The following is a 72,089-nucleotide window of genomic DNA, read 5'->3' as shown; positions in this document are numbered from 1 at the left end:
TCAAATGAATCAGAATCTCTACGAGGAAAACCTGGCCAACAGACTGTTTTGTGTGTTCGAATGTGATTCTAATCATTCTCATCTTGTTAAACTCTCGTTCGTGAGGACAGAAAATATTCTTCCGCAACTTAGAAGCAAAAACATTATAGCTCCAGAACACCTCAGCCATTGAATCCTATCGTCACAGGGAGCTTTCTAAAGAGTACCAAAAATATGTGAGAAATTGTAAAGGTATGACTCAGGACAAAATAACTTATTCTTAGCAAACTCAAAATAATTTTTAAAAATATTCAACAAAAAACTAACTACAGAAAATAGCTAAACGTAGCAAAAAAAAAATCTATTTAATGTGAAATGTAAGTGCATTTTAATGTGTCGGCCATGATCCAGCATGAAGCTTCCAAAAGTAAGAATATCCACAATACTAGAAAGTCTTAAAACACCCTTGAATATTTCACATTACAATTCAATATATTTACTACATGAAATGGTCCTATCTATGGCTGAAGAAAATACCAAGAAAGTGGGGGTCTGAAGTCAACAGTCTGGTAAGAACAATTCATTTTGATAGAAAGAATTACAACTCTCTGGGTCTTAGCTTCAAACAGAAGATAAGCTTTTTACATTTACCAAAGCAATTCTCCCATTTTTTCTGAGTTATGCTTTTTGTTAAAGCTATACTGAATGAAAGAACTGCTTGGGGGAGGTTGGGAGGGAGGCAGACACCAAAACTGAGTTTTAACAAAGATGAATCATTCCAATCAGACTCTCTGATCTAGAAACACTGCTAAATGCAATGTAGCTCCCCCTGCGTAGCTCCTAAAGTCAAAAGCTAAATCCCAATGAATGGGAGCGATCTGTAGTGCTGGCTCTTATATCCAGTTACAAGAATTCTCCAGGGTCTAAAATGAGAACCTCAGACTACAACAATCTTTAAAATTCTTTTTGAGCTTGTGTTTCAAAAAGTTTTAAAAAGTCCAAAAACAAGTTTTTTGTTTTTTGTTTTTTAATTTTTTTTTTTAACATTTATTTTTGAGACAGAGAGAGACAGAGCATGAATGGGGGAGGGTCAGAGAGAGGGAGACACAGAATCTGAAACAGGCTCCAGGCTCTGAGCGGTCAGCACAGAGCCCGACGCGGGGCTTGAACTCACGGACCGTGAGATCATGACCTGAGCCGAAGTCGGCCGCTTAACCGACTGAGCCACCCAGGCGCCCCCAAAAACAAGTTTTAAAATGTCTGTATGTGCGTGCTTGTGTGCAGACCAAAAAATTACACATCATGTTTTCACAGTGATTATTCCTCAGTAAGAAAAATATTGATGATTTATATTTTCTTCAAGAATCACATAATCCTTTTCATACATGTATGCATAGAAGTCCTGAAGGCCGCACATGAAACTTGAAAGTAATTACCCCTGAGGACCAGGATGACGATGGGGACAGAGAAGAGATTTCATTTGTTACACTAAACTCTTACACTTTATGAGTATTTTCATTGGTAAGTTATATATATATATTTTTTAGTTTTTTAAGTGTATTTATTTTGAGAGAGAGAGAGAGCATGTGTATGGCCGTATGGTGGGTACGAGTGGGAGAGGGACAGAGAGAGAGGGAAAGAGAGAATCCCAAGCAGGCTCTGCACCATCAGCATGGAGCCCAATGCCGGGTTTGAACCCACGAATCTGAGCCAAAATCAAGAGTCAGATGCTTAACTGAATGAGCCACCCAGGCGCCCCTGTAATTTTAAATTATAAGTGAAGTAACAATAAGCTTGATAATAAATTCTGAATTTTTAAAAAGTGGCCTAAGACCATACTCATCCTCTCTAATCTGCAAGTGTCTTTATTAACATTCCATTTGCCCAGGTGGGTAAGAGAATGTGAACATAAGCGCAAGCTCTTATGCCTACAGGGAATGGAACAGTTCTCTCTCTTTCCTCCTGTGTTCCATGGAAGCAGAATCTTGGCCTCAGAGGACTCATAAATTATCATTAGTAATTCACTGGAAAAGTTAAAATGTATCATGCTCCTGCTGTACAAACTTTTTTTTATATACTATTGTATTTTCGGGGCGCCTGGGTGGCTCGGTTGGTTGGGCGTCCGACTTCGGCTCAGGTCATGATCTCACGGTCCGTGGGTTCGAGCCCCGTGTCGGGCTCTGTGCTGACCGCTCAGAGCCTGGAGCCTGTTTCAGATTCTGTGTCTCCCTCTCTCCCTGCTCCTCCCCTGTTCATGCTCTGTCTCTCTCTGTCTCAAAAATAAATAAACGTTAAAAAAAAAAATTTTTAAATATACTATTGTATTTTCTCTTCAAAACAACCTATGAGGCTCAGAAAATTTAAGCATCTTTGACAGCCAACATCACTGGTAAGTGGAAGAACTGGGATTTAAATCTATATCTTTTGGCTTCACAAATCTGTGTCCTTAAGTGGACAGAAATTAAAATTACGAAACAATCAAGAATTTTGAATAGTAACTGGTTATCTTTCTAAGTTGGCAATATTTCTGCTGACATAATTTTCTTAAACACTGTGTAGTTCTCCTACAACGCTTCTTGAGATTCACTCTAGTCGTCAAAATCCACATCCACGAATCTCTTTGAGGTGAATATTTCTCTACCTTGGGCTTCTGTTGAGATTGCTGGGAAATAATAGCCTTGAAGTTTCTTAGAAGCTCAGTTGTTGTTGTTGTTCTGTTTTATGATCATTATTTGAATTATTTAAAAAAAATTTTAATTTGTTTTAGAGAGAGAGCACAAGTGGGAGAGAGGGGCAGAGGGAGAGAGAGAGAGAGAGAGAGAGAGAGAGAATCTTAAGCAGGCTCCACCTCTAACCTGGAGCCCAACATGGGGCTTCATCCCACAACCCTGGGATCATGACCTGGACGGAAATCAAGAGTCAGATGTTCAACCAACTCAGCTACCCAGGTGCCCCAGAAGCTCAGTTGTTTGACTGAATAAGCTCTGGGACATCTTAGATCTTTCTGCTAAACTTTCTGCCTCTAATGTCCAGCAATATTTTCCTTTAGGCTCACATTGACAGCATTCTCAAATGCCAGTAAGCTTTTGTTCCAATGTCATCAATATTCCTTTTTAAAAAAAAAAATACAATTCCTCCTACATGTATATATTTTAATGGTTTAACAAAAATTTTACGTGGGAAAGCTTCAATATATAAGGTTTGGTCTAGATTATATTTTTTATTTTATATTGGCTGATTGGTTGCAATTTTTTTTTATTGATGCCTGTTCAATTCTTCAGCATAGGTCCTTTATTCAGTATAAGCTCCTAAATAACTATCCCCATGACTGGAAAGGGGGGAAATTCCTTAAAATATATTCTGCATGACTTTGAAGGGAGGAGTTTCCTCAAAATATATAGGGGATTCACATTAACTTACATGTAAAGGCTGCCAATAATACTTGTTTAATTAATTTCTTATAGGAGTAACATAGGAATATTTAGTCTTGAATGGCCAGTCCTAAAGACATTTTTCTCTTTCCAGTCTTCCATATGTGTTTAAAAGGGAAGTATAGTACTATAGTGGAGGGACCGGGAGCTTTGGTGCCAGATGAACCAAGATAGAATCTCAAAGCCAAACAAAGATACCACAAGAAAAGAAAACTACAGCCCAGTATCCCTGATGAGTATTGATGCACAAATCCTCAACAAAGTGAAATTCATTTTGCAAACTGAATTCAACCGCACGTTAAAAGGATTATACGGCATGACCAAGTGGGATTTATCCCTGGGACTCAAGGATGTTTCAACATACAAAAATCAATTAATGTGTGTGCCACATTAACAGAATGAAGGATCATGTCTTCAATATTCTTTAGGCTTTCACTAATATACTTCTCAAAGTCCTGACAGCCTCTTCTGACCATCCCGTTCAAAAGGCACTTGCACATTTTAAAATATTTATTATGGCAGCACCTCACTTCTAGGCACCAAAAGCTGTTTTAGTTTTCTATCAGTGCATGACAAATTACTCCAAAGTCTAGTGGCTTCAAACAATAAGCATTCATTATTGCAAAGTTTCTGTTGTTCATGAGTGTGGTTCACGAGTTGGGGAGTAGTTTAGCTGAGTGGTTCTAGTTCCGGGATTTTAAAGAGGTTGCAGTCAAGATGTCAGCCAGGGATACCGTCCTGGGAAGGTCTGACTAGGGCTGAAGAATCCATTTCTAATGTGACTCACTCACATGACTACTGAAGAAGGACTCTTCAGTATGAAGAATGTTGGCAGTCTCCATAGGGTTACGGAAGTGTCCTCATGACATGGAAGTCGGCTTTCCTAGAGCAAGAGATCCAAGATAGCAAGGTGGAAGCTACAGTGTGTTTTATGATCTAGAACTGGAAGCCATACACTGTCATGTGCACACTATCCTACTAGTTACGTAGTTCAGCCCTATTCACTGTGGGAGGACATTAATACCAGGGCTTGAATATCAGGAGATCAAGGTCATTGGGGACCATCATGGATTTGAGTATCGTTTCTCTCATCAGTGCTTTATAGTTTTCAGCATCCAAATCTTGATCATATTTTGATAGATTTATCCCAAAGGATTTCATGTTCTTTGATGCCATTGTAAATAATACTATTAAGTTTTAATATATAAGTATTTTGTGCTATTATAAAAAGTGCAATTAATGTTTATATTTTCCTTGTAACCTCTGCCCTTGCTAGATTCACATGTTAGTTTCAGTAGCTTTCTGGTAAGTTCTTTGGAATTTTCTATGATAATCATGTTTCTGTGAATAAAGACAGTTTTATTTCTACGTTTCTGCTTTTATTTGTTGGCCTTATTACCTAGGCTAGCATCTCCTATGTAATGTCAAATAGAAATGATGGAAGAGGGCATCTTTACCTCATATCCATACATGAGGAAAAAAGCACAGTCTTTTATTATTAACTATAATGTTATAAATTTTTCATAGATTCCTTTTATAGAGCCAAGGAAGTTCCCCTCTATTCATAATTTATTGGAAATTATTATGAATGGATGTTGAATTTTGTCAAATGCTTTTCCTGAATCTATTTCAGATAATCATATGATTGTACTGGCAAATTGCATTGATTGATTTTTTTAATGTTGAACCAACCTTGCATTCCACTTGGATATGATGTGCTATTTTTTTACATTTGGCTAGCTACGATTTGAAATTATTTTGTTAAGGATTTTTTTAATCCATGTTCAAGAGGAACACTGGTCTATAGTTTACTTTCCTTGGAATATCTTTCTCTGGTTTTATTATCATGGTAATGGTAGTCTTATAAAATTAGTTGGGAAGTGTTCCCTTTTCTTCTATTTTTCTGTATCATTTATATTTACAAGTGAAATGGTATTATTATCTTAGATACTCAAAATTAATTTGGGATAGAGGGAGGGATGAATGTGAATGTAAATAAAAGAAGATAGGCTGCAAGTTGATAATTATTATAATAAGTTTAGCAATAGGTATATGGGGATTTGTTACACTTGTCTCTGCTCTTTGGTACATGTATTAAATTTTCAATAATACAATATTTCCTCTTAAAAATAAATCAGTGTCCTTTCCACAGCTCTATCCTACTTTCCAGTTAGCATGCTGAGAGAGGAGGGTGTCCTAAAATTTGAGCAAAGAGGGAAGCAGAGGCTTAGACACTGAGAGTTCCCAATTCTTTTAAAGACTGGACTGGTCATTAGTATCCAAATAGGTACTGAGAGGAGAGTAGGATAAATCAATTATAACTTCAATGTAGATGTGCGACTTAAGACAGTCTTAATTGCTTGGCTATTTCAACTAGCTTTAACACATTCTATCATATATATATATATAATATATATATTCTATATATTATATATATATATATATTATAGATATATTATATATATTATATATTATATATTATATATAGAATATATATATTATATATTATATATATTATATATATTATATAATATATTATATATTATATATATCTATAATATATATATTATATAGAATCTATATATTCTATATAGATTCTATATAATATAGAATCTATATTATATTCTATATTATTCTATCGAAAATAATAATATATTATTCTATAATATATTCTATATTATATATATTTATTCTATTATATATATATATGATATCCTATCATATATAATGCAATGGCTTAACAAATTCTATCATATATATTATCATATAATGCAATGGTTGTCAAATATTAACATGCATGAGAATCACTTGAAGGACCTCTTAAAACAGAGACTGTTTAGGTCAGTGAAAAAATTCTGCATGGTCCTATAACGGTGGATACATGGCATACATTTGTCAAGACCCGTCCAACATACAACACCAAAAGTGTTGCCCTAATGTGAACTAGGAAGTTTGGATAGTAATGATGTGTCAATGGTTGCCATTTGTGACAAATGTACCACTCTGGCTGGGAGGTTGATAGTGGGGGAAGCTGCGCATGGAAGCGGGGGGTATATGGGACCTCTACTTTCTGCTCAATTTAGTGTGAACCTAAAACTGCTGTTTAAAAAAAATCTATCTTCCTTTAATTTGAGTGTAGTTGACCCACAACGTGACGTTACTTTCAGTTGTACAACCTAATGACTCAACAACTCATACGTTACGCTATGCTCGTCACAAGTGCAGCTGCCATCTGTCACCACACAGTGCTATTTTATACCATTAACTGTATTCTCTATGTTGTTACCTTTTATCCCCATGACTTCTCCATTCCATAACTGGAAGCCTGTATCTGCCACTTCCCTTCACCGATTTTGTCCATCCCCCACCCTCTTCCCCTCTAACCACCATCACTTTGTTCTCCGTATTTATAGGTTTGATTCTGCTTTTTGTTTGTTTATGCACTTGTAAAAATAAAATCCATTTAAAAACTGACAATGAAAACACAGGTTGTTAAACTCCATCTCAGTTTCTCATGCAGTAAGTTCGAGGTAGAGCCCAAGAATCCGCATTTCTAACGAGCTCCCGGGTGATCATGATGACGCTGGTCCAGCAACCACAAGAGAATTCCTGTTTTAATGTAAAGCCTCCAACATTAGAAATTCCAAGCTTTCTCCAATTTAAACCCTGGGTTCAATCTAAACAGAATATTATTTAGTTCACAAGCCGCAATGACTCTAAGTTCTGCTTGATTCATTTTGGCAAATTTTGTTTGAATACATACCATGTACCAAGCCCTCTGTTAGCTCCTAGAGATAACAAGAATACATATATATTGCATTTTCCTTGCCATTGAAGATTTTATAGTCTGGTGTCCTTATCTTTAGTCTTGTTTATTAATTTTAGAAAATATTTTGTTCGGGGCGCCTGGGTGGCGCAGTCGGTTAAGCGTCCGACTTCAGCCAGGTCACCATCTCGCGGTCCGTGAGTTCGAGCCCCGCGTCAGGCTCTGGGCTGATGGTTCGGAGCCTGGAGCCTGTTTCCGATTCTGTGTCTCCCTCTCTCTCTGCCCCTCCCCCGTTCATGCTCTGTCTCTCTCTGTCCCAAAAATAAATTTAAAAAAAAAAAAAAAGTTGAGAAAAAAATTAAAAAAAAAAAGAAAGAAAGAAAATATTTTGTTCAATTCTAATAGGCTGTTTCATTTGTAATAGATCATTTTAACTTTCCTTCTGCAAAATAAATTAACAGTTGAGTTCTGCTTTTAGTATAAAATATTACAATGCTTTTCCACATCTTGATCTTAAAACATAGTCCAAGACCTCCTCGTTTCTCTCAGAAGGGACCTTTTGAAATCATCTCATTCATTCACCCACCCTCATTTTACAGTTGAGGAAGCAGAAGCTTAGAAAAATAAGGTAACTTTCCCAGAGTGACTAAGCTGGTAAGTAGCCGGGCTAGAACTAAATCCATAAGTCCCTGGGCTTCTAATATAGTGATCTTTCCATGATATCTGGACTCATGAGTTAAATGTCAACATCAAAAAAATTATAGGGGCACCTGGGTGGCTCAGTTGGTTAAGCATCCAACTTTTGATTTCAGCTCAGGTCATGATCTCATGGTTGTGAGATCAAGCCCTGCTTTGGGCTGCACATTGAGCGTGGAGCCTGCTTGATATTCTCTCTCTCCCTTTCTCTCTGGCCTTCCTTGGCTCGCACACCCACATGTTCTCTCTCTCTCTCTCTCTCTCTCTCTCTCTCTCTTTCAAAAAAAAAAAAAAAATGGGAAGGAAGCCTGGCTGTCTCAGTCAGTTAAGCGTCCAGCTCTTGATTTCAGCTCAGGTCATGATCTCACAGTTTGTGAGTTAGAGCCCCACTTCAGGCTCAGTGCTGACAGCGCAGAGCCTGCTTGGGATTCTCACTCTGTCTCTCTCTGCCCCTCTAATGCTCACTCTCTCTCTTTCTCCAAATAAATAAATAAACTTTTAAAAAAGAAAAAGAAAAAATTATAGATTCCCATTATCAAGGATGTTTCACAAATTTCAGTGGAATGTCACAATTAAATTAAACTATTGAAGAGCCTTGTGAATTAAAGGGGAAAAGGGAGAGAGAGAAAGATGAAGGGATGGAGTGGTGGTGGTAGTCATAGCAACGGCATTTGTATGGTCGTAAAATAGTAACAGTAGCAGATAACTTCCTAGGTGCTACTTACTGAGACTTTCTTAGAACATTCACTCTTCTCAATAACCCCGTGAGTTATGTACCACTATGGTACCCATTTTACAGATGACAAAACTGAGGCACAAATAAGTTTAGTAAATTATCCAAAGAGACACAGCTTGTGCACAAAACTGCATCTAATGGTCTTGGGCATAACGAATCCCCCAAATGTAACGTAACTCTGCTAGGAGGAGGAATTAAGTAACAACCATTCTGTGGAGTTGCATAGTTCTTCAAAGCCCCAAGTCCTTTTTGGAAAGCTTAACAAATCTCAGTGAGATAGTTGAAAACCAAAGGAAATTTCAAATTCTTCCTTCTCTGCCTGTTAATAACAGATTTAACAACTCTAGTCTTCTGAACAGGTCAAACATTAAATTAAAAACAATTCTGCACTTGGGATTCATAAATAGGTCAATAGGCTCCGCCGGAGTGGAGCATGGACCAAGTACACACACAGAAAGAGACACGTACACACATACACCCCTTCATTCAATTACATGTATAAACAAACATCACCTTATGCCCTTGGGAATTATTTTTAGCTATCTCAGCCAAACTGGTTTCGCTTGGCAGCCGACAACCCCTATGGGTGGCACCTACTCCCTGTGAAGTGCTTCCTTTTCCCAGAACTGAGACACTGGCACCACATACCTTCTTGCCCTTCTCAACATCTGTTTCTACTTCTGTGCCAGCCAAGGCCGCCTGACCTGTGAAAAGAAACAAAACAAAGGTTCATGGGTTCATGGGTTCATGGTCATTGTCTACCAAAATGTCTACCAAATGTTGTGGTCCACCCAGACCCTAGAAACACAGGTTGGGAAACTCAAATGAGATGTCAAGCATTGGTCCACCTTAGGAAGGAGCTATGGGGGAAAAAAATGTCCCTTATTCATCTGCTGGTGTTAACAGAGAATAAGGTAGGACTGGAGTCCAGAGAAATCAATTTGTAAAGTGAGTAAGTGTTCACTATCCTTTCCAAAGCACTGCACGTTACCCTGGAGGTGCTACAAAGTATACAGAGATAGAAAGCTTGCCATCAAAATGTTTATAACATGAGCACGTCAGAACACATAGCATTAGAAGGTAAACATGTAAGGCTAAATACATAGCATATCACATTTACAGGACGAGTAATAAGCATCCCAGGCATTCCTTAGAAGGAGCAAAAGTGGGGCTGAGATGACAGGTAAACCTTCAGCGGAGACACTTGAAGAAGAAAATAAAAATAACTCATTTTGTGACAAATGAAATCACTTTTTTTAGTTTACCAAATGAAAAGTACCAAGTCACATATCTCCTAAGAGCTGAACCTCAGGGCATCCAAGAAAACTTTGTCCATATTTCCTAAATGTATTTATTTTCCACTTCTCTTTTTTTCCTATACTCAGCTTTCAATTACTTATAGCAGTTAAGGACAGAGACTAAAGAGGACAATTCTAGGGATATGTCGTACCCTTTATTTTTGCCACCAGACTCTGTTTCCAGTTTTTAAAACTATTACCAGAGTTGTGGAACAAACACCAGAATGTAGGGATTTAAATATATACACGTACAGGTCTACAAAGTTTCTATAACAAGGATATTTGTTATGGTATTAGATGATTTGAAGGCTTAAAAAATGGAAACAACCTCGATATCTATCAACAGGGAGGAGTTAACTATATCGCTAATGGAAAAAGCAAACTGCCAAGCACAAACTGGGATCATATGATCCCAGTTAGTTAAAACAAAGAAGGACATCTGTACCTCATGAACACATTTCACACACACACCAGGTCCAGAAGGCAATATGAGAAATTGTTAACAATGCTGATATCTGTGAGCTTGGCAGCTGCCTTTTATTTTTTATTATTTTCTGTGCTGCTGGAGATGTTAAATATATGTTACATTTATACGTTTAAGAAAATAGTTATTAATACGCACGTATGTACATGTGTAATATTTACCTTTTGGCCTTTCAGATACTGTGCTTGGTCAACAAATGACCTAGAATCGTCCACTCAGAGTGAGGCAGAAGATCCACAAAAGGGCCATTAAAAGAAACATTATGCATGAAGAATGGTCATTACACACAGATATTTTAATTTGAGAGTATTGGTCACTGCCTCACAAAAGATCAAGTTTCCCTCAAGCAATAGATGAATGAATATTTTGACTTCTTGGCCATAAGAAATAGTTCAAAACCTCAGAAGCGTGAATTTCAAAGCTGAAACAACACGTGGATCATGGAACTGATCACAAATTGACAGGCGACAGTCTTAAACCGGGAAACATGCTGCTATGATGCTCTGTTGGCTGAAGACACTCTGTGACGGTTGCCGGCCTTGAACAAGATTGAGGAGTGCTAGATGTCCACGTGGCCTTTCTACTTCTTTGTGTGCTGGAGCTCTGAGCAGGGTGGCCAGATGGGCTCAAACCCCGAGTCTGGGACGTGGAGGTACATGGGAGGGGCTCAGCCCGTTCTGCTGATGCACCAGTTCAGGGAAAGTTAGTTGACGCAGCCCTTTGCCTTCCTCTTGGCTTGAATCAAGTCAGGAAAAGTGGTTTAGACTCAGTACTTTCTCTGCTCTCCTCAGGGTCCACATGTTTCCTGACCCTTGACCTTCTTTTTCTGTCCAAGGGCAGTCACCTGCACATGAGCATCGCTGACAATGACTTCCTGCCCATCTCCGTGTCCTGGACCCATTTTTGCACTTCATCAGTCTGCCCACATCTTCTGCAGATCGTTTGCGTCGTGTCCAGCCCTTGTTGGCCACATCATCGCCTTACCATGTCGCCAAGCTGCTTTTCTTGTTTAACAGCAAGAGAAACTTTGAAAATGGAAGAGTCGGAGGAAGGGAGTCTCTAAAAACTGATGAGCTAAGTTACAACCGTGAAACAGAACCTCCAGGAAATTATTGTAATTAAAGTATGCCCCAGAATTCACTCGTTGGGATCTGACTACAGAAACACTAGCACCAGTATGAAAGGTCGTGTGCACTAGGTCAGTGCGCAGTCTTCAATGTGATAGGAATCACCCGGGATCTTGTTAAAATACAGATTGAAATTCAGTAGGTTGGGGCTGGAACCTGAGATTCCAGAGATCTGTAAATCTCCCAGGTGATGCCAAGGCTGTTAAACCATGGACCACACCTGAGCAGCAAGGCTGTTTATTATAGCACTGTCCATTAAAAAAGTAAATTAATCACCAGAAATAATGAGTGAACACTCATCAATAGGCTCCAAAATTACAAAATATCCATATCATTGAGTATTACTCAGGCATTTAAGATATTGAAATAAAGGAACACTGACTTGGAGGGACTTCCACATGGAACATACAGAAAAATAGTAAAACATGGTCCTGTTCTTTTTTTTTTTTTTTTTTTAGTGTTTACTTATTTTTGAGAAAGAGAGAGACAGAGCTTGAGCAGGGGAAGGGCAGAGAGAGAGGGAGACATAGAATCCGAAGCAGGCTCCAGGCTCCGAGCTGTCAGCACAGAGCCCGTGGAGCTCAAACTCGTGAACCGGGAGATCGTGACCTGAGCCGAAGTCAGACACTCAACCGACGGAGCCACCCAGGCACCCCTAACATGATTCTGTTCTTGTAAAGTAGTGACAAAAATCCCATTTGTGTATGTGTGTATGTGCATGCGTAGGATTTAATTACTATAGAGAATATATGAGATAATTTTTTAGGGTTTTAGTATTAATTACCTTGTGGAGGGGGCAAAGGTATTGTGGGAGGGAGGAAGAAGATAAGCACAAAAACGGGGGGGAGGAATCCAGGGGCGACCAGGTGGCTCAGTCAGTTAAGCATCCAACTTCGGCTCAGGTCATGATCTCACGGTTCGTGAGTTCGAGCCCCGCGTCGGGCACTGTGCTATCGGCTCAGAACCTGGAGCCTGCTTCAGATTCTGTCTCCCTATGTCTCTGCCCTTCCCCCCCATTCGCACTCTGTCTCTCAAAAATAAATAAGCATTAAAAAAAATTTTTTTTAAAAGGGGAGGAATCGAAAAGTTTATACTAAAAATAGCATGTTTATAATCATATTAATGGAAATCAATGCATATGTGTGAGTACATGTATAATTTTTTTTATTTCAAATGTTTCAGATAAAAAAAGTTAAAGGAATAAAACATAAGCACGCGCGCGCACACACACACACACACACACACACACACAATAAGCCAAAGAATAAAAATCTACGTTCTTACCTCCTGAAATTAGTTTTGTGACTGTGGTTAAGTTACTTCCCTGGAAGACTTAGTAATGCCTTAAATATCTCTAATAATGTCTGTGCTTCTATCTAAGTTCTGAAATTCTATGACCACAGTCACTTTGGCAAACAGCCTGGCAGTTTCTCAAAAGGCTAGGCATATGATCCAGCAAGTTTCACTTGTAGGTATATATATACATATCCAACAGAAATGAAAACATGTCCACAAAAACTTGTACAAGAATGTTAGCAGCAGCATTAGTTATAATAGCCAGGAAGTTGAAACACTCTAAATGTCCATCGACTGATGAATACATAGATAAAAAGCGGTATATCCATACAACGGAATATCATTCAACAATTAGAAGGAATGACGTACTGATATGTGCTACAGTAAACCTTTAAAACATATGTTAAGCAAATGAAGCCAGTCACAACAGACCACATATTGCATGATTCCATTTACAGGAAACGTTCAGGATAGGCAAAATCTATATAGAGACAGAAAGTAGATTGATGACTAACATCCTTTTTAGCAGCTGCATGATATTCTATCATACGAATGCGCTAGAATTTGTTCAGTTATACCTTGATAAGTATTTGGGCTGTCTACAGCCCCGTGGTAAATAATTCTGCAATAAATATCCTTGTAAGTCAGCCTATGTATCTGGCACTTTTGTTTCTTCAAGCTAAATTCTTAGTCGTGTACTTCTAGGTCAAAATCTATGTCAATTTAAATTTTAATGGGTATAGACATGTTTTAGCAATTCCTAAGAAATTTCAGCATATTATCACCCAACAATATAGCAAGAGCATGTTTCCCCCCAGCTCGGGCCTGTACTGGATTCATTATATTTTAAACTCTGAGCAATCTAATGGCGGGGGGGGGGGGGGGGGGGCGGAGGGGGGGGGAGGTCATTTCATTGTTATTTGCATTTCCTGAGTACTGGAGAAGTTAAAAACACAGACCTACAGCTAGATAATATCTCAGAGGGTTATGTTAGTGTACGTGTGTTCCACGTTCTCTCACTGGTACCTTTGGATTCTGCTGGCTGTTTTTCCATCCCTCACTCTCACCCCCAATCTAAGATGAAACAAAGACTCAAAGAAACCTCCTGCCTAAAGGCAGAGTAAGGGGGCTTTAATGCCTGCTTTTCTCTCCCAAAGACTAGATAGGACTGTGGCTAGAATAAAGAAAAAGCGGAAATTAGGAACAGAGGATCCATCCTAACTAGGGGCAGAGAAAGGGATGGAAAGACTAGAATTCCACATCACAGAGTAGAAAGGAGAAATATCTTCCACAAAGAGAACAAGGAAACAGAGTAGCAGGAAATCACTGCACCGTGGTTCTCAAGAATGTACTTTCAACAGCTCACTCCCCAACCACTGACCACACCACTCTCCACCCAACAGTCCTGGACTCTCCAAACACAGGATAAGGAACTTACACATCTTGAAAGGTAATAGGGGTGGAAGGTAGGGTGTTGTCAGAAAGCTGGAGGGGGGAGAAGAACTTAAAGGAAAACCTTAGTTTCCTGACCATAGTGAAACCAAACAGAAAAACTGGGAGTTTCCCTAAAAGCCAATTAGTACCACATACATTGCCCCTGTTAAATATTTATTGACCATTTGTACTTTACCTCCTGTGTATTGCCAGTTTATATCTATTGCCCATTTTTAATTGGATGTTTTAAAAATAAGTTTTACAAAAGTTCTTTGTAGATTATACATACAAAGTCTTCTATTAAGTGGGTTACAAATATATTTCCTCTTGGTTAATCATTGGACTTTTGATTTTGCTTATGGTATCTTGTCAACAAGTTTTGGTTTTTGGCTTTTTTGTTTGTTTATGTGTTTGTTTTTAAAGTTTATTCATTTTGAGACAGACAGAAACAGCATGAGTGGGGAAGGGGCAGAGAGAGAGGGTGAGAGGGGGAATCCCAAACAGTACCTGCTGCCAGTAAAGAGTCCCACATGGGGCTTAAACTCACAAAACCATGAGATCATGACCTGAGCCAAAACCAAGAGTCGGACACTTAACCGACTGAACCACCCAGGTGCCCCTGTTTTGTTTTGTTTTGTTTTTGTTTCTTTGTTTGTTTGTTTAATATCAGATCAATGTTTTCCTTTATTTCTTTTGGGATTTCTTTCTTGCTTCAGAAAGTTTCCTTAATTTCAAGATTATATAACTGTTCCTTTGGATTATCTTCTTACAGTGCATTAATGTTATACAAATGTTATTTTATACATTTAGATTTTTAATACATTAGAAATTTAGTTTTGTGGGGCGCCTGGGTGGCTCAGTCGGTTAGGCGGCCAACTTCGGCTCAGGTCATGATCTCGAGGTCCGTGAGTTCGAGCCCCGCGTCGGGCTCTGTGCTGACCGCTCAGAGCCTGGAGCCTGTTTCAGATTCTGTGTCTCCCTCTGTCTCTGACCCTCCCCCGTTCATGCTCTCTCTCTCTCTGTCTCAAAAATAAATAAACGTTAAAAAAATTTAAAAAAAAAAAAGAAATTTAGTTTTGACATGGCATAAACCAGGTAGTGATCTAATTGAATTACCCAAATTCAAATACTGACTCCATCACTTATTTATTAGCTGTGTGACTTTGAATCAGTTACTAAACCTCCCTGTGTTTCCATTTTTTCTTCTTCAAATGGGGATACTAGGAGTTTCTACCTCAAAAGGTTGTTATGAGGATTGAGTAAATACATGAAAAGCTCTTGGAATAATATCTGGCCCATAGTAAATGCTCACTAAATGCTAGCTGTTAACTGACCCAGTTGAAAGGCCCTGTCACCATTTATTAAAAAAACTTTTTTCAAATAAAAGTGCCTTTTTTTTAGCAATATAAAGTTGACATATGTATATTTGGATCTATTCCAGACTCTGTTGTGTTCTACTGATGCATATATGAATAGCGTATTGTTTTATTGTTAGCTTTACAGCAAATTTTAAAATCTGATGAGGCAAGTCCCTCTCCCTAAGCTTTCTTTTCGTAGTTTCTTGGTGATCTCCCATAGTGTTTATCTGAAGGAGGAGCTATCCCATTCATTCCTTCAAACAAATTCCACCGTTTCACTATGCATTGCTCCATTATGGAAATCTAAGCGCTTACACCCGCAAGAGGCCACACAGGCAAAACAAGTCACTTAGAGGCAACCATTTCACCCAATTGTCCTTAATTTGGAGAAGCGTTAGCTTCTCCCTACGCTCCACCCACGGGGCACAACATAAGGATTCTCATGTGTTTACTTTAAACTGTGTTTGCATGTATGCTTTCTAGGATAAAATGGTTTATCTGGATTTGCAAAATCATTTCCTGTCGTTCGGAGATCAAGCACCATCTTGACTGTAAACACGTACTCCTCTGTCTGCCCAGGCTGCTTAGAGGGCACCAATTCAGGTTTCCCTTCCGATCATGACCAGGAAGAGGTCCAATAAATATTTCAAACATAAAAGGATTGTTATAACAAAGGGGTCTTAAAATCCTCCTGGGTTATCTGACCAGCTTTCCGTTTTATTTTGTTTTCACCTCCACCCCCTTGAAACTGGAAGAGGCTTTGGGGCAGGGGGAGGGGTATGAAACAAAAATTTATGCACACATAGGTTGAGATTAGAGATGAAAATGAACAATAACTGTAACCGAAAAAGGGAGAATCTCGTCAGTGAAGACATAGGTGTTAAAGGGGGAGGGAAAGCTATGTCAAGAAGACACCCTGACCACACTCCAGCCCTGGGCAATCCCCATTCAGGATGTGCCTCTTGATAACAAGCAGTTCCTGCCTCGGTGACAACTCCATGTATTTGTGCTACAAACACAAACCTACCAGAGCATGTATTATGCACACCTTACTGTCACAAGGCAAATGGTGCCTGGCTTCCAAGATAAGCTTTATGGAGACCGGAGAGGATGGAAGGTAGGTGAGAGGCCCAGAAAACACACACGCACACACACACACACACACACACACACACACTTCCCTTAATCCTTTGATGTCACCAAAGTGATCGTTGATGAAAGAAGCATAATTCTTACTCACCCCTCCCCTTCCACAGATTGAAATTAGAGGCGAAATGGAGTCCAAGATGGCTCTGTTGAAGGAGATGGCTTTCTATGGGCCTCAAACCCAAACCCAAAGCACATGGCAGTGGATGTGTTGGCCGGGCACAACTGCAAGGCGTTTCTCCAGACTTGTTTCTTCAAAGTCGCTCACACTGAGTGTCATCCTCAACTATCTCCAAGAGACTTTATTCTTTTAATCTTACACAGATTAAAGAAGGGAAGTGGCAACCCCCTGGAAATTGTTACAGAAGCCTGACAGCCCAAGTTTTTTATAAGAGGTTCAAATTTACAAAAAGTTAAAGGTGACAATAAAATATTTATTAAATTAGGGATAACGGTATCTGGCTCAATAGAAACAAATTACAGTACAACAAAAGCATCTGGACAATTAATCAAGTCAAAAATATATATTATGCAGGGGCGCCTGGGTGGCTCAGTCGGTTGAGCATCCGACTTCAACTCAAGTGAGTCATGATCTCGTAGTTTGTGGGTTCGAGCCCCACGTGGGGCTCTGTGCTGACAGCTCGGAGCCTGGAGCCTGCTTTGGATTCTGTGTCTCCGTCTCTCTCTTTCCCCCTCCCCTGCTCATGCTCTGTCTCTCAAAAATAAATAAGCATTAAATATATATATGAATATATATATAATATGCATATTGTAAAATATATAATATTTTTTATATAATAAGAAAGACGGTCCTCAGAGGGGTGAGGCTCATTCTTATGCCTCTCCAGCCAGTGTCTTTCACAGAACTGGGCTCAAACTGTGAAAGACACTGGCTGGAGGGGCATAAGAATGAGCCTCACCCCTCTGAGGACCGTCTTTCTTATTAGAATAATACCTAGGCAATAAATTGAAGTAATAGGGGGAAGTATATGATTACACACTTAAAACTGTGCAGAGACCATACATGCAATTGGGCTTCCAATAAGGGAGAGAACAGTCCTTTGGATTTAATGATGAGATTGTAATGTACAACTCAAGCTACGGGTCCAATTCTTTAAATATACAAGTTATTCATTCTAGTTAAAGTATAAAAGTACTTCTTTTTCTTGAAATACAAGTTTGGGCTTTTTCCTCCTCTAAGTTCTATTATGTAGTTGTTTGGAGAAGGATTTTTCTCTCCTTAGAGTTCTCAAGTTTATATACATATTTAACATATTTGACCTTATGCAACTATTTCAAACTAATCTGACCTGAAATAAAGTAGATGATAAAATTGTGTTTTCCTCCCTGAATAAAAATAATCTCAGGTTAAACCATTAAGCCATTCGATAGTATTTAATTACAACTCTAAACCAGAATGTATTAAGTTTTTTTAAAAGAACGAATTAGGTGTAGGAAATAACACGGAAACAAAGACAATTATTCCTCGTAACACCAACATTTGCCATAATAAAAAACGGAAGTTCAACAAGCAATCACGGAGAAAATGAACAGTTGCAGACAATAACTTACCCCTAAAACTTACCCCTAAAACTCCCCAAAGCCATTGACAAGGCGATGTAGGGGGTTCAAGGTACTCAGACCAGCTGTCCACACTGATCAAATCACATAGACAGCTACTTACAACAAGAGCCACTCAATAAATGTTTATCAAATTGAGCTAAATGTCCAACTCTCCTCTTTGAGCAGTTGTACTCTAAATGATGAGTCAGACAGCAGATGGAGGGATTAATTTGAAACTCATTTAATAATAGCTAGTGTTTATATAATACCTGATCATTCATAAAGAACTTTCAACTCACAGAAACTGCCTCTTTCCCCTGGAAACAGAACCCTGGGAGGTAGCTAAGGGGTTACTGTCATCCTCAGAGCGTTGCATGTAAGTGATGAATCACCGAATTCTACACCTGAAACCAACATTGCACTTTACGTTAACTAAAATTTAAATTAAAAGAAAAATAAAAAGAAGAAGAACAACAACAACAACAAAGGGAGTCTCAGAGAGGTTTAAGGACCACACTCTCTGGAGGTCACCTTGCAAGCGAAGCCTGCTCTCTGACATTGCTTTCTACCTACTCACTCTGGCTGAGCTGCAAAGACAGCCCCCAGGTTTCACACCCTGTGAAATCACCCGCGTAATTGTTGAGGGAAGAATCTCAATTCATCAGCGGTGCATGGACGTAAAATGTTTTTACTTTTTCAAATAACTGCCACCAACTACTCTGAGGACAACCGCCCTCCTCCCCTTTCCAGCTGGAAAGCACCTCCCTGAATGACCTCCCAGCCTGATTCCATGACTTCCCATCACGTTCTGGCGAATGAAGCAGATTCGTTTCGGGCAGCGCCCTTCCTTCCCGGAGCAGGCAGTCGAGGGTGGCCCTGGGCTTAGGGTTGGGGGGCAGAGTGGGGGCGAGGTGGGCATCTCTGCCGCGCAAGGTGGGGAGGCGGTCCCCTCTCCCGGCCCACCAGGGCTGCGGGGAGCTGTGACGGTGGAGGTCTCCGCAGGCCGTGCCAACCGTAGGCCATGGGCGGGTGTCCTCCGGGCCCCGTCTGGCTTCGGCCGGCCGAGAGCGCCGCTGCGGGTCCGGCTCCTGCAGTGCCCGGCGAGCTGCAGCCCGGGCTCCTCCGCGTCCCAGCGCCCGCCTCTGCGTCCCCGGCCCCGGGAACGGCCCTCCTCCCCAGCCCAAGGCCCCGGGCCGCCCTTTCTCCCTGGGATCTTGCCCGGGCTCCCGGAGCTACGCGTTTAACGCGGTCTATCAGCCAGTGCAAAAGATGTCAGTCTCGCCTGCTTTCACACATCCACGAAGTTCAGATCGAGACCTTAGAGACTCGCTCTCACTCCCTGGGCTTTGGGAGGAAGAACGTAGCGAGCGCGCCGCTCCCTACCCGGTGCCCCTCAGCCCCGCACTTTGGATCGGGATGAGTTCTGGCTGCCGGCGCTCCCTGCACCGGCCCTGGTACTCGCGCCGCCCGCCCGCCCGTCCTGGGGGCAATCCGCTTCCGCATTGCTTCCAAACTCAATGCCGATCTTTACTCCAGTACACCAGCACCACCAGGTAACCTCCGAGAAAAGAGATAGACCTCAGGAAACGCCCCCAACACCAACCACCTGCTGGCGTCTGTGACGTGAACATTGCCTTGATGGTTCAGTGCTGGCCTTGCCGATTTATTTTGGCTTCGTTTCTAGGCCTAGCAATGTGTGTTGCACAAAACAGGCTCTCAACAAAATTGTTAATTTCCCCCTAATCTACTTGACTCTCCTTCAGGTCAGTTTTATAAAACCTACTTTTAAAGAACTTGACATAATTGCATTCATTTCTTTATACTCTACATTTTATGCCTTCCACTATGGATTTGAAGTGCCTCTTATGTTAGTAAATAAACCTTTCCAACTTTTTATAGTAAAAAAATAATTGCAGCAGGCGTTATTAAAGTTAGCGTAATGTAAACAACAAGTTCCAGGGTATGTATGCAGTCTTACTCAAGTGACAAAGTTACGAGCTATTAAAATTTTATTTCAATAATAGTATTATAACCTTTCACTCCCATAGCTCTTAACGCGTGGCAGGCTCTGTTCTAAATGTTTTAGGAACATCAAATGTGTTAACTCACTTAATACTCCTCAGGATCTTTTGGAATAGGCAACTTTGGATCACCATTTCACAGATAGGAAAACTGAGGCCAAAGGCCTAGAACTCCAGGGTTTGTACTACTTTTCACCACCTCATGATATTGTCTTTTGTACTTTATATTTCTGGGGAATTCAAAAACAATATCTATCTTACAGTGGATTTCTGTCAGCTCTCGTCCTAGAATTGGAAGCACTTATTAAAGCTTTACGCTTTCATACAGCTTCTCCATAAGAGCTTTAAGAGCATCGTGTCATTTAACCTCAAATTCTACCACTGCCCAAACCCCTCCCACAAAGCAGATGTGAAAGCATCTCCAAGACAAATTCCTGGCCAAGGTCCTGACATTAGCGAGTGTCAAAGACAGGCCACAAAACCCGGTGGGCTCTAAACCATCACACTTTGGGCTCTGTTTAAAGGGAATTAAATTAGGTTTAAACACAACCCAACATCCAGCCACCAGGCACAATCACTGGTGTTATTATCAAATCAGAGATTACAAACGGGTGACTTCTGGGTTTCCAATCCCTCTGTGAAGCATCGAGGATCCTGCAGCTCAGGGCTCATGCTGCATGTACACACGCCCCTTGGATAGGGCTGAACAGTGACAGCTTCTTTTAATCACGCAGGTGCTCAACAGATCCCCTATCATATCACCCAGTCCTGCCAGCCGCCTGGCCCGCCTTGGGCATTTGCGGTTTTAATTCCCAATCTAAGGATGCCAACTTAGGCCAGTGCTGGGTCTCAGCTAACTGTTGCAAACTGGTGCAGAATATGAACTAAATTCTTGCCAACTGAGTATGGTTTTCCTACAATGTCTTTGCACTAGACAGCTGGAGTTGGAAAGTCCCAGTTTCAATGCCCTATTGGTAGGAGGCCAAATCAGTTTTACAATTCCTCATCAGGGTTCCTGGTAACGGATGAGTGGTGCTAACTCTGCTCTTCGGGAAACAGGACCCCTCTGGCGAAGGGCTAATGTCAACCTCTGGTCAACCTCTATTTGCCATTTGTGGTCTCTACGGTTTCATTTCCCTGTCTGTAGATTGCCACCGTAGGTCTACACCTTCCAAGCTTCCTCTTCTCCTTGGGACCTGAAGGGGAAGGACAATCTGCAAGGTCAGGGTGATTCATGGGTTAATATGGCAAGAGGTTCACCTTGCTTCCACAGAGCTCCAGATAAGAATCAGGACGTAAAGAGTAAAGAAAGGAGAGGAGACCTGAGTCTTCGTAAAACGGACACAATTGAATGAGCTAAGGTTGCACAGACGGGGGATCTGTACAGGAACACTGGCTATCTGAATACCACGTGGTTGTCAGAAACACATTTGGGGCAAGAAAAAGAATAATATCGCTGCTCATCCTAACATATTTTGGAAACCAGCCAACAGGAATACGGTCTCATCATGGAGATATTTTTTTCTTCGTTTTAACACCATGAAAATTAACAGCATATTCTGACAGTTCATTTTCTCTAGGCTAAAATTTGTATACTGGTAGATTCTTCCTTGCTGAGGACAGACTGCTTAGATTACAAATCACGGGAGATTTAAAAAAAAAAAGCACAAATCAACTTGAACAATAAAATATCCATTTTATTTGTTTACATAACAAACGCCCAAGCTGTTCTGGCTTCAGGTATGGCTGGATCCAGATACTCATATGGTGTCATCAGGAATTGGTATCCATCCCTGGCTCTGCTTTCCTTTATGCTGGCATCCTTTCCTGGAAGACTCCCCTTCCGCGGAGGCAAGATGGCCTCCAGAAGATCTACGTGTACATTCTGCCAGCTTGGCAATCCCAAAAGAAAGAAATCAACTCTCTCCCAAAAATTTGAGCAAGAGGGTCAGGACTGTCTCTGTTTAATCTGGTGCTTGTCAAAGGCCCACCCCAGAATGAATTACTGTAGTCAGAGGGATGTGGTATTCTCATTGGTTGGAGTTAAGTCCCCACTAGAGATAGGGAGTAGTGCCATTTCTATCCAAATCATAAGACCAGTGTCAGAGAGATGCGATTTTCCAAAAGAAAGAGAGGGATTCTGTGTACAGAAGAAGAGCACTGGGCAGGCCAACCACGAGATGGTCAGTATAGCCTTCTTCACTCAGAGCTTTGGGGAGGCGTCAATTAATTCATTTTTCTCCTGGTCCTTTTTCAGTGCTGAGTTCCTTAGTTTCTGGGTCCAACCCACAAATAAACCAGAAAAGTAAAAATTATTCTTTTCATTGGATCACTGTACCAAATATAATAAAACAGGAGCCAATATAGCAACAAAGGAACTCTTTTCATGAGATTTCCTGGCTAGTCTTACAGACCCAATAGTTACCTCCAGGTAATATTAAGCATCAAAATGTTATTCACCCAAACTCCTACATATCAATTCTAAGGCTCCCACATTACTGGTGTAGAGCCAACTCTTAATTACTGAAGGACATAGAACCTGGAAAACCGTGGATAAAACCCAAAGACTTGTTTTTAGCCGACAGAATCAGTCTCTTTCCCAGATAAACCTTCACCCCAGCTGCAGGGAGCAGACACGCTGACTAATTTGACTTTCACATCTGGTGGAACAGCTCCCACACATACCTAGATAGATCATAACTCCTTGACACCCTTCACAGAGCCTGATTAATTCATATCAACTTACCCCACATCCAAAAGGGGAGCATTTTATCATTTTGGCAAAAAGACTCAATTAACCCAGAACTCAAAAAGCCAACGGTGAAAATCAAGTACAAAACCTGACATTTTAAACTGAATTCCTTCCTGCCCTACCCCCATCTCCAAGTTAGCCAACGCTCCCAACCGTCTTTTCTACCGTCCCCATCACATAAAATTACTCCTTTCTCATCTATCCTTAATTATTCGGTAAGTTTCTGTAACCCTCAGTCCCACGTCTCCATCACATAAAATTACTTCTTTCTCATCTATTCTTAATTACGACTACCTAAGCAAAAAACAGATCCCCAGGGAGAGACTGTAGCTGAGAAACAGAAAAGGTTGAAGATAGACCCTTGAAGGCCGGTAGAGGAGCCAGCAGAGGAACAGGAAGCGTGGCCAGAGAAGCTGGAGTGGGGCCATGGAGGGGGTTTTACCGTGGAGGCCAAGTTTTACCATGCCAGCCGATGGAATCCCACTTAGCTGGCAGTTTTCATTCCATGTTAGACTCTCACCCCATTTTGCCAACTGCCGAGTTCCCTGGTTGTATTCACGAGAAGCCTTCTCCATTCTCTCTTTTGGAAATTTTCATGTGGGCTGCATATTGTACCCAGTGTGATGCTAACTGTCCCATCTTTTTTTTTTCTTTTTTGGAAGCACAGCTGACACACAAAGTTACGTTGGTTTCAGGTGTACATCATAGTGATTCGACAACTCTGTAAGTCAGACTATGCTCGCCACAAATGTAGCTGCCCTCTGTCACCGTACAATGCTATCACAATAGCATTAACTATATTCCTTATGCTTGTGCTTTTTTTTTAATGTTTATTTTTTAGATTGATAGCGCCAGCGGGGGAGGGGCAGGGAAGGTGGGGGGACAAAGGATCTGAAGGGAGCTCTATGTGCTGACAGCAGGGAGCCCCATGTGGGGGCTGGAACTCACCAACTGTGAGATCATGACCTGGGCTGGAGTTCAATGCTTAACCTACTGATCCACCCAGGTGCCCCATGCTGTGCCTTTTATTCCCATGACTTACACATTCCATAACTGGAAGCATGTATCCCCCCACTCCCTTTCACCCATTTTGCCCATCCCCCCAGCCCCCGTCCCCTAACTGTCCATTCTTGACTGTGGTTTGTGCTGTTGCCTTTACAACCTGCTAACATTTATTCAGGCCTCCCGTGTGTCAGGCACAGTGTCAAACATCAGGCATGAGTTATTTGGCTCAGTCCGCACAATAATTCTGCAGAATGGAATACTTTTGTTATCCCCTTTTTCCAGATGAGGAAATTTGGTTAAAATGATAAAGTAAATTGTCCCAGGTGAACCTGTTAGTAAGCAGAGCAGTGAATCGACACAAAAATGGAGGAAGAAGAAATGTAAAAAAATCCACACGGTGCCTAATCAGCTGTTCCGTGATCAGACTATGTTTATATTTTTAAGTAAAGCCGTGAATGATTCCTTTTTGAGAATTTCCAGTAAAACAAAGCAAAACAAAACACTTGATACCTGCATAGACTGTCATTTTTAATATAAAATCATGTTAAAACATTAGAAATAATTAAAACTATAGAAATCATTTTCCAGAACTGACTCATTCTAGTAACATTGAGCTCCAAAGTAACACTTGGGTTTTTTCTGAGGATCTCACGTGCATCACTTAACTGTAAAAGAACAGAGACCCTGAGGCATTGACAAGCTTGGTGGTTTAGGCTTAAATTCTGGCTTTCCAGAATAAAGCACAAAAACCTCCCACTGCAATAACAGCACTGTATGCTATTGTGGAATACATTGGAATACAGTGAAATTCACACAAGGTGCACAGCCCAGAGTCTGGAGTTGGGGTTTTGTGTATTGATTAGCTTTGGGATTCAGAACAAATCTCTTAACTTCTACAGGTTATGTAGACGATCAAAATACACATGCACAAGATTGCCATGAAGGTTGAATAAAATAGTGAATGGGAAAATATGTTGGGCACCTAGCAGGTGCTTAAAAAAGAAATTTCAATCACCCATTGAAATCAAAATTTTAAATACACCTGTTCTTTGACCCAGCAGCTCCACTTCTAGGACCTGGCACCTCAGAAAGAAAGATGTATGTGCAAAGATGTTCGTTAAGCATAGAAATAACAAGAAAGAGATTAGAATGGCCAACTAAACGGGTCCATCCACGGCACAGTGGCTGTGAATGTGAATGATGGAGCCGAATTGCCTGAGCCGGAACCCTGGTTGCATGAATATTGTAAGATTCTGGGCAAATGACTCAGCCTTTCAATCTCTTACCTCTGTAAAATGGGAATGATAAAAAGTCTTACTTCATTGGTTGCTGTGAGCATTAAAGTGGGTGAATACTTGTAAAGTGCTTAGAAGAATACATTGCACATAATAAATTTGCTAAATGTCAACTATTCTGTAACCATTTTAATTTTTTTTTTAATTTACTTATTTTGAGAGAGAGAGAGAGAGAGAGAGAGAGAGAGTGCACCCATGTGCGCATACAGGGTAGGGACAGAGAGAGAAGCAGAGAGAGAGAGAATCCCCTAGAGCTATCAGTAGGGAGCCCAATGAGGGGCTCAAACTCACCAACTGAAACGGACCCTGCGATCCTGATCTGAGCCAAGATCAAGAGTCTGATGCTTAACTGACTCAGCCACCCAGGTGCCCAATTTTGTAACCATTTTTAAAAAGGAAGAATTTTAGGGGCACCCGGTGGCTCAGTCGGTTAAGCATTGGACTCTTGATTTCCACTCAGGTCATGACCTCATGGTTTGTGAGTTCAAACCCTGTGTTGGGCTCTGTGCTGACAGAGAGGAGCCTGCTTGGGATTCTCTCTCTGCCCCTCCCCAACTCACTCTCTCTCTCTCTCTCTCTCAAAATAAATAAACCTTAAAAAAAAAGGAAAAATTTTTAGGTACTGATATGGAAAATCTGAGTAACAAGTAGCAAATTGCATCCCACTTGAAGAAAATAGGTATATATATAATTATTATATAATTCTGTTATATTTATATAAATAAAGGACTTATGAACGAATAATATTTTATTTTTATAAACAATACATTTATAAACGTATGGATGATATATTTATATTATTAAAATTATATATATTATAAATATAATTGCACAGTTAGGAAAAGAAATGGGAGGACCCTTTTTTTTCTTTTTTTACAGTGATACCTCTGAGGCACAGAAAGAGAGGACTGAAGACACTACCTTACATAATTTGTCCAGGTGGTGGGATTCTGTATACTTTTTTTTTCTCAACTTGAAATTTTTTTCAAAGAAATAAGAACATTAATGTTACTCGAATCTGATGCTCCTTGGGAAAGTTACCTCCTTGTTTCCTAGGAACCCCTGCAAAACAGACCCTGAGGCTCCTGGTCCCCTACAGGGTGTAAGGAGAAAAAAAGAGGGGCTCCAGAGGGGCTTTTCGGCACTTCACAAAGCCTAGGAGAAACCATGCATTTGCTGGGACCAAGGCTACTTAGCACAGTTGAAGCAGCCTGTGTCTGGCCTAGTGCCAGAATGCTATTAATTCAGTAGAACGCTGATTTCCTCAGGTTGATAAGACATTCCGAGGGGTAGTTTTCTTTTTTATAAATTGCGATTAATTATTTTTACAGAGAGAAAACAACTCTGGGCTTAATAAGTGAAGGCAGTCTCTCTTGGCTGTCCCTGCCTGATCCTAAGAATTTTTTTAAAGGCCTCAAGTCAGGTGGCAGTTTCTGCCAATTAACGACTTGATGGTCTCCAGGGCCATGTAACCTTGCCACAATCTCTCACTTCTTTTTACCAGATAGGGAGTCGTAAATAATACACTCCACGGGCGGTTCTGTCCGTCCCTGGAGGTTACCTCCAGCCCCTCACCCCCTGCGGACCCCTGGCCTCATCCTCTGTAGCAGAGCCCCGGAGCCCCCAGCATGTCTGAACAGTTAGTCATCTTTCGGAGCCACTCTTCCAGGAAAAGGCCATTGTTTCTGCATTTCCTGATCACTTACTTCCTGTCAGTTTTTTCAAAAGGGAAAGAATAAAGACCATTCGAAAATCACAGAGAGTTCTGCTCTATTTCACAACTGTAGTTGATTGTATTATAATTATTTGCCTGATTTGGGGGCCATCTAAATACATTGTACCTCACCTAACATAATCACTGGTGTTCCAAAGCCATGGACAGATTCCGCAGCATCCCCGGACATGGTAGGCGTGTCCCCTTGTTTCCATTCACTAATCCCTGTGGCTTGCAACTTATTTTGCTCCAAGACGTCAAAGAAAGCCCATAAGTGTCTCTATCTTATCAATTCTACCCCACGACACATTTGATGGGGAAGATGGCTCAGGCACATTGAGGGTCAACCCCTTCCTTAGCTGGAGAGCACAGGAAGACCTGGAAATGCCGCTCCTCTGTTCCTGCCTTTCCCCCCACTTTACAGCTGAGTAAGTGGAATGATGATAACTGGGTCAGACAAACTGAGTCTTGCTGCCCAGAAGGGACTGAGTCACCAGAAGGGGGAAAATGAAGAGGCTGGGGCTCAGGAAACTAGGAACCTGGGTTTGAATCTTGGCACACACATGTACACACACAGGCACATCCACACACACACATGTTTTAAGGGTTTGCTTTGTGCTAGGCACTGCGGTAAGCATTTATACATGCTATCTCCATTAATTTTGACACCCCCATGTCATGGTTTATTTATTCTCTCCATTTTACATGCTGATAAACTCGTCCAAGTTCACACAACTAGGAGAGTGGCTGAGTCACAGCTCACTCATGCTTGTCTGACAGCAAAGGTGCACCATTAACCCCTCCATTCACTATGTGATTCCTGTGAGTCACTTAACCATGTTGAACCTCGTTGTCCTCATTTGTAAAATGGGAATAATAAAACCTATAAAACCCGCCTCCATACTGTGTTGAGAATTAAGTGAATTTATGCACAGAAAGTATCCCACACAAAGGTTCGTTTCCCCTCCTTGCCCAGCTGTGGTTGCTTCTAAGTAAGATGCTTATGTTACTGGCTTATTATAAGAATTGAATGAGCAAACATACGAACAGGCTTTGGAAACCATAATTTGCTACATAACATTAATTATTATTATTTTCAGATATGTTTTAAAGAAGGCTCCATGACCCTGACATACAAATATGTATATGTGCATACTGAGTTCTGCAAACACCAGCACCATCCATAGAAATGCAACGCAAGCCACACATGTGAGCCACACCGCTAACTTTAAATTGTCTAGTAGCTACCAAGAAAGCAGAAAGGAGTAGGTAAAATTCATTTAAGAGTCTCCAAAATATGATCACTTCAACACGCAATCAGTACAAAAATTATTTATGAGATATTTGCCTGCTTTCTTTCATACGTCTTTGAAACACGGCATGTGTTTTACATTTACAGCACATCTCAGTTTGGACTAGCCACTTTCCACGCATTCCATGCACCTGTACACACACTGGCAGATGTGGCAGGCAGGCACCTTACCGGACATGAGGACATGGGGGTATAGTTACCCCCACCAGAAACTGGTAACAGCAGTTGCCTCTGGAAAGAAGAACCTCTGTGGGGGTGGGGGGTAAAAGGGAGAATTATTTTTCATTCTATACCTTTTCGTGCTTTCTTAATTTTATGCCTTGTGTATGTAGGTATTGCCTTTCCAGACTAAAATGAATAATTTGTACTGCACTTTTTTACAGTAACTTCTTATTCACTCTAGAGACAAATAGGGACCGATGATTCATGCAGCATGAAGACAATTATCAGCGACGAATGACTCCTTCCTATTCCTCTTACTCTTGTCATTGTTTAGTAATGTAAAGAATCTGTCTCAGAGAAGTGACCGTAGAGCCATGATGTGCTCTGAGAGAATGAAGTCAGGCTAGGGAAATACTCCTAAACCGGGGAAATCAGTCAAATTAGAAATGGGGTTTTGTAACAAATTTATAGCTGAGTGAGTGGAATACACAATGACCTTACCTGGTGGGGATCTTCTCAAACATTCCCACCATAAACTCATGCAGGTCAACAGAGCAGGAAATTGGGGGGTTTGGGGGGAGGTGGCGCACACGTGAAGGCAAAGACAGGAAGAAGGGAACAGGAAGGACAGGTGAAGAAAGATGAGATTTCCATAAACAGGAAATAACCGTACGGTCACTTTACCTCTTAAATCTTATGTGGAGACAAGCAGAAAACCCCACTCCCAACCAAGAGAGAGGACCTACCTTCCCTCATCCGGTTTAATCCTGATAAATACCCAACTCAGGTAAGGTCAATTATCTTCCTCTAATTCCTTCACTGTGGGGCAAGGTGGGCTTCTTGGGGGAGAGAAATGACAGAGTAGATTGGTTCATTGAAAGGAAGGAAACACCAAATGTCCCGGAGAGAAGACTTCACAGAAGTCAGGGGTGGAGACATGAGGTGGAGAAGCGCAGTAGCCAAGAAAGGTGGGGTGTCTGTGTACAAAGATTTAGCTACTAAGACCTTTATCAAAGCATCATTCATGACCTGGAAACGCTGAAGATGGCCCCAGTGTCTTTCTACGGGGGTTATTTGTGATATAATCCAGAGGAAAAAAGCAAATTATAAGACAATAGGACGTGATAATTCCACTCTCAAAAGTAATCATGTGCACATACATGTACACCCACACACACATGACTGGACAGATATTTACTAAAATGAAAAGGGAAGTGGTGGGACTCAATTTTTCCCTTTTGCTCATTTGTATTTTCTAGATTTTTCAACAGTGAGCACATTTTTGTCAGCAGTAATACGGAGGGGATCACAAATTTTTCTCACAACCTTATTGGGTCTGTAACAAACCCATTCTTCTTTAAAATACCCATTTGTTAGAGAGGAAACATTAACTTTTTATCTTATGTACTTAACTTGGTTCAATCTAATGCATTAAATGGTCCCTCTAAAATATGCACTGTCCAGTATGTTAATTAACATTTAAATTTCAACTGTCCAGTATGTTAATTAATTAACACTTAAATTTCAACTCCACACACATCTGATTTTCCTTTTGATTCTTTAAAATAATTCTCAAAAAAAAAAATCTTTATTTTCCCTGCCCTTTACTCAGAAATATTTTAGCTCTCTTCCTAGATATCCTTAGAGGTAAAGTCATTAAAAGTTAATTTCTATATTGTATGTGTTCTATGATTTCAAAAAGCAAAAATAGATGTACAAGAGAATAAAGATTCAAGAGAATAGACAAAAAAACTTCCTGTTTAGAGTATAAAGATTATGAGTGCTTCTTGTCCAATGTTGTTATTTTTTTACAACAAAAAAGTCAAAATTGAAAAAACAATTCAATTCCTCAAGGTTACTAGCCACATTTCAAGCGTTGAAATAGCCCCAAGTAGCTCCTGGCTCCCGTATTGGACATTTAGAATGTCCGCCTCATTGCAGAATGTTCTTTCAGACAGTGCCATTCCAAGAAATGCCCCAGCTCAGATTTCTCAGCCATCTGGCCCCTCCCTGGTTGCTAGGCTCTGGAGGAGGTCTGGAGGGGTCTGGATGTCTGGAGAAAAGAGTGTGCCTTCATGAGCAACAGCCTTTGGGCCTAGTGCAAGTCCTTGTGATCTCAGGCTGCCTCAACCTTGGGGCCCTTCAACAGTATTTAGGTACCCATACAAACATCCCTTATTCAACTTCCTGACTTCAGGGGTCTTACAGAGGCCCAGTGTCTACTTATCTGTTGACATGGTCCCCCAGTCCACAGCAGGTCTTAGCAGGGCAGGGAGAAGCCAGCCAGCTTCCTCACTAGACCGCTTTCTGTGACCTATTCTGCAGTGTAGGCTCTCGGAATTCCCTAAATTGCCTGTCATTCTGGCCTCAGCACCTCAGGAAACTGGAAACTCCTCCACCAGAAGCTTCCCTCAGCCAGGTCTGATTAAGCCTGCAGGCCACCAAGTTTTTCCAGAGTCTGATATATCAAGGACCTCTCCAGAGAGACCACAACTGTCCCACACTGTACCCAAGAAGTTGGGGCAAGGCCCCAGCCCTCAGACTCCCTGAAACTTCTCTGACTGCTTTTAACACATATGCTCCCTCAGAGATTCTAACCCAGTGGGGGACAGGCCCGGGTGCCTGCTTCTCAACTCTCCCCGATCCCTCTCTCTTCTGCCCACTTTTCTTCCCATCAAGTCTTAGGGCTGGAAACTGATGGCATATTCATTTACTACCCAGTGTTACAAGGCACAGCAATAAGCCTAGTAACCAGGCTATCTCATCTCTAGTGGAGAAAGGAAGGCATTTTCTTCTGTGTGTTTTAAGGGGAAATTGGGGAATTCAGAAAATCTCCCCTCAAAATAATGGCAGTCTTCTGTCAGAATGTAATTTTATTTTCAACACTGGGGAGGGATTATTACTTGCACCTTTGTCTTTGAATTCAATATGTAAGATTTCCAATGTCCAAACTGTTCCCTTGTGTTTTCCCACCCCACCCACTCAGGCAGATGAATGCTCTGGTCCCACCAGGGCTAAGGTCATTTCCTCAGAAAATTAACCCCAAAAGCACACTAACGAGTTCCAACTCATCATGCCAGTTACCATAAGGAAGACAAAAATTAATTTAAAAAAATTTTTTGGTTACAATTTTTGGGTTAGACTAATCAGAAACTGTGTTTAGAGAGGAGCTAATTCCCAAGGTCACATTTTAATATTGTAATGGGGTGAGTGTCAAATGGATGTAACATGTGACGTCCAAAATCACCACACTACTGGCTCTGTGACATTGAGCAGGTTGTTTACCTCATCCTTTGCCTATTTCCTCATCCATAAAATGGGAATAATGCTGCTATCAGGCACCATCATGAAAATTAAATGAAACTGCACATGGAAAGCACAAAATCTGCAATACAGTAGCCACTCAGGAAATAAATACCCCATGATATTCACATGATATCATTACATGATAACGTTACAACTGAAAAGAATAACAACATTAAACTAAAGGAAATCTTAGAAGAGTAACAGTAATAGCCTAATTCTTGCTTTTCAGCCAGGATTATGGTTTAAAATGGCTACTTCCAATGGCAACTGACTTTTTGCTAGTTCTGATGGTTCTGATTCTCTTTTTCACATTATGTATTACTTTCTGTCATTACCACTTTTTCTCACTTATTATTTCATTTATTATTTTTAAAAATCCATGATAATTCAAACAACACAGCAGTTTGTAATGGGAAAGATTATAAAAGTTTGTAAAGTGAAACATTAAAGTTCCTCTATGGCACTCAACAAAATCCTGTTCTGCAGAGAAAAGTCTTAGCAGTAGTGTTTCCATCCTGTTTACTCAGACTTTCTATTTATTTAAGATTTTTTTTTAATCTTTATTTATTTTTGAGAGAGAGAGAGAGAGAGAGAGAGAGAGAGACAGAGCGTGAGCAGGGGAGGAACAGAGAGAGAAGGAGACACAGAATCCGAAGCAGGCTCCAGGCTCCGAGCTGTCAGCACAGGGCCCAACGTGGGGCTTGAACTCACAAACTGCGAGATCATGACCTGAGCCAAAGTCGGATGCCAACCGACTGAGCCACCCAGGTGCCCCAACTTTCTATTTATACACAAAGTTATATATGCATGCGTTTTTATATAAGTGAGACCAGACTCGACAAACACTTCTGGCACCAGCTTTTTAAAAATTTAATAGTGTATCTGGGTGCTTGGGTGACTCAGTCAGTTAAGCCACGGACTCTTGATTCTGGCTCAGGTCATGATCTCTCGGTGGTAAGATGGAGCCCTGAGTCAGGCTCCGTGCTGAGCATGGAGCCTGCTTGGAATTTTCTCTCCCTCTGCCTCTCCCCCTCACCCTCTCTTTCAAAATAATTAAACACTTAAAAAAATTCAATAGTTTACCATGGACGCAGTCCCATATCCTGACACGAGGTCTGATATCATTGCCAGGTTGGTCCATCATTAATCTAGCATGTTCCTCCTTGGCAGGCCTCTCCCCAGCCCTTGTCTGGCCTTCTGCTGCCGCTTAGAAGAGTCTTGATGGTTTTAAAACATTTCAGGTCAGCCAGAGCTTATGTGAGAGCTTTTTCTAAGCTAAACATCCCTCATTCCTGATGTTGTTCCTCATATGGCACAGTTCTAGATTCCTCCAAATGTGCTGGAGCTTTTCTGGGTTCCCAGAGCCCAACAGCTTGTCCAGGACCGCGGCTGCGACCAGCAGCTGAGGCTGAGCCCCCCTTCCTGCGGGAGTGCCTAGGAGGCCGCTCATCTGCCAGGCAGCCAGGTTCCCTCATCAGTCACAGTTCCGTGTCGACACAATTTCTCTTCTAAACCCGAACATTCTTGAGGGTGGAAAGTACACTAACCGGATGGAATATGCAAAAACCAGAACTATCCAAGGCACACGACAGAACTTTGCATGTGAAAGTTGAAATCGGTTAAAATTCTAAGGCTTTCCTTTTTTTATACCGACTGATTTTCAGCCCGGCTCCAAAGTGACAGCAAGTTCATTACAGACAAACTGGTCTCCCTTGGGAGTGGATGTGATTTTTGAAAAAATCAAATCATTGTCAGATAGAGCAGACATGAAAATTAAACTATTCTAATTTCTTTTACAGATGAAGAATGAAGCCCAGAGGACCTAAGGGGTTTATTAAGTTCATTATTCAGGTAATTAGTAACACCTTTTGTAAGGAAAAAAAGCACTTATTGGAGAAATGGCATAAAAATTCTAACTAGCACCTGTTATGTACCCGTCACCATGCTAGGATTTTTTAAATACATTTTTATTCAGTTAATTTTAATTGAGCATCTACTACACGCCAGGCAGTATTTAATGTGCTTGGGATGCCTTCCCTGTCCTCAAGCAGTTTACCAATCTATTGACTCATGGAACCTACTAACAAACCACCAGAGTCAATACTCTTATCCCATTTTAGGATATGTGGAGATGTATAGGAGAATGATCCATGCAGAGGAAGAAATGGAGGTTCAGAAAAGTGAACATATTCTCCCAAAATCACATAATGACTACACGGGAGAGCAAGATTCTGACTCCCTCCCAGGAATCACACCACAGTCTGCTCTTCCCTCGCATAGGGTTTGGCACTGGGAAGCAAGAGGACGGGGAAGTCTCAGGGTTGACCTTGACTGGTGCAATGTCTGTGAGCCACAGCAGAGGCGCAGGTGACCTCGGCCGGGCTCAATACCACTGAGTACACTCCCTGCGCAGGGATTGTCTAATGGTGAGAAAACTCGGCTTTTTTTTTTTTTTAAGTCTACTTTAGATTCCACGTACAATTATTTTATAACACGCTGTAGAGAAACATATTTAACATACATAACGTAACATAACAACGACCAGCATCTGAGAGGGTCTTTGCAGCTTTCTAAGTACTTTGGTGTGCACCCTCACACTGAATCCTTACAACCACCTTAGAAGGAGGGCAGGCAGCGTGACCCTAATCCCACAGGCTTGGGGTCAGGTTGGGGGGTGGGGAAGCAACTTGCCTAAAATGCCGGCAGCGGTGGGCAAGAGCCAGTATACCACCAATCAGACCTTTTGTTCTATACCAATCAGTAGACACTCTCTGGCTGTTTCATTAGCCGGCATGGAACACCGTCGTGTTAGTTGGTTAACTGCAGTTTGTGAAAAGCGATGCCTTTCCTTCTTACCGGTGCCTCGGACGTACTTTAAACTACAAGGGCACGTCACATCCATCCCTCTCAGGCTGGATCCCATCACAGCAAACAGGCAGCCTGGCTCGGGTTTCTTTTCCTTGGTGTTTTCTTATCTGTGTCCCACCAATGGCTTAGACTCTGTGGGTGAGTGGGGTCAGGAAGTGGCATACAGCCTCTGTTTTTATTCTCTGTGTGGAAATTTTCTAATTATAGGTCACACCAAGAGTTTCCATTCTCCCCCATGGCACTTCACTCTGTTTATGTAACTTAATAAGCAAAGCCCCAGCACTTGTTTTTTTTTTTTTTTTTTTTTTTAAAGACTTAAACCATGAAGCTTTTAATGAGGAATCAAACTCATTCCCTTATCTTTCTGACTAGTGAATGGCCGGTCGTCTGTTATCTGCTTAGTCTGTAGCTAAAATTACGATCGCTTCTCTGGTCAGGATTTTATAGTCTGATTACGCCTTAAGCTTCCTGTGTAAGCCGTCAGGGGAAGTGGGGACATTAACTTCCCACCACCACCACCACCAAAAAATAGATTCAGGTACAATCCTTTAAAACGCCAGGCTTCAATCTATCACAGCATCGAGGAACAAGAGTTATAGTTCAAGAGGGATGGCTATAATATCTTAGCATATGATGCAGTAAAAGTGCCCATTTAGAGCATAAAAGGAGGAAGATTTTAGACACTTATGCTTCAGGGAACACAAACCAAAGGCTCAGATTTAAACAGTTTTATTCTAGTCACATAGATATTTCTTCCCCAACTTAACTGCCTAAAACGATATTTTTAAGTTGTGCTATTTCAGCCTAGGATCTACTGGCAAGGTATTCAGTGGTGGTAACTTTTAGGCAAAACTTGCTCAATAGCAATAAACCAATCCTATAGAACAAAACAAGGCAAAAACATGTTTTCAAGCCAGATTCTTTAAAGTCAAAAAACAGCTAAGTAGGAAAGATCCGGTTCTCTCCCTGCCAGCAGTGTGTAAACAGAAATGTCTTCTGCAGAGCCTCTCCACAATTGAGGCTGAAAAGGAAATACGAAAGGGTTTTGGTAAAAGACCCTGACCCTAAAGATCTACACTAATATTAATATTATAAAATCAACTTTTTAATTATCCCCCAGGGGCTGCAGAATGCATCTAAATAAAGGGAAACTAATTAATGAATCAGGCTGCCATGTGGGATCAAGGAAGGTACTTGGTGTTCAGGAAGAAACAGCACCGAAGCAGTAGTAATGCAGGGCCCAGAAAGAAAAGTCACCCGACCCCAGGAAAGTCACTGAACTTTGCCGAAGCACCACCAAGACTTTTCTCACCTACCTCCTCAATGTGGTGAAGAGTAGAGGAGGTACCGGGGCATCTGGGTGGCTCAGTCTAGGCGTCTGACTTCTGGTCAGGTCATGATCTCACCGTTGGTGGGTTGGAGCCTCTTGTAGGACCTCAGGTACGGCTCTGTGCTGACAGCTCAGAGCCTGGAGCCTGCTTTGGATTCTGTGTCTCCCTCTTTCCCTGCCCCTCCCTTGCTCATGCTCTGTCTCTCAAAATAAATAAACATTAAAAAAATTTTATTAAAAAAAAAAAAAAGAGGGGGCGCCTGGGTGGCTCAGTCGGTTAAGTGGCCGACTTCGGCTCAGGTCATGATCTCACGGTCCATGAGTTCGACCCCCGCGTCGGGCTCTGTGCTGACAGCTCAGAGCCTGGACCCTGTTTCAGATTCTGTGTCTCCCTCTCTCTGACCCTCCCCTGTTCATGCTCTGTCTCTCCCTGTCTCAAAAATAAATAAAATGTTAAAACAAATTAAAAAAAAAAAAAAAAAGAGTAAAAGAGGTACCATGTGGTATGTTTCTAGCACAGAACCGGGCACAAAATCAATGTCATTGCCATCATTGCTGTTGCTATTATTTACGAATCCCCAAGCAGTGTCCATTTAGGAGTATTTGAAACCAGATAAACAGACATTTTCCAGCCTTTAGTTTTCTTGTTCAGTTTTGTTTTTGGTTAGGTTCCATTTTGATAAATGAAAAATCTTACCTCGCTGTCTCAACTAGGGTTGAGTTATGTTCCCCTGGGTGGGACTATCCCTGGGAATCCCTAAAGAATCTGTCTTTTTAGGGGCGCCTGGGTGGCTCAGTCAGTTGAGCGTCCGACTTCGGCTCAGGTCACGATCTCACGGTCCGTGAGTTCGAGCCCCGCATCGGGCTCTGTGCTGACAGCTTGGAGCCTGAAGCCTGCTTCCAATTCTGTGTCTCCCTCTCTCTCTGACCCTCCCCCGTTCATGCTCTGTCTCTCTCTGTCTCAAAAATAAATAAACATTAAAAAATAAAAAATTAAAAAAAAAAAAAAAAGAATCCGTCTTTTTATGTAGGGTTGCCAGCCAGGAAGAACTGTTGAGCTCCACATTTGTTGATAACCTTATGAAAGAAGTACGTATTTTCTACTGTTCAGTATAATACAGACTCTTTCATGTATATTGTACTATGTTGCTTTATGTTATATTATTTAATATGGTATCACATTGAATATGTTTTCCCCCAAGCATCCATAAGCTATATTCTCCTCTCCCCAACACCCCTCACCCAGCCTTTCATGAAAACCACTGCTTTAAGGACTTATTTGAGGGGTGTTATTCCATCTCCAATGCAGGTGGCAGGATGGTCTTCTGAACGAAGGGGGACGTTGGCACCTGGCTGAATTCCCATGAACTAAAGCAAGAAAACACTCAGGAGCATAGAGACCGGAGAAAAGCTAAAAGAAAAGGAGGAATCGATTGATAATACTGGTGAGAAATAAGTAGGATGCTCTCTAGTCCCTCCACGGAGTAAAAGCGATCATCCACGCCACCAGACCTGTAACACAGAGGGAATCCAAATACACACACTTAAATACCATCACCAGGTCCACCACCAACCCACATGGAGCTTTTAGACAAGTTAGAGAAGGACACCCCCTTCAAGGCACTTTACCTGCACCTTCTAAAAGTCACCGTAATGTACTTTTTTTTTAAGAACAAGAAACTTAACTCCCACGTGCTTTAAAAGCATCATGTAGGGGCGCCTGGGTGGCGCAGTCGGTTAAGCGTCCGACTTCAGCCAGGTCACGATCTCGCGGTCCGTGGGTTCGAGCCCCGCGTCAGGCTCTGGGCTGATGGCTCGGAGCCTGGAGCCCGTTTCCGATTCTGTGTCTCCCTCTCTCTCTGCCCCTCCCCCATTCATGCTCTGTCTCTCTCTGTCCCAAAAATAAATAAAAAACGTTGAAAAAAAAATTAAAATAAATAAATAAATAAATAAATAAAAATAAATAAAAGCATCATGTAAATTTGTACAAATCCACAACATCCAGGATGGGAATGAGGCTCCACAGAAGGTCCTTTGTCCAGTCTACAACTCAAGCTCAATGATACACGGCTCCCCTGGGAACCGCTTGTTTAATGCCCGTCACACCAACCATGAGGAGTTGTGTCTGGTTTATGCATGGCTTCAGCTCAGTTCCCGGAACAGAGTATGTTCTCAACAGATATCAGTTGAATGACCAAATGATTGAATGAATAAGTGAACAAGTGGCCCTCCTTTAACGCAAGCATCTACTGCGAAAGTGAAAAATAAGTTTGGCAAATGTTGACCGAGCAGCTTCTCTGCATCAGGCCCTACACTAAGCACATATGTGCCTTCTCATGAAAACGCTGTGAAGTCATTACTATTACTCTTCATACTCCCAGAGGCTCAAAGAGGTTAAGTAACTTTCCAAAGCCCTTCTGCTAGTGAGTCACAAACCACATGACCACCATAATCACATTCCTAACCATTACAATAGCAAGTCTGTCTGTAGTCTGCATTGTTCTGGGAGGCTGCTACATCTATTGAAAACACAAGAGTTGCCTTGCATGGCCGGCTCAAGAGAAAGAAGGCACCAGAGCTTCCATGGTCTGGTTTCCCTGTCTGCTACAGAGACAAAGTTATCCTCTTTGATGCAACTCAGGCCAGTAATGAAGTCACGCGATATTCTTGGTCCTGGCAGGCATGGAAGACTCATCTTTGAAGTCAGTTAGCGGGAATTCATTGACCCGCAGAACAACAGGCCCTTTTTATCACCTGTGGGTGCAACACCTAGGCAACAGCACATTCTGAAACATCCTGGCCACTAGATGGCACCGGAGCTCAAATGTCACAAGTCTATTTGGAACATTTCTTCCGCCATGTTTTAATTTAGATCATAACAACAACCACAATAGCGCCATTGTCGAGAACATTGTTGTGCCAGGTACTCTCCCAGGATCTCTGCAAACATCATCTCATCTAACCCTCACAACAACTCTGTGGAGCAGATGCCATACTGTCCCCATTTTACAGATGAAGAAGCTGAGCCTTAGAGAGGTGAGAATCTTGGCCCAGGAAACACCGCTTGGGAAGAGGCAGAGCAGAGATTCGAACCTAGGCAAGCTGGCTCTCCACTGTTGTGTTTCCTCCTATGCTATCTTCACCCTTGCACTTAGCTGCTGAGCACAGGTTCCTTGTGCAAAATCCTCTCTCAAGGGGAAGAAAGAAAAATCCCATTCAGGCCAATAACCATGTCAGGCACAAGCCAAGATTCAGGTCTACTGGAGCTACTTACTCAGAGGTACAACCTCAAGAAAACATCATCATGGTAGTGAAAAAATAGGTCACAGCCTTGGTTCAGGGAAGCAAAGTCAGCTGGCTCTGGCTGCAACGTCTCACATGCTAGAGAGAGGCCCCAGCAGATGACCCCGGGCAGGGGGTATGGGCGCTCCTCCATACCCATCACAGGATCTAGAGAAGGCCCTCAAATTCTTGAGCTTCTGGTATTGTATCTGTTAAAAAGGGTAAATAATTCATGCACTGTCCTTTTTACAGGGTAAAAATAAAGCATGTGCAAGTATTCATTGTTGTTGTTTAATGACAAGTAAAGCATAATATCATTATAAAACTTCTCTTCCCCTTTTCACCTAAGCAATCTCCCCTTTGATCTTCCTGCCCCTGACCTTTCCTTTTCACAACATAAGAAACTGTTCTTAAAGCATAGATGTTACAAGATCTGCTCCTCTAACTCCCAGCTATTGACTCTATCACCAGTTCCAAACATGGTGGTCAAGGCCTTCCATTGCCCACTTTCAATCTGCCTCACTTTCTTCCTCTCTCCCAACTTAATCCCCTCTTTCACCTTATGTCCCCACCAGACAAGAGCATTTGCTATGCTCAGACATTCTGCTTATTTCCCTACCTCGGTGTCTCTATTCAACTATTCCCGCCACCTATCTGTGGTTCATGTTGCCCAACATCAGAGCCATTGGCCTTTGATTAGAACCCATGATCTTCCTTTCAGGAATGACTCCCCTGGCATTGCACTGGCCAAGAGGTGGGCACATGATCCAAGTGATACCTGTCAGACCTCACCTTGAGATTTGTACCTTGAGAGAAGTGATCTGACCCAACAGTGTTGGAGTTGACCGATCCTTATAGACCATGCCCCGAAGAAAACTCTGCCACCAATCCTGGTACATTAATCCACAATGTCTACTCCCTTGGAGGTTCAGTTTTTATTTCAATTCAAGGGATACCCCATGATACCCAATAGATTCTCCCTTTTTCCTTTTTTTCTACTCTTCTTCAATTACCCAGAGTCCATCTCTGCTGCCTACAGCCACTAAACCATCCTTCAAGATTGAGTTCAAGTGGCAAATCCTTCATAAAGCCAAATTTCAAGCATATTGTATATCAATTCTCTGTATGCATTTTTATTGTTTACTCCTTTAATTTAGGGACTGGGGTCTGTTCCTCTTTGTATCCCCAACAAGTCCAAGTATTGTGCTTTGGTACATGGTTATTTCTTAATAAACACTGGTAAACTTGAATGTCAAGCAATTTAAGAACAGAGTTTAAAGCAACTTATAGGGTTTGGTAGTATTTTAATTCTATATTCTGCAAGGCTCATACATGTTGTTAGCTAATTGAGTTTGTTTTACTACAGGAGTCATCTATCCAAATTCCACAACCATTATATTTTCAAGAAAGCCCAAAGGCGACAATGAATTAGAAGGTGCTATTCAGATCCAGAGACTTCCAACTCCTGCCCTGCTTCTCCTCCCTGCTGAAATGTCAGCTGGCATAATCAGATCCCAAACAAGCGTGTGAACAACAATGGGAAGTGTGACAATTCCCTAGGTTTTTTGTTTTTTTTTAAGCTTTCACAGGAAGAGCTTGACTATGGACAAATCTATGTTTAGACTGTTGTCTTTTGTATTTGGTTTAGTAAACTGCATTTCAAGGCCCCTAGGATGCAAGTTATACTCATTATATGCACAAACAATTTCCCCTTGAACATGATTTTCACGTCAGAATGATAAAGGGCAACTGAAAAATAAGAACCATTGCAGCATCAAAGTGACGCATAATTTTTAAAAAATTTTTTTTACATGAATTTATTTTTGAGACAGAGCACAAGAGGGGGAGGGGCAGAGAGAAAGAGACACAGAATCTGAAGCAGGCTCCAGGCTCTGAGCTGTCAGCACAGAGCTTGACGCTGGGCTCAAACCTGCGAACCATGAGATCATGATTTGAGCCAAAGTCGGTCACTTAACCGACTGAGCCACCCAGGCACCCTGAAACTGACATATAATTAATGTAAAACCTTAAAAGAGTACAATTGAACTGTTTTTTTTTTTTAATTTTTTTTTCAACGTTTTTTATTTATTTTTGGGACAGAGAGAGAGACAGAGCATGAACGGGGGAGGGGCAGAGAGAGAGGGAGACACAGAATCGGAAACAGGCTCCAGGCTCCGAGCCATCAGCCCAGAGCCTGACGCGGGGCTCGAACTCACGGACCGCGAGATCGTGACCTGGCTGAAGTCGGACGCTTAACCGACTGCGCCACCCAGGCGCCCCTGAACTGTTTTTTGAGGCATATATATGTGTATATATATGTATATATACATAAATATATGTGTACACATATATGTATACATATATATATGATATGTATACATATATATATATATATATATGCTGCAAAGCTAAAGCATGGTTTTTGTTATCTCTATGATGAAAAGGGGTTACTTTCCTCTTTCCAGATTTGAGATCATTTTGAAGCAAGAGAAGAGAGAAAAGTCAAAGAGGAAGGAAGGAGTTTGACCACAAGTTTTCTGAGCCTACTGCCCTTTCCTCTCCCCACCAAGGAGTCAGCTAACGGGAGGCAGTCCTGGTGAGGGCAGCCATTGAACAGAAGTACAGGGGGAGTTCTGATATACTGTAAATATTCACTAAATTAGGCACCCCTACTCTAAGTACTATTGGTTGTTCACTTCCATTTACTTACTGAACATCCATCATGACAAGAACGAGAAACTATTGCAAAAAGCTATTTCCCAGCACACCCCATATTTCCATATTTCCCTAACACAGCAAGAGAGAAGGTTAATCTTGACCTATGCTTTAAGAGCAAAATCCAGGGACATTGTCCACACATAAAAACAAAATGTGAAGTCTGGAAGAATGGAGTAGATGCACTCTTCCCTACTCTTCCTATTAACTACAACTAAAATCCTATGATATATAAAACAAACATTAGAAGACTCTGAAAGGTGGAGAGAAGAAGGCAAACCGAAAAGGAAGGGAATAACAAAGACAAGAGTAGAAATCAATGAAAATGAAAATATTAAAAACAGAAAATTCACAAAAGAGCTGGTGCTTTGAAAAGATCAAAAAAAATTAAGAAACCTCTAACAAAACTGACAAAGGAAAAAGAGAGAAAACACAAATTGCCAGTATAAGCGTCAGAAACAATAAAGGGATATCCCTATAGACCCTGCAGACATCAAAAGGAGACTAAGGGAGTACCGCACAAATGTTTAACAACTGGGACAGAATAGACCAACTCCTCAAAATACACAAACCACCACCACAATGCACACAATATGAAAGACATAACATGAATAGCCATGTCCTACTTGCTATAAAATTGGGTTCACAGTTTCAAAACTCCCAACAAAGGAATCTACAAGCACATAAGTTTTCGCTGCTGAACTCCATCAAACATTTAAAGAAGAATTAATATCAATTCTCTACAACCTCTTCTAGCAAGTAAAAAAGAAGGAAATACTTTCCAATTCATTTTATAAAGCATGCATTACTCTGACATCAAAATGAGAAAAAGACATTAATATAAAACTACAGACCCATATCCTTCATGAGCAAGTGAAAAAATCCTTCACAAAAATAGTAGCAAGCACAATTCAGCAATATGTAAAAAGAATTATCCATTATATCCGGATAGGATTTATTTCAACGATAGATTAGTTCAATATTAGTTCAAATATTTTTCAATATTTGAAAAATCGAAGTGATCTACCATATTAGCAGCCTGAGGAGGAAACACCACATGATCCTATCAATCGATGTGGAAAAGACATTTGACAAATTCAATACAGTCATGTTAACCATTATCACAAATATAATAATAGAAAGGAACTCCCTCAGCTTGATAAAAAGCACCGACCAAAAACTTGCAACTGACATTACGCTTAATGGTGAAAGAAAATGTTTTCCCTCTGAGATTAGGAACGAAGTAGGATGTCTACTCTTCACTGCTGTTATTCAACATAGTGTGAGAAAGTTCCAGCCAGTTCAATAAAGCAAGAAAAGGAAATAGAAGGCATACAGACCATAAAGGGGAAAAGAAAACTGTCCTTATTTTCAAATGTCATAATTACCAGCAGAAAAAAAATCCCAAGAAGTCTACAGAAAAATTTCCAGACCTAATAGTTGAATTCCGCAAGGCCATAGAATACAGTTATGCAAATTAAACTTAATCATATGTCTATACATTAGCAATGAACACATGAACATTTAAATGAAAAATACAGTTTCATTTATAATCACTCAAATAAAATGAAATGCTTAGGTGTGAATCTAACAACATGTGCAGAACTTGCATGAAGAAATCTACAGAACACTGATGACGAAATCACAGAAGATCTAAATAAGTAGAAGGAGATACCATGTCTATAGATTGGAAGACCCAATATAGTCAAGAAATCAATTGTCCCCAAATTAATTTACTAGCTTACTAAAACTCCTAGCAAACCCCCAGCAAGATTGTTTCACAGGTACAGGATTATTTTTACATTTATATGGAAAAGCAAAGGAACTAGAATAACTAAAACAATTTTGGAAAAGAAGAACAAAGTGGGGGCGCCTGGGTGGCTAAGTCGGTTAAGCATCCGACTTTGGCTTAGGTCATGATCTCACGGTTCGTGGGTTCGAGCCCCATGTCAGGCTCTGTGCTGACAGCCTGGAGACTGGGGATTCTGTGTCTCCCTTTCCCTCTGCCCTTCCCTCATTCATGTTCTCTGTGTGTGTGTGTGTGTGTGTGTCTCAAAAATAAACATTAAAAAAATGTTTTTAATGAATAAAAAATAAAAAAAGAATAATGTGGAAGGATAAGTCTACCTAATTTCAAAACATGATATAGCTAGGGTAATAAAGACTGTGAAATCAGTGAAACAGAATAAAGAACCCACAAAAAGATCCACACAAACACGCTCAATTGCTTTTTGACAGAGATGAAAAAAAATTCAGTGAAGGAAAGCCTCTCCAAGAAATGATGCTGCCGAAATTGGACATCCATAGGCAAAAAAAAAAAAAAAAAAAGAGAGAGAGAGAGAGAGAGAGAGAACAAAATTTAAAATCTTGACCTAAATCTCATCCCTTCTACAAAAATTAACTCAAAATGGATCACAGACTTAAATGTAAAACATAAAACTTAGGGGAAAAATGGGGAAATCTGTGGAATCTAGGGCTACAAAAGGTTTGTAGACTTAATACCAAAACCACGAGTCATAAAAGGAAAACTTGATAAATCAGAGCTCATTAAAATTTAAAACTTTTGCTTTGTGAAGGACCCTACTAAAAGGGTGAAAAAGCTACCGACTAGAAAAAACTGTTTGCAAACCACAATTCAAAAAAAGACTGGTATCTAAACCATATAAAGAACTCTCAAAACTCAACAGTAAAACAAAACAAAACAAGACAAAACAAAAAAACAGATACGGGTAAATTAGAAATTAGAAAATGGGTAAAACACATGGAGACATACTTCACTGAAGATGTACGAATGGCAAATTAACATGAAATACACTCAACTCTAGAGAATATCCTGAGTGAAAAAAAGCCAAACCCAAAGTGTGACTACAATATGTTTCCATTTACATAACATTCCTAAAGGCATAAAATTATGTAGATATATAGAATGATTAGTGATTGCCAGAGGGTAATGCAGGGAAAGGGCAGAGAGGGGAAGCAGTGTGGCTATAAAAGGGCACCATGAGGGATCCTAACAGTGATGGGAATCGTCTGTGTCTTGACTCCTTGAAGGTCAATGTCTTAATTATGGCATTGTACAATAGTTTGGCAAGATGTTACCTTTGGAGAAAACTAGGTAAAAAAAATATACAGCATGGCTCTGTATTATTTCTTACAACTGCATGTGAATCTACAGTTATCTCAAGATGAAAAAGTTCAGTTGGGGCACCTGGGTGGCTCAGTCGGTTGAGCATCTGACTTTGGCTCAGGTCATGATCTCACAGTTCGTGAGTTCAAGCCCCACATGAGGGCTCTCTGCAGTCAGCATGGAGCCCCCTTTTGATCCTCTGTCCCCCTCTCTCCCTGCATCTCCCCCACTTGTGCGCTCTCTCTCTCTCAAAAATAAACATTTTTTTTAAATTCATTTAAAAAATTTTTTAATAATATAATAAAAGGTACACAATGTTGAAAGGAAACACAGAGGAAAAGTTAACGTAATAGGTTAAATGTAGTCTGCTAACTGTAATATATAGTTTCTACTTCCAGATTTATTTTCAAACTATTGAAATTCCTTTTTTTAGGATAAAACAAGACAAAATAAGGGATATTTTTCTTTAAATTTTTTTTTTTTTCTTTTTCAACGTTTTTTTTTTTTTTTTTTTTTTTTTTGGGACAGAGAGAGACAGAGCATGAACGGGGGAGGGCCAGAGAGAGAGGGAGACACAGAATCGGAAACAGGCTCCAGGCTCTGAGCCGTCAGCCCAGAGCCTGACGCGGGGCTCGAACTCACGGACCGCGAGATCGTGACCTGGCTGAAGTCGGACGCTTAACCGACTGCGCCACCCAGGCGCCCCAATAAGGGATATTTTTGAAGCAAATTGCATATCGTTTGGTTCATTGTAACATGAAAGGAATTCAAAGTTATAGAGGAATAGGATGCACATAAAAGTGAAAAAAATACACAATGGAGCCAGTGAAGTGGAGAAATCTCACTCAACCTGTTATATATGGCCTGTGACCCACAAGGCCTACAGGAAAGATTCATCACAGACAGAAGAAGAAAAAACAAATATTTTTGATGACCACATTTAAATGGAGACAGAACAGAGAAACCCAATTTCAAATCGGTACTTGATTTCCAAAGTCTTTTCCGTCCTCAGCCTTTACACTTTTGAACATTGTAGTTTTGCGATTTGAACGTCATAGTTAATTCTCAAGATCATGGCAGACAAAAGTGAAGTAGGGGACACTTGGGTGACTCAGTCGGTTAAGCGTTCAATTCTTGATTTCAGCTTGGGTCAAGAGCTCCCAATTCACGAGATGGAGCCCCGAGTCGGGCTTTGTGCTGACAGCTCCAAGCCTGCTTGGGATTCTCTCTCTCTGCGCCTCCCCCTGCTGGCACACGTGCGCTCTCTCTCTCTCTCAAAATGAATAAATAAACATTAAAAAAAAGTAAAATAGTTTCAAAAATTGCGTTGCTATCAAAGAGAGGTTTTTATAGTTAGCGTAAGAAAAAAAATTGTTAGTTTGTAAAAAAAATCACCAACTCTTCCCCAGCCATACCATTTATAGATATACATCTGATAAAGATTAGCTTAAATACTGCATTTAAGTCACAACACATCTCCTCTAGCCGTGAACTTGCTAAAGTTTAACATGATTTCTCTCAGGCCAATGGTGCAGCATCCATACATCACAATTCACATGGTAGAATTTTCTTCCAGAATCCAGACAAAAACTGTCACGAGAGCATCTGTAAATTCCTTCCAACAGACTTCATGAAAATGTATCCATAAAGGAAAAGCAAATATTTCCTTAAAAGCAAGAAATTAGTCACTGTCACAAACTCAGCCACAGTAATGGAACAAGGTAAATGGAAGATGAAAATTGATATTCAGTAATTATTTTGATTCTACAGAGATGAGACACTCTAGTTTACAACAGTTTAATTTCTAGCCTGGATTTGGCCTCTGAATAAAACAAATAATTTTAACCAAACTCCTTGGTTAATATCAGAAGAAATTTTTCTTGATGTGATAGGACCAGCTAAACTTCAAAGATTTAGGTGGCCTGATTCAAGGCCATGTATTATTAACAAGCCATAGTAAAGAATCCATGTTCCTTGTGTCTTCACATATTTTGAAGTAGAGACTATTAAACAAGTCAAGAAAAATAGAAGCAGCTTGGACTTTTGCCCTGCTTAGATACTGTATGAGTAAAAAGCAAAGTCGACCATGATTCAGGTGATTCACAAAATGTTGTTTTCTCAGTTAGTGTTACTTTGGACTATATACTTTCAAAATCTAGTGAAAATCCCACAAACATGTATAGGTTTACTTGTATCCCACATGAAAGAAGTCCAGAAGTAAACAGTCTAGAGCTGGAAGTACCCCAGATATCGGAGACCCAGATTTATTTTATCTTTCTGTTCCACTGTCCTCTGCACATGACTTTCAAGTATTGAAATTTTCAGTTATGAAACTACAGTTTTCATTGTTTCTAATTCTCTGCTGAAATTTTCCACTGTCATCTAATCTTCTAGACATGTTATTTTAAAGCCTGTGTGTGCTACCTCAAATATCAGGATATTTTGTTGATCTATAGCTATTCTCTGGATTTCTTCTTGAGTTTTGATCATTTGGTTTGTTTGCTGGTATGCCTGGTAAAATATTATTGCATGCCAGACACTGAAGATGAAAAGCTATGGAAATAATCTGAGGCTCTGAGTGTTATTATAGTCCCCAAGAGATAATTTACTTTTGCTTCTGGGAAGCATTGATTTAATCAAGAGGTAGCTGGCAAGAAAAAGGATTTTATTTTTCTGTAAGTATTGTCTATTTCTATTTCTTCCTTACTCCTGAGATGCAATCTTTTGGGGATCCCAAATGAAAGACTGAAATGTTTACTAGAGCCCCTCCTTCTTGGTGGGTTCTGGATTCCAACATTTGTTCTTCTAGCTATGTAACATTGATAGAAATTCAGTCTCTCAGCCACGATTTTCTGTTCAGCTTCTTAATGTTTCATCCACCACTTGTGAATCACCCAATGCCTTGAGAGAGAAAATGGCAACAAATTTGCATTTACCTTTGTGTATCTCTTCTTTCTAGCGTCTTGGCCCCTTAACCTCTCTCTGTCTTGGTAACTTTCAGATGCCTTCAAAGATATATACTTCTAAATTTTATTCACCATTCTAATTATTGTCAGTTAAAAAGTTGATCTGCAATTCAGCGTTGCCAGAAGTGTTCTGATTGATGATTTTTGAAGAATGGCCCTACAATGAATCATAATCTCTCATAATCTAAATTTATCAGATTGATACACTGTGAAATCTCCACTTCATTTATTTTATGCTATTTAAACAGCCTATTCTTCATGCCACAAGGTGTTTAGGACAATGAGACTTTTTTTTAGTTAATAGAGAATAAAAGATGCTAAATTGTTATAGTACATTACCTCTCCTGAACTCATGTTCAAATAAATAGTTATCTCCTGAGTCTGAACTTTTATTTTACTTTGTGTCTAAGAACCCCATTTTGTTCCAGAAACAGATATATTTATACTTTAGCAATGTGTGGAATATAAAATAGTCTGCTGCTTCCCAAGCAGTACTCAGATTCTTTCACTTACCCAGTCCTTCTCACATGCAAGACATTGTTCTTTGGGCTACGAGAGAAAATATTACAGAGCCACAGAACTTTAGCTCTGAAAGAACCTTAGATATCATCTAATTAGATTCACTCTTTTTACGGAAGAATTACTTGCTCCAAAACAAAAACTTTGTCTTGCTCAAGGCGTTTTTTAATGAAGTGCTTGTTGTTGGTTTGAAAAAATGATTTCTCTTTGTCTCCCCTCCTCTACTATGGACTTAAAATTTTGAAAAATTTTACTAAATAAAATGTACTTCTGAGATGACAATTCTTGTCATCCTTACATAAAGTATACTTTTTCCACTAAATTTTTAAAATATTGAACATAGCTCAGAAGAAGACCCATTGCTACCTTCAAGAAATTAGCGGCTCTGAAATTGTCCCTTCCACTAGAAGTTTACAATCTCTATAAACACAGATGTATAAATGAATGATTATACTCTAAGGAGTATACATTATATCAGATATATGATATACACATAAATCACATGCACTTATGTAACATATTCATGTGTATTGTACATAATGATTAGCGTGGTCATGTTATATATGCCTCCCTTGATAGATTAGGAGCTCCACAAAAGCCAGAATTCTAGCTTTTCATTATCAGCTTTAGCTTGGGATCCGCAACATAGCAAACTATTAAATAAATGAGATTTTTTTGAATCTAAGTAATCTGTCAATAAATACTTTAGGAATTCACAGGAGGTTAGAAAATTCTGAACTCAGATCAGTAGGTAAAAATATCTTGAAGGTGTAGGGGGAGGTAGACTTCTGGTAACATTTGGACTAAAGTGGATAGGATTTAGGTAGACTGCACTGTGAGGGAGAAGTTGTATTAGTTTCCTGTTGCTATAACAAATTACCACAAACCTAGTGACTAAAACAGCACTAATTTATTATCTTATAGTTCTGGAGGTCAGAAGTCCAAAATGAGTTTTATAAGGTTAAAATCAATGTGTTGGCCAAGTGTTGTCCTTTCTAGAGGTTTCAGGAGAGAATCTGTTTCCTTGCCTTTTCTATCTTCTAAAGACCACCTGAATTCCTTGGCTTATGGCCACTGTCTCCATCTCGTGGGTACATCAGTGAACCTCTGCTTCTATCATCAATCACCTCTCCCTTTTCTGCCTCTGGCCCCCTTGCTTCCCTCTTATAAGGGCCATTGTAACTGGGCCCACCCAGATAATCTAGGATAATCTTCTCATCTCAAAAACCTTAACCACATCTGCAAAGTCCCTTTCGCCATATAAATTAACATATTCATAGAATCTGGGGGTTGGAATGGGACATATTTGGAGGGCCATTATTTTGTCTACCACAGATGTTTTAAGCAAAGGTCTAATGTGGTGGTCCTCAAAGTGGTCAATGGACCAGCCACAGCAGCATCACCTGGTGATTTGTTAGAAATGCACATTCTCGGGCCTTACCCCAGACCTGCTGAATCAGAGACTCTGGTGAGTCCCAGCAACCTGTGTGGTCCCAAGCCCTCCAGGTGATTCTGATGTACACTAAACCACTCTGAGAGCTGCTGCCCTGGAGTTTGAGGAAAAAAAAAAAAAATCGAAACAGGTTCAGAGGGCTGTGAGCAGTTAGATGAATTTCACAGGGATAGAGGATTGCTAAAATGTATGAACACTGAGACTACATTCATGGAACCAGACCCTGGACTCTCCACTGAAGGGGTACGTGATAAGTAAATTTCTGGCTCCATACGTGAATTGAATGGCCTTCTTACACATTTTACAAAGTAAATTACTTAAATGAAAGGGCTCATTGATTTCATGAGGCGTAAAATTAATCTGTTCAAACTCACAAATTTAATAACAGACTGACCTAGAAAAATAATTTCTCTTACTTTTAAAAATGCAAATCGAAAATTTATTACAAGGATTTCCAGATTAAAGGCATTATTTCTTGTCAAAATAAAGAAAATATTCAAAAGATCGGTGACTATTTTAATTTCACAAAGTCCTCCTTGAATTACTTGTAACAATAGCTGTAATTCATCAGCAATTTTATCAATTTCATTTTTCCCCCGAACAAGCAGCACAGGGAGGAATTCTTAACAACACTGTTATCTCTAGAAGGCTAGGCCCTCTGCAGAATCGCAGGTGACTTCCCAGGAGGCTTGATTAAGGGCAGAGGACAATTGCCTTTCCAAAGGCAGAGAAATGGGGCCACTTAGAATTGTGCTGTCCTGGAGGCAAACAGGAAACAGGAAGCTCTCTGTCAGCCATTCTTGCCCTGCCCCCAGAGCAGGAAGAGAGGTAGGAGGAGCCATATCAGTTACTTTGACCCGGCCCAGGAAATAAGATGGCTTATTCAGTGTGTAGACCTGGGTGGGTAGGTAGAGTGCAGACAGCAGCTACAACCCAGCAACTCTCCCCGACAGACAAGATAACATCCATTCAGGGTGAATACTCAGGAAATGAAAAGGAATGCATACTCACAACACATCAATTAGGCTTCAGACAAAAGGGGAGATAACAGTTTTGTCAAAAAGCAGTAACCAAGCAGAAGACAAGCTACCTTCCATCTCCAAAAGTCTTTTGTTGGGCCCCAAACTCCTCTGGGTGCGCTGCATCCTAAACTGTACCATACAATAGCACTGAACTATAAGAACTCAAAATGAGCATAAACAGTACGATGAATTACAGCACACCTTAGCAAATATAGCAATCATAAGATGCTTCTCTCTCTATAAGAATATCTATTGGTATAACAGCGTACCCACAACTTGGAACATTTGTTCTGTTAGCATTTCCTCACAAGAGTTAACAATACTCCAGAATGAACCTGAGCTTAGAAATAGAAGGGGCAAGGGTCGAATGTGCCAAAATATATCTGTATGTAAATATCATCACAATGAAACATTCTCACACTTCTCTTCAGGGCACTGAAAAGGATCTACATAGGATTTACATGATACAGACATAGTATAAGGGATCTGTACTTTGAGATCATTACTTGCAGAACAAAAAGACTTCAAGTCATGTATCAGGTGTTGTAAATTAACCTAAATTCAGGTTCTGACTGCTGCCAGTCAAGCCAACTGATCATATGGTTTAAGGTGGTTCCAAATGTGTTCTTCCTTCAAACTTTTCCTCGAGCAATGGCATCAGCAGCCCAGTCACCCAGGGGAGAACCCTCAGAGCCATTCTTGTTCATTGTCTCCATTTCCCTCTCCCCCCGCCCCCCCCCCCACCTCCATGGACACATGGTTTCAATCACTTGAGACCCTTACTCATTCTATCTCTGAAATGACCTCACCTCTGCCTCCCTCAATCCCCATAACCCCCATACTTTGGGCCCCCATCAACTCTCTCTCTCTGTCTCTCTTTCTCTGCCAATGACATTGCCTCTTGACTTATGTCCAAATCCTTGAAACCTTGACCAGAAGGCCCAGACACCTTCAACATAGTAGGCCAGATGTCCCTCATGTGTATCTCATTCCCCCAGGAAAATCTAATGGTTCCCTCATCAATATTACCACGTGTCCTTTATTTTTATTGTAATCATTGTATAAAGTTATTTTATTGAGATATAACTTACATACAATTAAGGACACAAACCTTAAGTGTTGATTAAGTTTTACATATGTGTACACCTGTAAGCACCACCTGTATCAACATATCAAATACTCCAACAGCTCAGCAAACTCTCACGTCCCTCGTCCCGTCAATATTCTGCCACCCAAAGGTCACTACCCTTCTAACTTCTACCACAATAGATGAATTTACTTGTTTTCAAGCTTTATATAAATGAAACCATACATGGGGTGCCTGGGTGGCTCAGTCAGTTAAGCATCCAACTCCTGGTTTCAGCTCAGGTCATGATCTCATGGTTTGGGAGTTTGAGCCCCACATCAGGAGCCTGCTTGGGATTCTCTCTCCCTCTCTCTGTCCCTCCCCCATTCATACTCATGCTGTCTTTTTCAAAATAAATAAACGTTAAAAACATAAAAAATAAATAAGTGAAATCGTACAGTATATACTTTGTGTGTGTGTGTTCTATTTTATTAATATGCCACAATTTATTTATCTGTTCTGTGAATAGACATTTGGGCTGCTTCAATTTGGAGGCTATTATGAATAAAGCTACCATGAATATTCTTGTACCTATCTTCTTTTGTGGGCATATGCACTCATTTCTGATTGGTAAATACCCAGATGTGGAATTGCTAGGTGATATAGACGTGTGTGTGTGTGTGTCTGTGTGTCTGTATGTCTGTGTCTGTGTGTGTTTGTTTTACTTGAGCACATACTGCTAAACAGTTTTCCAAAGTGGTTGTATTTACCACTTTCTAGATCTCTGACTTATTCCAACAATTATGCAATTTTAATGTTAGTTGTTTATGTGCCTATTCCCAGACCACAGTTGAGCTCTTTAAACATAGATCCCTATGTTGCCGTACTCCATATACCCAATATATAGATTATGGTTACAATTAAATATTTATGTTACATACAAGTAAAAGATGAAATGCATTCATAGAGCGTGGTGGGGTAGAAGGGCTTAGGAATCTCACATTTACCTCTCTCTGGACCCGGCCCAGAGGTGACACGTGTCTATCCTAGCCCTGTCAACACCTTCGTCACCCAAAAAGAGGTGGCATATTCAAATCAGTTCCCAACATTCCCTGGTCCTCACTAAGTGCCCAAAAGCTCAGTTACATCCATCTGCCTGGTCTTACCGGGTTTTAAACTTGCTGATATGTATTCAGTCCCTCATTAAGCTGCTGGAAACTTTAATAGGCTAGAAAACCTCCAAAGTTCAACTCTTGTTTTCCCTGTAACTTTGTGCAGATTCATTATGAAATGTGCTAAGGAAAGTGTGCTCATTAACTAGCCATCCTGCCTTCTAAGGTGGAACCAATTAGTGCCGAAGCCCTCCACCTCAATCCGGAGATAGAAAATACCTCCCAGAGCAACACCCCAAAAGATGCATGTCCCTTGATCTGTTTGCTCAGATGGAGGGTATTAGTTACACAAACACATGGAAAGAAGATAGGATTACGGAGGAAGTCCTCCAAAGTCCTCCAATTCTCCCTGAAAGTGAATTTCTTGTCCTTCCTGTTTTTGCTTCTGAGTCTTAAATTTTTCACCACTCTTCGGCGAGTGTCAGGGTACGAACCATTTTCTGCTCCTTTTTTTGCAAAGACTATTTTCTGCTTTTTGATGTTGCTTTTAATAAAACATTGGCTCTAGACAGCTTCAGCAACCACATCCAAAAGAAGCCCTCCGCAACCCTGAAACCGTAGCCCTCCCTGAACGAGAAGTAAAAGGAAACTCCTAGAGATAAAATTTTATAAAACTAGGCAAAATGGAAAATATATATTGCTATTATTTTCTTTTATTCCAAGAGGTAAAATTAACATTTATTTATTTTTGAGAGACAGAGTGCGAGCCAGGAAGGGGCAGAGAGAGAGGGAGACACAGAATCTGAAGCAGGTCCCGGGCTCTGAACTCAGCATCAAGCCCAATGTGGGGATCAAGCTGTGAATGAACTGTGAGATCGTGACCTGAGCTGAAGTCGGACGCTCAACCGACTGAACCACCCAGGCGCCCCTCCTAAGAGGTAAAGTTAAAATGTCCTTTTGACTGTTAGTAAGGGTTTTTTTTCTTTCCCGTGAGAGAAGCTGATGTGTCTGAGTTACTTGCTGTTGCCACCTTATTCAGCAGGAGAGGTTTGATGGGGAAAATTCTGACCTGGCAGTAGGCAGCCATTCTGTGAAATAGAGGCACTTCATTTTTCCATCTTAAGAGAAACTTCTAAATAAATCCAACAATGGGGTGCCTGGGTGGCCCAGTCGGTTAAGCCTCAGACTCTTGATTTCGGCTCAGGTCATGATCTCATGCTTCATGGGTTCGAGTCCCCGTCTGGCTCCATGCTGACAGTGCTGAGCCTGCTTGGGCTTCTCTCTCTCCCTGTCTCTCTGTCTCTCCCCCACTTACTCTCTCCCTCTCAAAATAAATAAACTTAAAAATTATTTAAAAATAAAAAATAAAATAGGTCCAACAAATAAGTATTTCCAAACACCTTATGGCTTTTCACCAGCCTGTAGCTCCCACCTCCTGCTCTCATAATCACACTTAGTAAAATGACTGCTGTTGGAATTCACTGAAACCTGGCAAACATTGTCATTCATCCTGGGCTAGGGGTCAAGTTGCCATTGGCACAGCAGGATGCACAGCGTAATAACCTGGCTACTGCTTTAGGAAAACCTCAGGCAATTTGTGCTGTGACATTTTCACAGGTTTTACACATGTCCCACCCGATCCCCCCCTGCCAAGTCACTATGCCACTCACTCCTCAGGATTCCCAATAGAGATGGCATGTAATCTCCAACTCAAGTAAGTCTTTGTATTTAAATATCAAAAAGGGATAGCAAAGGAAATCTAGATATTAGTAGGTGGCAGGATGCATGAATTATCGTTTAAGACAACATATGTAATTTGTAGTTATGTGAACATTTCCCACCACGTTTAGCCCAAAGAACCTGCCCTTCTTCAACCCCTTTTATCTCAGATCTCACTTCCTCTCACTTATTCCTTTTGTACCTACCTCCATGTTTTCCTCTCCCTCCTTAGCCCCAACACACACACACACACACACACACCCTACGCACACTTTCCTGCTTTGGCATGCTTGTCCCCACGTTGCCATGACACCACATCCAATTGATGCTGTTGACCTGAACAACCTCAGGATATATCATTGTTCCAACTAACCCGAGACACTGGTCTCTTTTGAGTACCAAGCAAGTACCACCTTTCCTGTTCTTCACATGTCCCTTCCCAGCCCATGGTACAAGGGGATGGCAGTGCTCACACTGTCATCCCGTGACTCCTCCATGGAATAATTACGACTAGGCACCATGTTTTTAAAAATAAATTTGACACAGAAAGGCTAAAGTAACGATAAAAGCACTAATAAGAAGTCCAATAATGATAGTTACGGTAAATGACACATCATCCTACCCCAGTAACACCAACTTCCTTTTTATATTTGTTACATAATTGAATACACTGCATAAACATGTTAATTTTACACTTGTCTTTTTCTATTTAACATTAAGCTAAACATTTTCCCCACATTTCCACATAGTCTTAACATTTCATTTTAAAATGACTGCCCAGTGTTTTTATCTAAAATTCACCTAATTTTGTCATCACTAATGTCAACTGAATATCCTTTCAATTATTTTTTTTTTTTTTAAGTAGGCTCCACACCCAGGGTGGAGCCCAGTGAGGGGTTTGAACTCACACCCTGAGATCAAGATCTGAGCTGAGACCCAGAGTCTGACACTTAAGCAACTGAGCCACCGGGGCACACCGGATATCCTACCAATTCTAAGACTACCTAAGTTCTACAACCTGATGTACAATAAAAGTAAATATATCTAAACATTCAAAATTGCTTGCTCTAGCGGATGGGATACCGAGTTTTATTCTGTCTTTGTACTTCCTGAATTTTCTATAGTGAACTGTGTCTTTTTATTTTAAAACTTTCATAATAATAACAGCTACTACCAAGTACCACCAAGTGCTTGCGATAGAGCAGGAACTCTTCTAAGTGCCCCATGTAATACTCAACCTTATAACATTTAATCCTTACTACAACTCTTGAAAGTAGATGCTATTACTATCCCATTTACAGGTGAGGAAACTGAGACCCAGCACAATTAAGGTACTTGCACAAAGTTACAGAGCTAATAAGTAGAGTCGCGAGGATTTTAACTCAGGGAGTCCAACTCCAGAACCTACACTCTGACCTTATACACTACACTTAAAAACGTAAACTATACTTTCTAAATATGCTTAAGCTATAACCATTTAGAAACAGTCCACTGGCCAGCTTCATATTACAACGGGATTCCATGATGTTTCTGATATTTTGAGATTGCTCGGTGCCCAATGTAACACCATCCTACCATCACCATCACCCCTAACGCCACCGTCATTAAAAACCTTTATTAAGCTTTTAGTGTGTGAAGAACACAGTACCCGGCCCTTGGGGAGATACAAAGTATGTAAAAGACCTGTTCTTTATTCTTGCGAAAACCAGAACTAGTCTGAGAACAGCTTCAAAATGAAAAGGCAGTAAATATCCATGAAACACAAATCAGGAACTTAAATCATTATCAGGAAACCATGGGCAAAAAATAAAAACTACTACCTGAAATACTAAAAAAAAAAAAAAGAAGAAGAAAGAAAGAAAAGAATGCATGATGGAGCTCTTTTATTTATTTAGGATAATAGCTTGAAATCCTCTTTCCACCCTACATATGTAAACATAAAGTTTTATAGAGAAGAAACATGAAGATTGAAGTCAGCTGTACATACTGCACTCTTCCTTTATGATATTTTCAGCCTAGATCGCATAAGCCCCTAGTTCTTATATAAAATTAAAAATAACTATCTTCATGTGTAATATGTAATGGTGTTCAATGAATTTAAGGAAATAAGATTCTGACCCTTTGTTTTCCAAAATATTCTGAGTACCATTAGGAAAAGAAAGTTTCTACTGCTAGTCAGTGGGTACTAATTGCAAACAGATTAAACAGGTTGCAAATCTAAAATGAAGCAAGGGCTTTGCCAATTTATTCAAATGAATGTACTTGCCTCCTATAGCCTATCATGCATTTTTGAAGCCGACCTGAACTTTTTGGTATATTATGCTAGAAGGACACATATTTTTGAAAAACAAAAAAACCATCTATGTTATGCCAATTAAGAATTTTCTTAATTTTACATGTGTACATTTCCCTTCAAATATACACTAAGACCAAACTAATAAAATGAGGCTTAGAAGATGTCTTGAGGCAACTATTTTAGCTGATAATAAAAATAATTTGTAGGTAGTGTATAAATTATATATAAAATACTTTTCTGAAACACTTGATTATGCTTTATTATGACTAATTCCCTCATGCATATTAAATATATTTATGCCCTCTTGTTTAGACTATTACATTATTTGGCTTTTTTTTTTTCATAGATAATCAAAAGTAAACTTCCATGAATTTGGAAGCCATGGTGTCTAATCAATGAAAATGTCTTCAGATTGGAGTAAATTCCCAACACAAGGTTTTCCCATCATTTCTCAACTCCGACTTTGTAGGTGTCCTTGACCCAGATTCTAGTGAAATCTTTCTAAGTCAGGCCTTTCTTTGGAACAGATTTATTTTCCTTTTATATTGGGTCAATACTTCTTTTAATTTTTCCTAATACTTATTTTTTGCTGTGACATTGTCATCATACAGCCAGCTTCTCATTGATTTCATGTATAAATTCTACCAGAATAATGTATTTCATGTTTTATAAGTAATAAAATATAGTGATGTCTTTAAGACACTTCTGTGAAAAATTAAAAACATTTTCACATACTTACTTATTTTTATAATAACTTTTAAGCTTTAAAAGTCTGGAGAATATGACTTCTCTTATGGAAATAAAGTTAAAAAAAAATAAAAACAAAAACTACAGGGTTCACAACTACCCCTCAGATAAAGTGTACACTCTTTTGCTTAGTATTCAAGTCCTTCCATACCCTGACCTCTGATCTGCCTTCATAATCTTACCTTCCACTCCTCATTAGTACTTAATGTTAAACCATTATTCCAGGGTCATCACCTATAAAATGTGTTAATAATCTTTACTTCTAAGTGTTTCTGTATAAATTAAGCATGAACTCACTGAGCTTTGAGGTTAGCGCATAGTAAGTATTCAAAAACTAGGAGGACACATAGAAGAGATGCAGAGTTGGGTCTAAATCTCAAGAGAACTGCTCATGATGACATCATTACTCTCTCTGAGCCTCAGTTTTCTCATCTGTAAAATAGAGATATACTATTAGATAGGGCTTAACATAAAGCACCTAGCACAGAATCTGGTACAAAGCAGGCTCAAGGTAGGCACACGTTATGAGTGAATGAATGGATGCTACTATTCTCCATGGACAGCAAGAGAAATTGACATAGATTTCCAAAGACTCACTGTAAACCCACTGAGATCAGTTCACCTCTCCAAACCACAGAACATGTGCTCTCAGAAGGCAGAGGCAAAGCAACTTTATTGGAATCACTTTCCAAAATTTATTCCAGAACTCAGCTTTGCTCAGAAGAGCTGATCTGAAATCTGGCTGCCTAGGAGGGCTGGCTCTAGACACAGTGAAAGAATGAACAGTGAGGTACCTTGGCAAAAACTTGCCTGGCCAATTACCTGAAGCAATAATCAGACACAGATTAATTCATTTATAAACTTTACTGAGCAGATCTTATCTCTAAGAGACCTTTTACCCTGGGTCACCTCCCCATGGAGAATGGGAGATGACAAAGTTAACAAAGTAAAAGGCACCTCTACATTCACCTATTTTTAAATTTAGAATCTGGAACATGAGAATTTATGTAATAAACAAAACAGAACCTTGAAATGGAAACTTCAATCTCTACTACAGTCCAGAGAGACAGATACTTAGTATCAAGCAGCAGGGGAGGAAAGGAAAAACAGCAAGTTAACTGAGGTAGGAAGGAGAAGAAGAGAAACCATGCTGGGGGGCTTTGGGGGGGGGGGGGAAGAGGTCAAATGAAAAAAGAAAAAAAGAAATCACCACAGAGTCTCAGAAGAAACAATAATTTTATAAGAGAAAGAGGTGAAGTTTTGATGCTGAGAAATCAAACCCAACAGGGAAAGGAAAGAAAACTAACATATGGGGTACCGGGGGCCCTGAGCTGGGCCCTTGCACACTTGCGATTATGACTCCTGTATTTCAGATGAGGAAAATAAATAGTGACGGAATGAACTTTACAGAGTGATTAGAACAAACATTTCAGCCAAGTCTCTGGCAACATAAGAAAAAAAAGAAGACAAAGAACTAACCAAGTACCATTATTGCATTTGATTGTCATTCCTGGTCTTTATCTCCTCCGCAGTATGTCAGTGAGGTTTCTGATCAAGCCCAGTTGTGGGAGTGAGTACCACTGCTCCCCACTATAGGTAAAGACAAAGATCCTCTCTTTATGCACTGTTGTCCCCTAGAACAGTGGCTTGTACATAATAGATGTGTCACAGAAGCTAGTTGAAGAATTAAACATACTAAAGAAGGTTCATGTTCAATTTTTTTTTAATAACAAAGGTTTAAGGCCTTACAGAAGGCAAACTCATCTTCCAATCAAGTACCCCTGAAAATACTCACCTTTCTCTCCTGCCTTTGGCTTTCTGCCATCAGTTGCTGATGCCATTGAGATTAATAAAGCTAACAGAATTCCTCTTGCAAGAAATGGATAGAGGAAAACAACCCTACCAGAGCGCTTAATTATATAAACCCCTTATGTTATATAGTGCTTGGTACCCTTGGTTATTTTCCAGTGATACTGACTGTCTGGTTCTTCAAAATGAACTGTGTCTTGTTCAGTCTTTTTCCTTCCACGTATCCCACGGGCAGACCTTCAAACTCTAGGGGTTCAATAAATGTTTCATTGATACCAACAGTCTAACATGGGGGTTAGAAATGCCTTCTTTGCGTCTGTTTTTGAAAAAAATTAAATTATCACCCTCATTCTTCAAGCATTTCTGGAAATCAACCTTATTTAAGCTAAACGATCAGTAGATTAAGCTGATAAAATCATCTGGAATCCCTTTTGTGTTCTAGTTTCGGTCTCCTTATCTCTTGTTTGGATAAGCTTCTTACCTGGCTTCTCTGTCCACAACTTCTTCCCTTCAACTCATTCTTTACACTGCTGCCCAAATGATGTTTGCAAAACACAACTTTGTTCAGGTTGCTGTCCTCCTAAAGTTTTTAAGAAAACTTTAATGGCTCACTTGCTTGTAGAATGAAGTTCCAACATCCTTGGTATTGTAACCAGGATATTCCAAAGTCCAACACCAGCCTACCTTTCTGCCTCAACACCTTAAATCTATCCATACATCCTATGTTCCAAGCTCAACTAACCATTAGCTGAATACGTCATGGATTTTCAAGCCTTGGTATTGTGTTCCATCTGTTTCTTCACCCTAGATGGCCCTTCTCTCCATTTTTCATCTACCAAACTCCAACACATCCTCTAGGACCCAAATTAAGTTTCACTCCTGTACAAAACCACCTCAGAGATCCCCAAATGGAATTAATTATTCCTTTACTGTGTTCCCATTATACTATACACCACTAATAAATACTTACCGTGTGTTTCTGTAATGGTTGGTTGTATAATGGCGTCTTTGCTGCTTGTCCAGAAGCTCTTTGACAGCAGCCTCCATAAATTTATTATTCATGTTTATTTCCTTCACACTGATGAGCCCAGGGTCTTGCACAGAGTAGAAGACTGATAAGAATGAATGAATGAATGAATGAAAAAAGAATGAATGAAAGAATGTATGACATAATATAGTCAGTGAACCATCAGCAATTTCTTTTTTTTTTTTTTTAATGTTTATTCTTGAGGGAGAGAGAATGGGGGAAGGGCAGAGAGAGAAGGAGTGAGACAGCTGAAGTTTCTGAATTGGAACACTTGGCTCGGCCCCTTCACAACCAAGGGAGCAAATAGATGCACTTAACTGAAAATACACATTTTGCTCAAAATAGGGAAAGGTATCTTCTGAAGATGATGTCTCATCCTGATGGTTTTGACCCACTAAATATTTAATGAAAGCAGGCTGCTTTCTCCTTATTCTGCTTCTACCCTTGTATTGTGGTTGCCCTTGGCCCAAATTGCTCAGTGTTCAGCACACGGGAGGTGCCCCAGCCCCCGCCCAGACCTGACGCCCAATCAGCAGTGCCTCTCCAACTAAGAGTGTGCAGGGCTCAGGGTTTTCCATAACCAGTCAGGATCCCAGTGCCAGGCACCAATGCAGCAGCAACATGCCCAGGAGAAATACTGGACAGATATGAAGGAGTCAGGAAGGTGGTAGAAAGCACAGAAGGGGACCAGGGTGTGTGGACAGCAGATGATAGAGGCCAATGGAAATTCCTCTATAAGGGCTCATGGGCTGGAGAACCTTCCACATGAAGGTTGACTCCCATTTCTGGTTCCTGGGCACAGTCCCTGTGATCCCTGGTGACTCCTGGCAAGACAAGGACTTGGATCCTAGCTTAAGACAAGTTATCTGGTGCTAGAACCAAACGTATTCAGAACCATAATTGCTTTCAACCACCCACCCTATCTTTGTGGTGTGACTGTTGATGAGCAAAAAGGGGTTTGAAGGGAAAGTTGGAGAAACAGAACGCCTTTATCTCCCTTATCGTGTCAACATATTGTGAATATGTTTTTAGTAGTATTTATTTTAGCAATCTTAAAACTGGTGTGACATAAGAGAGGATTTCCAACAGGACGATGCCAAGTGACATCATGACCATATTAAGATATGACAGGCAGGGGATTCCTATCCATACGGCACCATGGATAAAATCTTAGCCCATCTGCCCAGCTAACCTAATCTGAATGTAAAGGGGAATGGGTAACTTTTGCTCTAGATTGTAGAATGTTGGCTACAAGTAATTGAATTAACAAGAAATGAAAACCTTATTGAACAGCTTCATGGCTCCCTGGTTATGAAGGAGCGGCCACTTCTGCTTCCTCAAAACAGCCTGGAAAATAGATCCTCCCAAGGCAGCAGAAAGGAAGACACTTAGCAGAACTAATGATCAAAGTATCTGGCTGCCTGTTAGGGGAAGCTCTCCGGATTGTGTTTACCAACTCCCTGCTTCTCTTCCTCTTAAACACAGAAGAAAAACAAAGTGGGATCCTGAAGTGCATTTCAGAAACCCCCATACAAAATTCAGGATTAAAATCAGGGACAATCAGAGCTACAGAAACAATTGAGTTACTAGGTTAAGATAGATGCTGACACAGAAGCACAGGAAATGCCAGAGACAAGATCCACAATGTAAAGGGGAAAAAAACATAAGCCTCTTAAATATTTTGACTGATTTTCCTCCAGAACCTTTCAGAGTTATAGTTATATATTTAGATGAGTGTTCTCCCTCTAATTAAGGAAGACAAGTCATGTATAAAAATAACCCTAGGAGGCAACAGGGGGAGGCAAGTTCTCTAAGATTTATATGTACTATGTGTTTGATGCAAGAAGAGGGAGAGAACTTCCTGGCCGGGGGAATAGAGATGACCTCACTGGGGGAGAGAGAGGGCAAATGGACTGTGTCTTCAAGGATTTCGACAAGCAGAGATGAGAGTGAAGGGCATTCAAGAAGAAAGCAATATGAATAAAGGCACAGAGACAATTCAGTTTGGTTGATGGGTAAGACTCATGCATTACCAAAGCAAGGCAAAACTGGGATGGGAGGGTGAGCTGGGACCAAGTCATAAAGGCCTTGATCACAAAGCTCAGTCTGTACTCGGAAACAATACGGAGTCATTGAAGGTTTATGGGCAGTGATGTGATCTAAACTCTGATTTTTGGATTAGTTGATGGTTTATTTCCCAGTGAGAAGGTAGGGGATAGATGTGACCGGGGAGGAGAGTGGGAAGGAAAGGCCATTTGGAATATTGGCCATATATGAAATATAATACCATTCTTGAAAAACATATGATATAGGATTGCTGCAATCAACCAGGCTTCTCTGAAGGGTAAGGCAATGAGTGATAGTATTATTTTTTTTTTATCTTTTTTGTAAGATAAAACATATAACAAACATTTACTACCATAATGAGAAAAACAGGTATTTTTAAAACCAGAACTGGTTAGTAGGCCTTGGCACTGTAATTATTGCCACAAATATTTGTTGAGCACTTACTATGGACCAGTACATCTAGGTGGTGGGAAAGCAGGCGATATCCCTGTTCTCATGAGACTTATGATTCAGAAGATGTCATTTTTATTGCTCAGTCAAAGTGGAAAAGATAAGTACCTTTCAAGCAAGATTCCTTCAGCTGCCAATAACAACATCTAGTTCAAATTGGCTTTGGGAAAAAAATATTCAGGAGTTCGCAAAAGTGAAGCCCATGAAAAACTGACTCCACATACGGCTAGATTATTTGGAATCTCCAGTACTTGGTATCTCATTAAATCTCAGCCTACTTTTCTTTGTGACTGTTCCATCATCAGCCAGGCTTTCCTGATAAGGTCAACATGGCTGTCAACAAATCCAGGGTTGTATCCAATGTCCTCAATAACACTAGGCAGAAATAAAGATACTATTTTTCCAATAGTTTAAAGAGAGAGACAGAGAGAGACAGAGAGAGAAGGAAAAAAAAGACAAGTCCAGTTGGTTCTGACAAGGCCACATTCCCATCCATGAACCACTCACCATGGCCTGAGGAACGTAACGCTATCATGGGCCAATCCTAGGTCACATGGCTTCTGCTGAACAGGGACTGAGAGTGGAGAAGACGTTTTCCCCAAGGAAAACCATAAGACTATTACCAACAGAACAAGAAATAGATGCTGAGATGGTAAAACAAATGAGATGTCCACTATAACCTCCTGGCAGAAGTGTAGAAACCTGATGAACAAGTTGGAGTCCTTGTGTCAAAGCACGAAAGTTAACCCAAAAAAAGCAAGCTTCGTTTGACACTGTATTTAATGTACACAGACAATGTGAACATCACCAGGCAAATTTGCTTTTAGACTCACATCAGCCTAACTGTAGATGTATTTTGAAAATATATTTATTATATTATATTTATATTACATTATATAAAATATATTAATATATTTACTTACATGCATATTTTGACATATGAATATCTCATACATATGACAGGTAAACAGAGGATCAACTATGTTAGAAGTCAGTTCATTTGGCAGGTGATGTGAAGGGGACCCAACATTTTGCTGCTACATAGTTGCAAGACCAGCCCCGGAACTCTGACTTACCTCTTTCCTTCCTCATTTCTGCTCCACCTTGAGGACTCTCTACCCCGTATAACTTCAGCCAACAATAATTTTTCAGACTTTTAAGATTACACTGTAAATGAAGCACACTGAAAACTTCAATAGATCAGCTCATAAACACCTCATTTTTGCTCTGGCTAAAGATTAAACAGTCTCCATCCATAGGAATAACTAGCTAATTAGCAACATATGTACCCCATTTATCCCTAAGGCTCACTTCAAGTATGTGCTTCCTTTATTAATTATTTTCCATAAGTATTTTAAAATTTCAAAGCTCACACTTAATGCTAAGAAATCGGGCTTGCCAAATATATTCAGAGCAGAACATCTGTCATTCTATTCATAGTTCTACCCTGTGCTCACCTGTCTCTCTATAACTGGGACCAAGATTAATAATGTTCAGTTCTAGAACCTGGGTACATATGGGGGATGCTGAGTTTGGGGAATAAGATCAAGATCTCCTAATTAGGATTACGGTACAAGATCAGAACTGGTCCAGCAGTAAGTCTGATTTGATGCTGAGTGAATGAGTATAAGTCACTGCCCTTAATAACTTCCTTTCCACCTGTGCACTTGGTCAAAGACCCTATTAGCAGCTGTGTCTACGATTCCAGGGCTCAGGGACTTCCTCCAGGTTCCACCTCCCATTCTTTAACTTTGAACCCTATTGTTTTGGTCTGGTTTCCCTGGTTCCTTCCTGTTTCCTTGAATCTGGATTTTCCCTCTTTGCCTATTCCCTTTAGGTTGATAACTGGGTTGCCTGACTTGCCTCACTCCATCTTGGACCTTGAACAATAAGCTCTGTAGCCCTTGGCCAGTCCTTTCTATCCTTCCCTGTAACACGCCATGGTGAGTCCAGCTAGACTAGGAGTAGCCTTTGTCCAGTGGCCTGGACCCTTGCTTGTCTGAGAAGAGAGGCTGAAAACTGAATTCTCTTGAATGGGACTCCTGGAGTCCATTTAGTCTAAGATGAAGATTAAATCTAGGATGGAGCAGGGTGCTCAATGACAAATACTAACTGAACACCTATTATGTACCAGGTACTACTCTAGATGCTGGGGATATAGCAGGGAATGAAACAAAGACTCTGGCCTCATGGAGTTTATAATAGAAACTGGAAAAGACAGATATATAAACAACTAGACCAAATAATAATAATTATAAGTCAGGTTAGAATTGTGCTATAATAACAATAAAACAGGGAGGGGCCCCTGGGTGGCTCAGTTGGTTGAGCGTCCGACTTCGGCTAAGGTCATGATCTCATGGTTCATGGGTTCAGCCCCTGTGTGGGGCTCTGTGCTGACATCTCAGAGCCTGGAGCCTGATTAGGATTCTGTCTCCCTCACTCTGCCCCTCCCCCGCTCGTGCTGTCTCTCTGTGTCCCTCAAAAATAAACACACGTTAAAAAAAATTAAGAATAAAAAAATAAAACAGGGTGGTATGGACAGATTCTAGGGTAGTTAGGGAAGACCTCTTGAGGAGAGATATGAGTGACAAGGAGCCGGCCTCAGGAAGATTTGGAGGAAAAGAGTTTTGAAGGAGAGGAAGAAACAGATATAAAGGCGCTGAGGCCAGAATGAGCTTGGCATCTTCCAGGGATGGAAAAAAAGACCAGTGGGGCTGGAGCCTCGAGACAAAGCCATAATCGACAAATAAATAATTTGCTTTAAACATGAAAGGGGGCTCAAAAAGTCAGCTTAAGAGTGTGCCAATTTTTCTTCCCAATTCAACCAGGATTGCAACATAAAATGTGATGTGTACTTGTACATGTTTGTGTGGGCACAAATCTTATTGGCAGCTCTGGTAAATAAACGTAGGACTAGTTGAGGTCTCCTTGACACCCATCACAACTGTGAACACAGCCTCTGATAACATTGTTTTGTCACTTTTCACTCCCACCAGCAATGAAGACAGATAAATGGCTTCCTGACAAATGGCCCCATTTTCCAGGGCCCGGGGCTCTGAAGGAAGGAGACATGAAGGAGACGTGAGCTTTGGAACATTTCTTGGGGTGGACTCCTTAAAGGGTTCATGGCCATGAGCCCTCTGAGTCTATGCCAGAAGGAGCCACTGCATTAGTTCTTCTGAAAAATTAGATTTTGCCTGCAGCTCATTAAAATTTCAAAAGGCTTATGAAATGGATTCCAGACTAACTATGTACCATTATAATTTGCAACAGAAAATACCTGTTCATAGAAACGATAGGGACTTAAAATGAAAAATACTTTATGTTTGCCTGTGTCTAGCCACAGTGCCCTAGGGAAGGTAAAAATCTGTCATTTCTGGAAGTAGATTTTCCCCTAGATTGTATTCTTCCTGGGGATGACAGCTGTGGAGGGTTGAATAGTGTCCCTCCAAAATTCGTGTCCACCCAGAACTTCAGAACGTGACCTTATTTGGAAATAGTCTTTGTAGATATAATTCATTAAGTGGAGGTCATACTGGATCAGGGTGTGTTCTAAATCCGAGGACTGGTGTCTCTGTAAGAAAAAAGAGGGGAGACTCAGATACGGAAGGAGGCCATGTGAAGATGAAGGAAGGGATCGGAATGATGTCGCGGCAAAGCAAGGAACAAGAAAGACTGCTGGAAACCACCAGAAGTTAGCAGAGGCAAGGGAGGATTCTTCCCTAGAGACTTCAGAATGTGGCCCTGCTGACACTGTGATTTCAGACTTCTAGCCTCCAGAACTTAAAACTATTGTTTTAAGCCATCCAGTTTGTGGTAATTTGTCACTGCACTGCCAGGAAACTAATACAACAGCCATGGTGACTTCGCCCCGGCACCAGAAGAGAGAGAGAAACTTCCAGGTGATGGGGTTCAATTGTATCTACACTAGCAAAGTAGAAAATGGAGTACTTATTTGAGTACTTATTTGATGAATTTGACCAACGACAATTTGGGATTAGGAAATTGTGTGGGGTTAAAAGGTGGGGCTTTGCAATTAGAATGTCTGTGTTGGATCTTAACGCTGTCATTTACCTCGTGCAAGATACTCAACTGGAAGCCTCAACTTTTCCTACATAAAATGGTGACTTGCCTCTCAAGATGGCTAGGAGATTCAAGAGAAAAAATCTCTGTGAAGAGCCTAGCAGGCACCTGTCGCATAGTAAGCCCCCAGTAAAGGGGAGCTGCTATTTTCACTGTCCTATTATCACCCCTCCTCCATCTTCAGAAATGCTTCCTACCCATGAAGGAAGAAATGAGTGGTTATTTTCAAATGTGCTATTGGACTCTGTTCCTCTTCTGTTCTATGCTCAGCAACCACTCAGCAGGACCAGTCTATAAACTAAAAGTACAGAATGTTCACCAATTTGGAATGAAAGACAGCCTTGCTATGTTCACAGAAAGTCCAGACCCCCAAAACATATTTTGAAACAATTTCTTGCCAGTCCCAAGATATAAGCATTACCCCCTCCCCCCCCAAAAAAATGTGTTTTAAGGACGACACATTTTCAACAACAGTATTTTCAACAACAGTATTTATTGAGAGCTCATCATATGCCAGGCACTTTCCAAATGTTTTTCAGTTAGACCTTACGACAGTTCTGCAACTAGGCTATAATAATCCTATTTTACAGATGAGAGGCTTAGGCTCAGAGACGCTTCTAACTGAGGATTCCAGACTGACTGCAAATGAAAGCAGGAGATAAAAGTAGCATTGGGGACAGGAATGAGGGAGGCAGGAATGTTGTCACAAATACACAGTTTTCTAAAAGGCAGAATAAAACCGAATGGAGGGCCAGGAGCAGGCATCAGAAGGCCTACCATGGTTCTCTTCCGGGCTGCACCATCACCCGACTGAGTGCAGTGCTTTTTCTCTCTGGGCCTCAGTTTCCTGCTGTGAAGCAAGGAATGTGGTCTATATAATCTCTACCAGTATTTTCATCTGTTACTCAAAATTTAAAAAAATTGGGTTGTTTTTGTTTTTTAAAGCAATTTTTTTTAATGTTTATTTATTTTGAAGAGAGAGAGACAGAGCATGAGTCGGGGAGGAGCAGAGACAGCGGGAGAGAGAGACACAGAATCCAAAGCAGGCTCCAGGCTCTGAGCTGTGAGCCCAGAACCTGACGCGGGGCTCGAACTCATGGACCTCGAGGTCATGACCTGAGCTGAAGTCAGATGCTTAACCGACTGAGCCACCCAGACGCCCCTTCATTTAAAAAAATTTTTTTTAATGAAAAAATTTTTAATTCCAACTTAGAAAGTCACAATGTTATGACACACGGCATCATGGATTTTAATTAGTCTTTAAGCAATGTGATGTGGGAAAAACTTTAAAGATGCTGAGGTTGAAATTTTCCAAACAAGTTCATAATATTTACAATACAGTATTGTAATTTTGGTTTTGATTACACTGATCCTACTCCTTTATTTCTGTAGTTAGCTCATATCAAAACAAAAGCTGGGGAATTTTCCACTAAAATCCTATTTTTTTTTTCTTTTTATGTAGAAAAGTCTGAGCAATACTAAAATAAAAATAATAATGCTTAATATTTAAATAGCATCTTTGACCTGAGGTCTGTCTGTACAGTGTTTTTATAAGACATGTGGGTTACTTTTTTTTTTTTTTTGATAGGTCACATGTGCTAGGGTGTCTAGAACACTGGTATCATGGGAGCTCCCCAAAGTGACACAGTGACATTTATGAATAAACTCAGCTTTTTGCTTCAGTTGTACCTTACATCCAGGAAGTGCTGCACTTTTTAGTTTTAAATGATATTTCATTACCCTGTGTACCTCATAGGTAGAAAAGTGGAATCAAGGCAGATTCTAAAGGAGAATCGAGATACTTGTGATGTTTATCAATAATAATAGCAAGCAGGGGCACCTGGGTGGCTCAGTTGGTTGAGCGACTGACTTGAGCTCAGGTCATGATCTCGTGGTTCGTGAGTTTGAGTCCCGCGTCGGGCTCTGTGCTGACAGCTCAGAGCCTGGAGCTGCTTCAGATTCTGTGTGTCTCCCTCTCTCTCTGCTCCTCCCCAACTTGTGTGCTCTCTCTCTCTCTTTCTCTCTCAAAAATAAATAAACATTAAAAGACTATTTAAAAAAAAAATAGTAGTAGCAAACATTCATTAGGTGTCTACTCTGTCCCAGGTGTCATTCTAAGCACCCAAGTATTAGCTCATTTAAGCTTCACAACCGGAAGAGGTAGGTGTGATGTCTCCTTTTCCAGAGGAGGAAACTAAGGCACAGAGAAGGGAGTAGCGTGGCCCAAGGGCTGTCTGCCAGTCACTCACAAAGCTGGGACTTAGCTCCAGCAGTCTGGCTCCAGAGACCACAGTTATCACCTCCACTCTCTTGTGAGGGTACTGAGGCTCTTGGAAGTTTAGTAGCTTGAACATCTGCCCCTCCTTCTCAGACGCTCACTACCCCATGGTGACCCATTCCCGGAGGAACGAAATAGCTCTCTCCATCAGTCTTGTTGACTGGCTCCACTGACTTGCACTGTTCCTCATCTTCAGTGGGTCCCAAGCCAACGACTCCACTAGACCGCATTAACCTTTTGCATCCAATAACTGAGCTTCACGTCAAATATTTCATCTCCTTCCAATACATCTTCTAACGCCCCATTATTGTTTTCATCATATATTCATGCATTGCAAGAAATTAACATACACACACACCTGAAAAAACCTTCCATATTGCTCCAAATCCACTCTGAAACGTTTATTGCTTTTTTTTATTCCTTGGAATTACTCTAGGCCTCGGTGGTTAAAATTGCTATCATCTGTGAAACATTTTAAATCCCTTGACTCAGAAGCACACTCGTCAAACTTGATTTTTAGTGAGTTATTTTACCAGAACGTTACCGTCCTCCTACGATCTCAACTCTAGCTCGGGGGAAGCAGATTTCATTTCTCCCCCAGAGGAAGGTGGAATGACCTTTGAAGCTGGTATAAATGCAACTAAGGAGCAGTGATAATGGCTGTTCTAGAATCACTCTTTATAAAACCTGTACACACAGAGTGTAGCAGCGAAGCAAGCTTCTGGATCATTTAATTTTATAAAATTTATTTGATCATTCATTTCTTTATTCCAACCCTTGCTCTCCCAAGGACTCAAAGCTCATTTTTTTTAAGGTATGCTGCTTAAGAATTGTTATCGTCCAAGTGACAGATTTATTCATTTCTATGGGCAATGCATTCCTCATATTCCTGACTTTCCTCCATTTTTTATGTCAGGTAAGATCTTAGATCCAAAATAATATAAATGTTCCTCCCCAACAAAGCCCCTCTCTGCCCATGCCTACCAATTTCCTAGGGACCTCTTTAAAGGAGTCCAGAAATCAAATCTGAACTATCGCACATAATCACAAAAAAAACAGAAAGAGGGTTATTCAGTATGTAGAAATAGCTTTCTCTTTCATGCATTTGCTTTTATTATTAAGGAATCTTTGAGGCCCACCATCTCCCCATCTGCCAAAAAGGGCTGACATCAGTTGAGGCAATCAGAGTTATCAGGTGATGTGAGGGGAGGAGGACCACAGGCTTGGTGGGTGGACGCACAGATTCGCAGAGCCGGGCCATGTCATAAGCATTCTTTCCAGAGGAAACCAGGCCAAAAGGCTGATAAACTCCAATCTCTTTTCACAGCTTGCCTTCAGAGCCCCTTAATGCAACTCCCTCATTTGTTCATCAGCACTTTATGAGAAAATAAACAAAAACATGGTCTGTTTCCTCATTGTCAGCACATCAGGACACTTCCTGCTCAGAGAGGCCACGGTCCCCACCCTAAGAGTCAGGGGTCCTGTCTCTATTTTGCCTCAACTTTTTAACAGCCCATTTTCTGAGCTGAATTCCAAGACCCTAATCAAATCTGAACCCACCGCCCACCCGACCTCTAGGTAGGTTAGATGTCCTAGATTCCAATGCTCTGCAGAGCAGGGGCCCCTCTAGAAATACCAGGAATGAGCCATGCTGAAGCCATGGAGGTCACTTCCTTTTTCTCCATTCTTATAGTACTTTACAAAAAAGGTTTAAGGAGGCTGAGGAAAAGGAGAAACACATAAAATAATTAGCTTTTCACCAAATTGCCAGTTCTATAAGGTAACACAAATTCTATAATTATTGTAACATTTTCAGATCAATTCAATCTTTCCAGATTTTTCATTAAATCTCACTACCAGAAGAAAAAGAAGGAGGAGGGCAAGGAGGGAGGAAGGGGAGAGGGAGAGGAGAAGATAAAGGGGGAGGAGAAGGAGAAGGAGAAGGAAAAAAGGGAATAGTTAAATGACAAATGCAAAAATTGGAGGGTTATGATTCCTATGTTTAAATTTCCAATGCCCAAGTGGCTTACCAGTGCCCCATGATAGACCTAGCATTGGTATCTCCCATCTTAAGAAGATGCAAACATTGAAGCGGGTTGGAGGGGACACAGAGTGTAGCTGGAGAGCACAGCCAAGATTTTGGATGGATGCTAGAATGTTTCAGTAGCCCAGAAGTACAGTGGGTACCCACCATGCCAACTTCTAGGAGTCTGGTACTTAAAATTCGTGAATAGTATGGAACCTCAGCTAAGGGCATAGGCTCTAAAGCCTG

The 72,089-nt window shown here is 40.6% G+C and overlaps 1 long non-coding RNA gene across 1 annotated transcript; it reads left to right on the top strand.

The window, feature by feature from the left end:
* The first annotated feature begins 28,819 nt into the window (after positions 1–28,819).
* Positions 28,820–37,022, top strand: LOC131506207 (uncharacterized). Its single transcript, XR_009258792.1, has 3 exons — positions 28,820–29,362; positions 33,681–33,732; positions 35,870–37,022. It is a non-coding gene; the product is annotated as an uncharacterized LOC131506207 (long non-coding RNA).
* Positions 37,023–72,089: the final 35,067 nt, after the last annotated feature.

Source organism: Neofelis nebulosa, chromosome 3 (genome assembly GCF_028018385.1).
Source record: "Neofelis nebulosa isolate mNeoNeb1 chromosome 3, mNeoNeb1.pri, whole genome shotgun sequence".
In the NCBI taxonomy this organism is placed as follows: domain Eukaryota; kingdom Metazoa; phylum Chordata; class Mammalia; order Carnivora; family Felidae; genus Neofelis; species Neofelis nebulosa.
Note: the sequence above shows the minus strand (reverse complement) of the source record. Positions and strands in the feature narration are given on the sequence as shown.